The sequence below is a fragment of the Xenopus laevis genome, chromosome 8S (assembly GCF_017654675.1).
Source record: "Xenopus laevis strain J_2021 chromosome 8S, Xenopus_laevis_v10.1, whole genome shotgun sequence".
Classification (NCBI taxonomy): Eukaryota; Metazoa; Chordata; class Amphibia; order Anura; family Pipidae; genus Xenopus; species Xenopus laevis.
In genome coordinates, this window is record NC_054386.1 from 356791 (window position 1) to 417738 (window position 60948).

Sequence of the window (60948 nt, forward strand, 5' to 3'; positions counted from 1 at the left end):
ACTCATTATGCCACTCATTTTCCAAAACAGACTGGTGCAGGGGACCCAGTGGAGTCAAGTACTCAACAAATGACATAGCAGAAGAGCTCTAGAGAAAAACAGACCAATGCTGAGAATCTCAAGAGACCACAACAGAGACCAAGTCTAAGCACCTGTAGAGACCACAACACAGACCAAGTGTGAGCACCTGTAGAGACCACACCATGGACCAAGTGTGAGCACCTGTAGAGACTACAACATGGAGTCTGAGCACTTCTAGAGAACAACAACATGGACCACGTCTGTGAACCTGTAGAGACCACACCATGGACCAAGTGTGAGCACCTCTAGAGACCACAACACGGACCAAGTCTGAGCACCTGTAGAGACTACAACATGGAGTCTGAGCACTTCTAGAGACCACTACATGGACAACATCTGTGCACCTGTAGAGACCACACCATGGGCCAAGTGTGAGCACCTGTAGAGACCACACCACGGACCAAGTGTGAGCACCTGTAGAGACCACAACACGGACCAAGTGTGAGCACCTGTAGAGACCACAACACGGACCAAGTGTGAGCACCTGTAGAGACTACCACATGGAGTCTGAGCACTTCTAGAGACCACTACATGGACCAAGTCTGTGCACCTGTAGAGACCACACCATGGACAAAGTGTGAGCACCTGTAGAGACCACAACACAGACCGAGTGTGAGCACTTCTAGAGACCACAACATGGACCAAGTGTGAGCACCTGTAGAGACCACAACATGGACCAAGTGTGAGCACCTGTAGAGACCAGCGTCTCTGAGCACCTATAGGAAATAAAAGGCAGCAGAGGTTGAGAAAGTACAAATAGATGAATTCTAAGACAGGTACATTGGAGCAGGCACCTCAGTGTGTCACACAGAAAAGCTGCCAATGATACGTCAGCAAGTGCCCAGCCATGACTTAATAACAGAAGTGTCTGGGATGACGCACAGGTGTCACAGTAATGGACACGAGGAAGATGAGGAGGAAGATGATGCAGTGTCTCTGAAGGGGAGGAGCAAAGCTGAGGGGACAGTAGCCCCATGCAGTGACTCACAGACAAAGGGCTCGGCCATTAAATGAGGCAGGAGCAGCTGTGCCACAAAACAGGCCTCGCAGGAGCCACTGACTGGGGGGAGAGTTACTGACAGGACACCCGGAAGTGATCACAATCAGCTCACAGATATTACACATCGTTCTGATGCTAATGACGTCAAGTACAACGGTGTGCAGCATGGCGTCACTGGCAGTCACATGACACGCTACGTCACAGACCGCCAGACCTTTATAACAAACACACATATAATTGCCTGCCATTACCTGCATCCGCTGGAACTCCTCCTCGGACAAAGCCTGCGCCATCTTCCTCAGCCACAAACTGTTCCCCCCCTCTGCACAATGAAATGGTACAACCCGCAGCCAACCATAGAGTCCAGCCGCCGTACTAGAGAGCGCAGGAGCGTATGCCGGTACCATAGAGATCTCTGAAGTAGTTATAGAAGCGCCCACGAGCCGGAAGATTTTTTTCAATGTGTGAGCCCCCTGCTGGGCGTTGTTGGAACTGTGATATGTATCCGAGTGGCAGAATCATTGGGGCGTCCCCTGACCTCTCCTGTCACTGGTGTTTGTCTCTTGCCCTTTATTTTCTACTCACACTCCCTCCTCACTGGCAACTGTATCCCCCATCATTATATCTGATATTATATATCCCATCCCCCACTCCTTGTACCCCCTTCCCTGTCTCTTGTTAACTCTAGAGAAACCCAGTCCAACCCTTCCCCACGTCTCCTGCAATTAAGGGGTCTCCTTCCTCTATAGTTACATCACTGGACCTCTCTCTCCAATTCCCGTCTCACTAATTCCCGTCTCTCCAATTCCCGTCTCACTAATTCCTGTCCTTTCTCTCCAATTCCCATTTTACTAATTCCTGTTCTCTTTCTCTCAATTCCCAGTCTCACTCCATTCTGTCCTTTCTCTCAATTCCCGTCTCACTAATTCCTGTTCTCTCTCTCCAATTCCCGTCTCACTAATTTCCTGTTCTCTCTCTCCAATTCCCCGTCTCCAACTAATTTCCCGTCTCTCCAATTCCCCGTCTCACTAATTCCTGTCCTTTCTCCTCCAATTCCCCATTTTACTAATTCCTGTTTCTCTTTCCTCCAATTCCCCGTTCACTAAATTCCTGTTCCTTTCTACTCCAATTACCCCACTCTTTACTAATTCCTGGTTCTCTTTTCTCACAATTCCCGTCTCACTCATTCCTGGTTCTCTCTCTCCAATTCCCAGTCTCACTACAATTCTGTTCGTATCTCTCTCAATTCCCCGTCTCACTCAATTCCCGTCTCTTCCAATTCCGTCTCACTAATTCCTGTCCTTTCTATTTTCTCTACCAATTCCCATTTTTACCTATTCCTGTTACTCTTTTCCTCCAATTCCCCGTCTCACTAGAAATTCCTGTCCTTTCTCATCCAAGTTCCCGGTCTCACTAATTCTGTTCTTCTCTCCCATTCCGCGTCTTCACTTAATTCCTGGTCTTCGTCTCTGCCAATTCACCGTCTCCACTACATTCCCGTCTCGTCCAATTGCCCGTCTCAAGAGATAGAGAGACCTTTCTCTCGCAATTCCCCGCATTTGTTACTAAATTCGCTGTTCTCTTGTCTCCAATTCCGCGGTCTCACTAATTCCCTGTCCTTATCTCTCCAATTCCGGTCTCACTCTTACATTCCTGTTCCTGCTCTCTCCAATTCCCGTCTCCACTAATTCCTTGTTCTCATATCTCCAATTCCACCGTCTCACCTTAATTTCCCAAGCAACTCTCCAATTCCGGTCGTCACTAATTCCTGTCCTTAATCTTCCAATTCACCCATCTATTACTACATTCCTGTTCTCTTTCTCCAATTCCCGTCTCACAAATTCCTGTCCTTTCTCTCAATTCCCATTTTACTAATTCCTGTTCTCTTTCTGCAAATTCCCGTCTCACTAAATTCCTGTTCTCTCTCTCCGAATTCCCGTCTCACTAATTCCTGTTCTCTCCTCTCCAATTAACCGTCTCACTACTTCCCAGTCCTCTCTCCCAATTCCGCGTCTCACTAATTCCTGGTCCGTTCTCTCCACAATTTCCATGTTTGATACTAATTCCTGTATCTCCTGTTTTCTCCAATTCCCGTCTCACTAAATATCCTGTCCCTTCTCTACAATCCCATCTCACTAATTTCCCGTCCTCACTAATTCCTGTCCTTTCTCTCCAATATCCCGTACTCACTAATTCCCATCTCACTTATTCCTTTCTCTTTCTCCCAATTCCTTCTCTCTCTAATATCCCGTCTTCTCTGCTTCCAATTCCGTGCTCACTAATTCCGTCCTCCAATTCCGCGTCTCACTAATTCCCTGTCCTTTCTCACTCTCAATTCCCATTTACTAAATTCTGTTCTCTTTCTCCAATTCCCGTCTCTACACATTCCTGTTCTCCTTTCTCCAAATACCGTCTCACTAATTTCCTGTTCTCTTTCTACCAATTCCCTAAGTCTCACTAATTCACTTTGTACCCTTCTCTCTCCCAATTCCCGTCTCACTAATTCCCATCTCACTAATTCCTGTTCTCTTTCTCCAATTCCTCTACTCTCCAATTTCTCGTCTTCTCATCTCCAATTCCCGTCTTCACCAATATCCCGTCTCTCAATTCCGTCTCACTAATTCCTGTCCTTTCTCTCCAATTCCCATTTTAACACTAATTCACCTGTTTCTCTTTCTCAAATTCCCGTCATCACTAATTCCTGTCCCGTCTTCTCCAATTCAACGTCTCAACTAATTCCTGTCCCGTCTCTCCAATTCCCATCTCACTAATTCCCATCTCTCCTCTCTCCAACATCCTGTCTCACTAATTCCCATCTCACTAATTCACTGTTCTCTTTCTCCAATTCCTCTCGCTCCAATTCCCGTCTTCTCTCATCCAATTCCCGTTCACTAATTCCCGTCTCTCCAATTCCCGTCTCACTAATTCCTGTCCCGTCTCTCCAATTCCCATTTTACTAATTCCTGTTCTCTTTCTCCAATTCACGTCTCACTAATTCCTGTCCCGTCTCTCCAATTCCCGTTTTACTAATTCCTGTTCTCTTTCTCCAATTCCCGTCTCACTAATTCCTGTCCCGTCTCTCCAATTCCCATCTCACTAATTCCCATCTTCTCTCTCCAATTCCCGTCTCACTAATTCCCGTCTTCTCTCTCCAATTCCCGTCTCACCAATTCCTGTCCTGTCTCTCCAATTCCCGTTTTATTAATTCCTGTCCTCTTTCTCCAATTCCCATCTTACTAATTCCCGTCTTCTCTCTCCAATTACCGTCTCACAAATTCCTGTCCTGTCTCTCCAATTCCCGTCTGCACTAATTCCTGTTCTCTTTCTCCAATTCCCATCTCACTAATTCCCCGTCTTCTCTCTCCAATTCCCGTCTCACTAAATCCTGTCCTGTCTCTCCAATTCCCATCTCACTAATTCCCATCTTCTCTCTCCAATTCCTGTCTCACTAATTCCCATCTCACTAATTCCTGTTCTCTTTCTCCAATTCCTCTCTCTCCAATTCCCGGTCTCACTAATTCCTGTCCTGTCTCTCCAATTCCCGTCTCACTAATTTCTGTCCTGTCTCTCTAATTCCCGTTCTCACTAATTGCCCGTCCTGTCTCTCCAATTCGCATCTCACTAATTCCTGTCCTCTCTCTCCAGTTCCCATTTTAGTAATTCCTGTTCTCTTTCTCCAATTCCAGTCTCACTAATTCATGTCCTGTCTCTCCAATTCCCATCTCACTTATTCCTGTCCTGTCTCTCCAATTCCCATCTCACTAATTCCCATCTTCTCTCTCCAATTCCTGTCTCACTAATTCCCATCTCACTAATTCCCGTTCTCTTTCTCCAATTCCTCTCTCTCCAATTCCCGTCTTCTCTCTCCAATTTCCCGTCTCACTAATTCCTGTCCTGTCTCATCCAATTACCCGTCTCACTAATTTCTGTCCTGTCTCTCTAATTCCCGTCTCACTAATTGCCGTCCTGTCTCTCCAATTCCCATCTCACTAATTCCTGTCCTCTCTCTCCAGTTCCCATTTTAGTAATTCCTGTCTCTTTCTCCAATTCCCGTCTCACTTAATCCTGTCCTTTCTCTCCAATTCCACGTCTCACTTAATTCCTGTTCTCTTTCTCCCAATTCCCGTCTCACTAATTCCTGTCCTTTCTCTCCAATTCCCATCTCACTAATTCCCGTCTCACTAATTCCTGTCCTTTCTCTCCAATTCCCGTCTCACTAATTTCCCATCTCACTAATTCCTGTTCTCTTTCTCCAATTCCTCTCTCTCTAATTCCCGTATTCTCTCTCCAATTCCCGTCTCACTAATTCCCCGTCTCTCCAATTCCCGTCTCACTAATTCCTGTCCTTTCTCTCCAATTCCCATTTTACTAATTCCTGTTGTCTTTCTCCAATTCCCGTCTCACTAATTCCTGTTCTCTTTCTCCAATTCCCGTCTCACTAATTCCTGTCCTTTCTCTCCAAATTCCCGTCTCACTAATTCCTGTTCTCTTTCTCCAATTCCCGTCTCACTAATTCCTGTCCTTTCTCTCCCAATTCCCGTCTCACTAATTCCTGTTCTCTTTCCTCCAATTCCCGTCTCACTAATTCCTGTCCTTTCTCTCCAATTCCCGTCTCACTAATTCCCATCTCACTAATTCCTGTTCTCTTTCTCCAATTCCTCTCTCTCCAATTTCCGTCTTCTCTCTCCAATTCCCGTCTCACTAATTCCCGGTCTCTCCAATTCCCGTCTCACTAATTCCTGTCCTTTCTCTCCCAATTCCCATTTTACTAATTCCTGTTCTCTTTCTCCAATTCCCGTCTCACTAATTCCTGTCCCGTCTCTCCAATTCTCATTTTACTAATTCCTGTTCTCTTTCTCCAATTCACGTCTCACTAATTCCTGTCCCGGTCCTCTCCAATTCCCATCTCCACTAATTCCCATCTTCTCTCTCCAACTCCTGTCTCACTAATTTCCCATCTCACTAATTCCTGTTCTCTTTCTCCAATTCCCTCTCTCCAATTCCCGTCTTCTCGCTCCCAATTCCCGTTTTACTAATTCCCGTCTCTCCAATTCCCGTCTCACTAATTCCTGTCCCGTCTCTCCAATTCCCATTTTACTAATTCCTGTTCTCTTTCTCCAATTCACGTCTCACTAATTCCTGTCCCGTCTCTCCAATTCCCATCTCACTAATTCCCATCTTCTCTCTCCAATTCCCGTCTCACTAATTCCCGTCTTCTCTCTCCAATTCCCGTCTCACCAATTCCTGTCCTGTCTCTCCAATTCCCGTTTTATTAATTCCTGTCCTCTTTCTCCAATTCCCATTTTACTAATTCCCGTCTTCTCTCTCCAATTACCGTCTCACAAATTCCTGTCCTGTCTCTCCAATTCCCGTCTCACTAATTCCTGTTCTCTTTCTCCAATTCCCATCTCACTAATTCCCGTCTTCTCTCTCCAATTCCCGTCTCACTAAATCCTGTCCTGTCTCTCCAATTCCCATCTCACTAATTCCCATCTTCTCTCTCCAATTCCCGTCTCACTAATTCCCATCTCACTAATTCCTGTTCTCTTTCTCCAATTCCTCTCTCTCCAATTCCCGTCTCACTAATTCCTGTCCTGTCTCTCCAATTCCCGTCTCACTAATTTCTGTCCTGTCTCTCTAATTCCCGTCTCACTAATTGCCGTCCTGTCTCTCCAATTCGCATCTCACTAATTCCTGTCCTCTCTCTCCAGTTCCCATTTTATTAATTCCTGTTCTCTTTCTCCAATTCCCGTCTCACTAATTCCTGTCCTTTCTCTCCAATTCCCATCTCACTAATTCCCGTCTCACTAATTCCTGTCCTTTCTCTCCAATTCCCGTCTCACTAATTCCCATCTCACTTATTCCTGTTCTCTTTCTCCAATTCCTCTCTCTCTAATTCCCGTCTTCTCTCTCCAATTCCCGTCTCACTAATTCCCGTCTCTCCAATTCCCGTCTCACTAATTCCTGTCCTTTCTCTCCAATTCCCATTTTACTAATTCCTGTTCTCTTTCTCCAATTCCCGTCTCACTAATTCCTGTTCTCTTTCTCCAATTCCCGTCTCACTAATTCCTGTTCTCTTTCTCCAATTCCCGTCTCACTAATTCCTGTCCTTTCTCTCCAATTCCCGTCTCACTAATTCCCATCTCACTAATTCCTGTTCTCTTTCTCCAATTCCTCTCTCTCCAATTTCCGTCTTCTCTCTCCAATTCCCGTCTCACTAATTCCCGTCTCTCCAATTCCCGTCTCACTAATTCCTGTCCTTTCTCTCCAATTCCCATTTTACTAATTCCTGTTCTCTTTCTCCAATTCCCGTCTCACTAATTCCTGTCCCGTCTCTCCAATTCACGTCTCACTAATTCCTGTCCCGTCTCTCCAATTCCCATCTCACTAATTCCCATCTTCTCTCTCCAACTCCTGTCTCACTAATTCCCATCTCACTAATTCCTGTTCTCTTTCTCCAATTCCTCTCTCTCCAATTCCCGTCTTCTCTCTCCAATTCCCGTCTCACTAATTCCCGTCTCTCCAATTCCCGTCTCACTAATTCCTGTCCCGTCTCTCCAATTCCCATTTTACTAATTCCTGTTCTCTTTCTCCAATTCACGTCTCACTAATTCCTGTCCCGTCTCTCCAATTCCCGTTTTACTAATTCCTGTTCTCTTTCTCCAATTCCCGTCTCACTAATTCCTGTCCCGTCTCTCCAATTCCCATTTTACTAATTCCTGTTCTCTTTCTCCAATTCACGTCTCACTAATTCCTGTCCCGTCTCTCCAATTCCCATCTCACTAATTCCCATCTTCTCTCTCCAATTCCCGTCTCACTAATTCCCGTCTTCTCTCTCCAATTCCCGTCTCACCAATTCCTGTCCTGTCTCTCCAATTCCCGTTTTATTAATTCCTGTCCTCTTTCTCCAATTCCCATCTTACTAATTCCCGTCTTCTCTCTCCAATTACCGTCTCACAAATTCCTGTCCTGTCTCTCCAATTCCCGTCTCACTAATTCCTGTTCTCTTTCTCCAATTCCCATCTCACTAATTCCCGTCTTCTCTCTCCAATTCCCGTCTCACTAAATCCTGTCCTGTCTCTCCAATTCCCATCTCACTAATTCCCATCTTCTCTCTCCAATTCCTGTCTCACTAATTCCCATCTCACTAATTCCTGTTCTCTTTCTCCAATTCCTCTCTCTCCAATTCCCGTCTCACTAATTCCTGTCCTGTCTCTCCAATTCCCGTCTCACTAATTTCTGTCCTGTCTCTCTAATTCCCGTCTCACTAATTGCCGTCCTGTCTCTCCAATTCGCATCTCACTAATTCCTGTCCTCTCTCTCCAGTTCCCATTTTAGTAATTCCTGTTCTCTTTCTCCAATTCCAGTCTCACTAATTCATGTCCTGTCTCTCCAATTCCCATCTCACTTATTCCTGTCCTGTCTCTCCAATTCCCATCTCACTAATTCCCATCTTCTCTCTCCAATTCCTGTCTCACTAATTCCCATCTCACTAATTCCCGTTCTCTTTCTCCAATTCCTCTCTCTCCAATTCCCGTCTCACTAATTCCTGTCCTGTCTCTCCAATTCCCGTCTCACTAATTTCTGTCCTGTCTCTCTAATTCCCGTCTCACTAATTGCCGTCCTGTCTCTCCAATTCCCATCTCACTAATTCCTGTCCTCTCTCTCCAGTTCCCATTTTAGTAATTCCTGTTCTCTTTCTCCAATTCCCGTCTCACTAATTCCTGTCCTTTCTCTCCAATTCCCGTCTCACTAATTCCTGTTCTCTTTCTCCAATTCCCGTCTCACTAATTCCTGTCCTTTCTCTCCAATTCCCATCTCACTAATTCCCGTCTCACTAATTCCTGTCCTTTCTCTCCAATTCCCGTCTCACTAATTCCCATCTCACTAATTCCTGTTCTCTTTCTCCAATTCCTCTCTCTCTAATTCCCGTATTCTCTCTCCAATTCCCGTCTCACTAATTCCCGTCTCTCCAATTCCCGTCTCACTAATTCCTGTCCTTTCTCTCCAATTCCCATTTTACTAATTCCTGTTGTCTTTCTCCAATTCCCGTCTCACTAATTCCTGTTCTCTTTCTCCAATTCCCGTCTCACTAATTCCTGTCCTTTCTCTCCAATTCCCGTCTCACTAATTCCTGTTCTCTTTCTCCAATTCCCGTCTCACTAATTCCTGTCCTTTCTCTCCAATTCCCGTCTCACTAATTCCTGTTCTCTTTCTCCAATTCCCGTCTCACTAATTCCTGTCCTTTCTCTCCAATTCCCGTCTCACTAATTCCCATCTCACTAATTCCTGTTCTCTTTCTCCAATTCCTCTCTCTCCAATTTCCGTCTTCTCTCTCCAATTCCCGTCTCACTAATTCCCGTCTCTCCAATTCCCGTCTCACTAATTCCTGTCCTTTCTCTCCAATTCCCATTTTACTAATTCCTGTTCTCTTTCTCCAATTCCCGTCTCACTAATTCCTGTCCCGTCTCTCCAATTCTCATTTTACTAATTCCTGTTCTCTTTCTCCAATTCACGTCTCACTAATTCCTGTCCCGTCTCTCCAATTCCCATCTCACTAATTCCCATCTTCTCTCTCCAACTCCTGTCTCACTAATTCCCATCTCACTAATTCCTGTTCTCTTTCTCCAATTCCTCTCTCTCCAATTCCCGTCTTCTCTCTCCAATTCCCGTTTTACTAATTCCCGTCTCTCCAATTCCCGTCTCACTAATTCCTGTCCCGTCTCTCCAATTCCCATTTTACTAATTCCTGTTCTCTTTCTCCAATTCACGTCTCACTAATTCCTGTCCCGTCTCTCTCCAATTCCCATCTCACTAATTCCCATCTTCTCTCTCCAATTCCCGTCTCACTAATTCCCGTCTTCTCTCTCCAATTCCCGTCTCACCAATTCCTGTCCTGTCTCTCCAATTCCCGTTTTATTAATTCCTGTCCTCTTTCTCCAATTCCCATTTTACTAATTCCCGTCTTCTCTCTCCAATTACCGTCTCACAAATTCCTGTCCTGTCTCTCCAATTCCCGTCTCACTAATTCCTGTTCTCTTTCTCCAATTCCCATCTCACTAATTCCCGTCTTCTCTCTCCAATTCCCGTCTCACTAAATCCTGTCCTGTCTCTCCAATTCCCATCTCACTAATTCCCATCTTCTCTCTCCAATTCCCGTCTCACTAATTCCCATCTCACTAATTCCTGTTCTCTTTCTCCAATTCCTCTCTCTCCAATTCCCGTCTCACTAATTCCTGTCCTGTCTCTCCAATTCCCGTCTCACTAATTTCTGTCCTGTCTCTCTAATTCCCGTCTCACTAATTGCCGTCCTGTCTCTCCAATTCGCATCTCACTAATTCCTGTCCTCTCTCTCCAGTTCCCATTTTATTAATTCCTGTTCTCTTTCTCCAATTCCAGTCTCACTAATTCATGTCCTGTCTCTCCAATTCCCATCTCACTTATTCCTGTCCTGTCTCTCCAATTCCCATCTCACTAATTCCCATCTTCTCTCTCCAATTCCTGTCTCACTAATTCCCATCTCACTAATTCCCGTTCTCTTTCTCCAATTCCTCTCTCTCCAATTCCCGTCTTCTCTCTCCAATTCCCGTCTCACTAATTCCTGTCCTGTCTCTCCAATTCCCGTCTCACTAATTTCTGTCCTGTCTCTCTAATTCCCGTCTCACTAATTGCCGTCCTGTCTCTCCAATTCCCATCTCACTAATTCCTGTCCTCTCTCTCCAGTTCCCATTTTAGTAATTCCTGTTCTCTTTCTCCAATTCCAGTCTCACTAATTCTCACTAATTCCCATCTCACTTATTCCCGTCCTGTCTCTCCAATTCCCGTCTCACTAATTCCCCTCCTGTCTCTCCAATTCTCGTCTCACTAATTCCCGTCCTGTCTCTCCAATTCCCATCTTGTCTCCAAAATTCCCATCTTTTCTCTACAGTTTGTGCTCTGTCCTCTCTCTCTCTCGAATGCCTTTCCTGTCTCGCTAATTCCCATCCTCTCTCCAATTCCTGTCTCCCTAATTCCAATTCCCATGTCAAAAATTCCCATCCTGTCTTTTCAATTCTCATCCTGTGTCCCTTCTAGTGTTTGTCCTCAGTCATGAAATGTATTGTGTTCCTCTGTATCACTAACCCAAAATCTGTACCATGCACCCATAATCTGTATCACTAACCCATAATCTGTTGGACCCGTTGCAATCTGCCCCCCACCTTGTCCCCATTGTAATCTGGTTTCTGGTATGCAAGCCCTCGCGTGCTGGTTGCCAGTCCATTCCAGCTGCATGCCATATTGTCTCCTTGCCTCGGCAATTGTGTGTCCCATATGCACATATTTAGTGAAAATTAATGTGACCCCAATCTGCTCAGGGGCACCGGGTAGGAATGTCCCACCTGCCCCCCGGGGCACATGTAGCTTCACATTCTTTGGTTTAGCGTGTGCCACTTGCCAAGCATTTCCATTCTCCTTGACTTGGTGGGGAGGGAGATTCACACAACTAAAGAAAATGGGTGATTGTAAAATATGTTTAATAGAAGAATATACAGTTACATGGAGTGGATACATGGTATCAAATACACAAAGTATCTTCATTATGTCAAAAGGGAAACTGGGGTGAGACCTGCACTCCCCAATATTCTCCCAGTTGGTTTCTCCTCCTTCATACAAGCGCTTCCATACTGACGCTCAGTGCAGTCTGCACCAAAAGCGCTAAATAATCAGCCATGTAATCAGTTCAAATGACAGATGAACCTCATGTTCTGCTTGATTATTTGCCAATACCCCTAGATTTAGCTTTGCACCACTGGTCCAGAGCTCACTGAGCATGTGCAGTGCCACTGACCTAACATAAACCAACAGGGGGTGCTGATGCTTCTGGGGACAGCTTTGAAGGTCTGGACCACTTCAGTTATAGGGCTGCTGCATTAAGTTCATTCATTAAAAGTTCATTCATTCATTAAGTTCATTATATAAAATACGGTATTTCTAGCCCTATTTGCTTTAAGGGTTTAGTTCTTCATTAAAGGGCAACATTTCCCCACATAAAACTCTGCATCTGTACCTCAGTATTTGTTGTCACTGGACTATCCAACTCTCCTTTCACAATTGTGTCAGCCTCAAAGTAAGGGCAGAATCAAAGCTTAAACTCCAATGTAAATGTATGGAGCACTGGGCTTTGCTGTAATTTGGGAGCCTTCTATATTGAGAGGCAGTGGTTTGGGAGCAGATGTCCTATCAATACTGCAGGAACTAATATTCAGGATTATGGAGATACAAGTCCTCCCCCAGGAATGAACTGGTGCTGTGTTTATGAAACCTAGTTCCCCTGCTCACTCCAGGAGCCACATTTTGGGTGCCACTTAGACATAGGCCCAGGTCAGGAGTCATCCTCCATGCTGAAGCTGCTGTGGCGGCTGCTGGTTTTTGATGCTTGAGGGAAGACAGAGGAGAGGAGTGGGTCAGCGCCCCCCAGTGGGGACAAGGCATCGTCCATGAGAATGTCAGCAATGGCCGAGTCCCCGGTCAGACTGAGGTGGAAGCTCAGGTCCTGGTCAACCAGGTCACTCAGGGGGTCTGTGAAGTGAAGAGTTCCCAGGTCTAGAGCAGAGGGGTTTGGGGGCTGAGGGCTGGCTGACTGGAAGGTGGGCATTGCCATGGCGGTAGGCTCACTCTTCAGAGTGTCCATGGGGTTACAGGCTGGAGGGTTGCCATTCATTCCATGGAGCTGTGCCTGCATCTCCAGTTCCTGCAGGGGAGACACATGGGAGGAATTGTTTAGAGGGGGTGGAGCTTAAAGGCAAATACTAACAGCTCATGGGGGCAACAGAGATGAACTGGTCTAAGCCCTGGTGTCTGCACTGGCACAAGCTGGCTCTTTCTAGCTGTCCCCAAAATTCTCATGGTATCAGGTAGCTGGCTTAGCAAGGGCAAATATCTTGGCACAAGAACAGTTGCCACACAGACTTGTGCCCACCCTCAGCAGTGGGGCAGTGTGCCAGTGTGACATGCAGGGGCAGTGACCAGGAAAAAGACCCTGGCAGGGGGCGTGCGTTACCTGTATGCGCAGCATTAGGCTTTGGTTCACGTGCTCCAGTTTGCGTTGCCGTCCCTCCAGCTCCCGCACCCGCTGCTGCTCCTTCTGCAGCTTCCTAATATATTCTACTGATGCTTTCAGGATGGTCCCCTTGTTCCAGCGCACTTCCCTGGGGGGACAGATTTATTGCAGGAGAGAAGATGGGGCAGTAAAGTGAGATGGGAATGATGAGAGACAGTAGGATGGGGCAGTGAGAGGATGGGACACAGGAAGAGGAATGGGCACAGGAAGAGGAATGGGCACAGGAAGAGGATGGGACACAAGAAGAAGATAGGGCACAGGAAGAGGATGGGACAGTGAGAGGATGGGACACAGGAAGAGGATGGGACAGTGAGAGGATGGGATACAGGAAGAGGATGGGACACAGGAAGAGGATGGGACACAGGAAGAGGATGGGACAGTGAGAGGATGGGATACAGGAAGATGGGGCAATAAGGAGGGGATGGGGGAGAATGTGGCAGGGAATGGGATAGGGAGGATGGGGGACACAAGAGAATGAGGAGGGAAGGGGGGAGTGGGACAATGGGGTGTGACAGTATGTACTTACGGATCACTAGACTTGGGGATCAGGGTGCCCAGCTCCTTGATTCTATCATTAATATTAAATCTCCGGCGCCGTTCAACTGCAGGACACAATTAATTTGGCTGGTTAGTAAGAGGCATGCACTATTACAAACCTTGGAAATTCTGCCCTGCCCCCATCCCCACCAGGACTCATCTCTGTTAATTCTCTCAAGTGAGAAGAATGTGGCTGGTCCTGCTAGTCTGGCTGCAATTGTTTTGGGCATTAGGCTGCACAGAGCAGTAGAGGAGACTCACTCAGATTGTGGCTGTCCTTTTTCTGGCGCTCCTTTATTATTGCCTTGGTCTCCTGATCTGCAGAGAGAAGACATATTATTACAGGGCTCAGGGACCCAGACAGTCTATGTGCCACCCTTGTAAGTCACCTAAATTTGCCCCCAGCACTAACCTGTATATTCCTTCTTTATGTTTGGTAGCTCCGCAGGGCAGGAGTTGCTCACAGTTATTGCTGGAGCTGCCATACTTGTGCCACAATAAACATCCAGGAGATTTCCAGAAACAGGCAGCTGTAACAAAAAAAATGACTGTGTGTGACTGTTCTCTGTCTGTGTCCCCGTGGGTCTCTGCGTGACTGCAGGTTCAGTACTTACTGTGCTGGGCAAGTGGGCCCGTTCCACATATCCCATGATTTCATCATTGAAGCTGGATTCCAAGCTTATTATTTCATCAATGACATCATCAATCTGAAGCAAAGAAAATGTCATTATTGCAGAGCAAAGACACAATAAAGGCCCTCTCCCAGCACCCACCTACAGCTCCTCCTGAGTGAACACCCACCTCGTTCTCCAAACTGGAGTCAATTTTCAGCATGGCCAGTGGACTGTTGGGGGCGCTGCTGGCCGAGGGTTGGATGGCTGCTTCGGGCTTTGGGGAGGTTCCTGGGGCTGCTGTGCTTGGAGCAGAAGCGTTCATGGGCACCTTGGCACCCAGGGTGGTGGAAAGATACTGTTTGACTTGCTGCCGCTGGGACTGCTGGATGTGGTACCTGGTCGGATTTTCGAGATGCGTTTGCACCTGCCGGAGGAAGAGATTCATTACCCTGCTGGTAAGTGCTGCACTTAAATACAGTTGCTCCACCTGTGTTAGTGAATGAGCCAGCTGTACCGCTTCCCCTAGTTCTTACGAGCAGTTTGTCGCTTGCATTTACCTTTAAGATCTCAAGCGGAACCTGCGCCGGGGTGGGCCGACTCATAGGGTTGACGTTGATGGCCTGTGTGGCTGGAGCGGAATTGCATCGCTCGGCGAGGGTCTGAGCTGCTTGTTGCTCTTGTTCCCTGCGCTCCTGTTCCTGGGCCTGAGCCCTCATCAGCTGCTGCCGGAGCAAAACGCGGGAGCTCATGGTGCCGGGGGTCTGAAGGGGCACGTGGGGAGTTTCACTGGAAGGTTGACTGTGGGGACAAAAAACAGATGAAGTCATATGGCATTACTGAATGCAATGGGCATGTGCCAATGTAGCACCCACGCACTGCACAGTCTACCCATATGCTATCATATTCCCATTTACCTCTATATCTAGAATCCCACTGAGAATCTGCCCTGGCTGGTGTAAAGAAACTGCCCTTCTACCCCCCACCCTCACCTTGCAGTTCTGTACCACACTGTGCACTCAGCCACTCTACAAACCATTTCCCTTAATGCCACCTGCATGATCTGATGAATTGTAAGCTCTATCGCCAAGGACCTCCTTCCTCCCTCTTAACATGTGGCATTTCTATGTGCAATGATCCTACCTGCTGGGAATGGGCTGGCTCTTTAACTGGTAGAACTGGTTCTCACTGGGCTCAATGGCGCTTTCCACATCAATGTCGGGAACAATCCCAGATTCCGGCAGAATTGGGCTCAAACTGAGGAACAGAGATGATATTTGTAAATTCCCACATATATCCTTTAACCTGGTGTTACCCCCTCGCCACCTGCCCCTTTTACCCACACAAAAGGCACATACCCCACAATTCCGACACCCCCCCACAGAGCCACATCTCCCCTCCCCCTCATACACAGACAAATACCACTGCTCCTCTTACACGGGCAATGGGTGTCACCAGGGCACCTGCCTCTTACTTTACCCCCTTGGCTGTGAGAGGCCACAAGTAACACATTACAGCTCAGCTGCAGAGCCAGGGTAAAACAGCAGTATGGCAGCCCCCACAGATCAGGGCCAGTAAAGGGGATTGTTCATTAGTGAGAGTAAACACAGGGGGCACAGGTCAAGCTCAGTCTGGGGGGGGATTAATAGGTCACTGCTGTTGTTCTGGCAGAGTATTTGTGAATGACTAAGCACAAGCAGGGGATTGCATCATAGCTCCGCCCCCAATTCACTTCCACCCCCCCCCCAACTTGTGCAACACACACACACACGTCCATTTGGGTCATTTATATGGATCCTAAATAGCACCGACCCCCAGACCAACGCTCTGCCTGGACAAGGAAGTTACACAGAGGTTCCACGTCATCCCCACGACCCCACCCTCCCACGTTCTCTGCCATTTCCCGACTCACCAACTGCCACTTTATAGGTGCAAATAGCAGAACCAACAGTGACCCCAGCCCTCACCCACTGACCCTCTAACAGAACCCACTTGCACAGTCACCCCAACCCAAACAGCACCAACTTGCAGTGGCCCCCCCAAAGCAGCAGAGAAAGGGGAGCAGCAGCTGCACAGAAAGGGGAGCAGCAGATGCACAGAAAGGGGAGCAGCAGATGCACAGAAAGGGGAGCAGCAGATGCACAGAAAGGGGAGCAGCAGATGCACAGAAAGGGGAGCAGTAGATGCACAGAAAGGGGAGCAGTAGATGCACAGAAAGGGGAGCAGTAGATGCACAGAAAGGGGAGCAGTAGATGTACAGAAAGGGGAGCAGTAGATGTACAGAAAGGGGAGCAGTAGATGCACAGAAAGGGGAGCAGTAGATGCACAGAAAGGGGAGCAGTAGATGTACATAAAGGGGAGCAGTAGATGCACAGAAAGGGGAGCAGTAGATGTACATAAAGGGGAGCAGTAGATGCACAGAAAGGGGAGCAGTAGATGCACAGAAAGGGGGAGCAGTAGATGCACAGAAAGGGGAGCAGTACATGTACAGAAAGGGGAGCAGTAGATGTACATAAAGGGGAGCAGTACATGTACAGAAAGGGGAGCAGTAGATGTACATAAAGGGGAGCAGTAGATGCACAGAAAGGGGAGCAGTAGATGTACATAAAGGGGAGCAGTAGATGCACAGAAAGGGGAGCAGTAGATGCACAGAAAGGGGGAGCAGTAGATGCACAGAAAGGGGAGCAGTACATGTACAGAAAGGGGAGCAGTACATGTACAGAAAGGGGAGCAGTAGATGTACATAAAGGGGAGCAGTACATGTACATAAAGGGGAGCAGTAGATGTACAGAAAGGGGAGCAGTAGATGTACATAAAGGGGAGCAGTAGATGTACAGAAAGGGGAGCAGTAGATGTACAGAAAGGGGATGTATAGGTGTAGATGAAGAAGGTTAGAGAGAGGGTAGATGAGCCCCAGGGCATGGAGTTTACCTGAGCAGCTGGACACTGTCAGCACTGGAGCCCACCAGGACATACACCGTGTGCAGTGAGGGGGTCTCACAGGCTGTGTCATGAGACATCGCTAGGGGCTCTCACTTCACGTCTCACGGGGCCCCGGCCACTAACAGGTCTGCTTGAGCCCCCAATTCAGTCCTGAGACTATTATATCCCTGGCCTTACATCTGCTCCTAAGTGCCCCTGTCTGAGAATTACCCCTGGTCTGTCCTACCCCTGCCTGGGATAAAGTGCTTTTGCCTGTGCCTCAGCTATTCGGTCTTTCTGCCCCAGTGAGAGCTTATTGTCCCTGTGTCTGAGTGAGAAGCTTGAGGTTCAGTCCCTTCTCCACTTCCCATAAGAAAGAGCAGCAAAACAATCAGCCTCCTGCCCCCTCCCTGCTCTCCCTGCCCCATCCCTCTTCCTCTCTGGCAACATTAACCGCTTCTCTGCTGGATCCATGACCTGGCTCCATTGCTGCGCCCTCTGGCTGCTCGATGCGGCACTGCAGGGGTTACTGGATGATTCACTGGGCTCGGGGAATTCCGGGACAAGCGGCATGGGCCGATAAAGGCGCAGGGACACAGCCAATCATGTGGCTGCCAGCAGTGATGTCACAGGCTAACCCCTTCCTGTCTGATATTGTTCTGCAGTGACAGCAAAATCTCAGACTCCTGCAGCTGCTGCTCTGTATGTACTGTGTGTTTTTATTTGTATAGCGCTCCTTGAGGGCAAAGCACTGTACAGCAAAACAATAAATTAGTAGTGACAAACAAGGGGTCAGTAATAAGTAACAATAAGTGCATTATTAGAAATACAATTCACATAAATATAAAATATAATTACAATACAGATTAAGTGCACAAGTGTCAAAGAGACAAAAGGCTAGAGGATCCTACCCCGTAGGGCTTACAGTCTAAATGGGAGGGTAACTTACAGACACTATTTGGAGGAGTATTAAGGTGCTGTAGGTTACAATGTGTGATCCAGGTGTTATCCAGGTGCTCCCAGAGGGAGTCTTTGAGTTTTGTTTTAAAAACACTGAAGGAGGATTCTCTCCTGAGAGATTCAGGAATGACATTCCAAATATAAGGAGTCGCAAGAGAGAAGGGTTTGATACGGGAAACAGCAGTAGTAGTGGGGGGTACAACCAAGCGGTTGCTCTGAGAGGAGCGGAGGTTTCGGGCAGGAACATATAGAGAGACAAGAGATGAGATGTAGTGAGGTGCAGAGGAATGAAGGGAAGGTTGAGGAGGAGGAGTTTATAAGTTATTCTTTGTTTTATAGGAAGCCATGATAAGGACTTCAGCAGCGGAGGGGCCTGTACCTTTTGGATGAGAGGAGGAGAATTCTTGCAGCAGTGTTTAATACAGACTGTAGAGGGGAGAGATGGCAGTTAGGGAGGCCAGTTAGTAGAAGGTTACAGTAATCTAGTCGGGATAGGATGAGAGCATGCATGAGTGTCTTGGATGTATCAGGTGAAAGGAAGGGACAGATTTTGGCAATATTGTGTAAGAAGAAGTGACAGGTTTTGACAGTGGTGTTAATATGATCAGAGAAGGAGAGAGAGGAGTCAAAGATTCCCCCCAGACAGTGAGCTGAGTTGACAGGATTAATGAGCCATCAATAGAGATAGTAAATAGGGGAGTAGGACCAGGCTTAGGTGGGAAGATGATAAGTTCAGTGTTAGGTTGAGTTTGAGGTGGCGCTGGTTCATCCAATTTGAGATAACCAGGAGGCACTTACAGATCTGAGCCTCTGTTTCAGCTGTTAATGAAGGGGTGGATAAATATATTTGGGTATCATCAGAATACAGATGATAATTAAAGCCAAATGAATGGATGAGATCTCCCAAAGACAGAGAGTACAAGGAGAACAACAGCGGACCAAGTACAGAGCCTTGCGGCACCCCCACATTAAGTGGAACTGGAGATGAGGTTTTGTTATCATAGAGAGAGGTAAGAAAAGAGCCAAGTGAATAGAGAATCTGCATCAGGAGAGAGTGGTCAACTGTATCAAATGCAGATGATAAGGATGGAGAAGTGACTTTAGCTTTGACACCTGAAGATCATTTGTAACTCTGCACAAAGCAGTCTCAGTAGAGTGACCAGGCCGGAAACCAGATTGTAAAGGGTCCAACAGATCATGGGTGTGTAGAAAGTTAGTAGTAATAGGGGAGAACACAATACACTCTAGGAGTTTAGTCACAAGTGGTAGAAGGGAGACAGGAGGGTAATTTGATAGACAGGATGGTGTGACAAGAGCTCTGATAATGCTGGAAGCTGCAGGCCTCAAGGGGTGGGCCTGGGAGGTCACATGGACAGGAAGCTGTTTGCTCAGAGAGGTCAGGAGGAAGTGGGAGTGCATGCTGGGGAGGAAGTGGGAGTGCATGCTGGGGAGGAAGTGGGAGTGCATGCTGGGAAAGAGGTAACAGGAAAGACTTGCTGCAGTGTGGGCTGGTGGCTGCACAACAGAGTGGGATAAGCTGCTGTGTCCCCTCCATTTGGACTGTGATTCGTCAGAGCTGCACCCCGTGTTATGTTACTGGACTGTTAATCTATAAGGCTGTTATACACAAGTGCAGCTGGAATACTCACACTCACTTTCCCTCTTGCTGGACTGCCTGAGACTGGAGGTGAATCTTACTGTATATGAGAATCTGAGACTGAAGGGACTAGGCCACAAATATACACTGACTTGTGCTCCTGTTCAGCAGTTGTTCCCTACCAGATACATAAAGGGATTGTTTGTTATTAAACTTTCCTAGTACTGTTACCTGCCTGTGTGTTTCTTATGTGCCCACAAACCAGTCCCGTGCTCTAGGACGGCACAGATGGGTTAAGCGTGGCCTTTTTTAGAATAGGCTTTACACAGGCCTGTTTAATAGGAGAAGGGAAGGTTCCAGAAGATAGAGAAGAATTGAAGATCTGAGTAATTGCTGGAGTGTAAGCTCTGCAACACAGTGTTTGAGCAGAGAAGAGGGCATAGGGTCAAGAGGGCAAGTTGTGAGTGGGGAGGACAAGAGACGCTTAGAGACTTCACACATAATTACCATAGGGAAGGAATTAAGGTATGCAGAAGGGGGCTTAGGAAGGAAGAGCTGGTTTGCATTATTATTATTATTAACTTGTATATATATAGCGCCAACATATTGCGTAGCACTGTAAAGTAAATGTGATTATACAACTAAATCACCTGAATTCTATACATAGAACATATGCAGTTACATACATCACAATCAATACCGGTACAAAAGGTGAGGAAGGCCCTATGCAAAAGAGCTTACACTCTAAAGGGAAGGGAGTAATACACAAGGTGTGGGAGTGGGCAAGATTGAATTTAAGTGGGTGAGAAATGTGGTACTGTTCGTGGTGTTGCGTTTGGTAGTTAAGCAGAGTGAGGGTAGGCTTCTCGAAAGAAGTGCGTTTTAAGAGATTTCTTGAAAGAAGAAAGGTTGGGAGAAAGCCGGACAGAACGTGGGAGAGAGTTCCAGAGGAGGGAACAGCCCTTGCAAAGTCTTGAATGTGAGCATGTGAGGAGGTAATGAGAGAAGAGTTGAGGAGCAGGTCAGTAGAGGAGAGTAGTAAGCGGTTGGGTGAGTATATAGAGATGAGTTCAGAGATGTAGGGTCGGGCAGAGTTATGAAGTGCTTTGAATGTCAGGGTCATTAATTTGAATTTGATTCTGAAAGGTAACGGAAGCCAGTGCAGGAATTGACAGAATGGTGAGGCAGAGGAGGAGCGGTTGTTGAGGTGTATGAGCCTCGCAGCAGTGTTCATTATGGACTGGAGAGCTGACAGTCTCTGGAGGGGGAGGCCAATTAAAAGAGAGTTACAGTAGTCTAGACGTGATATGATGAGAGAGTGAATAAGAATTTTGGCAGCATTTTGGGTGATAAATGATCATATTTTGTACACTGTATGTTCCTTAGGTGGAAGTGACATGATTTAATAAGTGACTGGATATGAGGAGTGAATGACAGGGCAGAATGTAGGATAACCCCAAGGCACCGGGCCTGGGGAGAGGGGGTGATAGTGGAATTGTTAACTATGATGGATACTTCCGGGATGTTACTGGTGTTACTGGTGAGGAAAGAGAACCATTTCAGTTTTAGAGAGGTTTAATTTAAGGTAGTGTTGTGACATCCAGGTAGAGATAGCAGACAGGCAGGAGGAGACGTGAGTTAGGAGTTCTGGGTTGAGATCAGGAGATGAGAGATAGATCTGAGTATTGTCAGCATAGAGGTGGTAGTGGACACCATACGAGTTGATTAATTTGCCGAGGGAGGAAGTGTAGAGGGAGAATAGTAATGGTCCCAGGACAGAGCCTTGAGGAACTCCAACAGAAAGAGGTAGGGGAGAAGATGCTACTCCGTTGTAGGAGACACTGAAGGAACGATTGGAGATATAAGAAGAGAACCAGTTCAGGGCTGTGTCACGAAGGCCAAGCGAATGGAGGGACTGGAGGAGGAGAGGGTGATCTACAGAATCAAATGCGGCTGAGAGATCAAGCAGTATTAGTAGTGAGAAATGATTGTTGGCTTTAGCGGTTAAAAGGTCATTAGTTAGTCGAGTCAGGGCGGTTTCTGTGGAGTGTTGTGGCTTAAAACCAGATTGTAGGGGGTCCAGCAGGTTATTGTCAGAGAGGAATGAGGTTAGTCGGTTGTAGACTAGGCGCTCAAGTAAAGGAAATTACAGCTGCACAGTCCTAACACAAAATTTTCCAAGAAATATGTTCGTCGGATGAGTAATAAAAGATATCTCACCCAGTAACAAAAATGACCTGGGTGTAAAAACCCCAGGTCAATCACATAAACGTAGAGTACAGCATAAAGCCATTAATTGATTTAGGAAAAGGCACTCATCCGACGTCTCAAGTGGTCCGGGTGCATCGCCCCGAACCCGTAGCCAAGGGTGTGTGCATCCTGACGCGTTTCGTATCTAAACGATACATAGTCATATGCCTACGACTACATAACGTTTAGATACGAAACGCGTCAGGATGCCATGGTTTTAATGTATTTGAAATAAAGCTGAATTTTACTCATCATAAGAGGTTTCCGGAGTGCTCGCCGTCTTTCTTCATACTTCTAGGCGCTCAAGTAGTTTAGAGATGAAAGGTAGCAGAGAGATAGGTCAGAGATTGTCAAGATTGGAGGGATCAAGAGAGGGTTTTTTCAGAATGGGGGTGACAAGAGCATGTTTTAGTTGAGAAGGAAACAGTCCAGTTGAGAGCGAAAGATTAAATAGGTGAGTTAAGGCTTTAATTAGACAAGGATTGGTATTGCCGAGAAGTTTTGAGGGAATTTGATCAAGCGGGCAGGTGGTAAGGTAAGAAGAGGCCAAAAGCTTTGAGATTCCTAATCAGTGACAGGGGTGAAGGAGCACAGGAGAGACTGGGGAGTGTGAAGGGAAGGTGGTGGAAGAAGGGGAAAGGAGAGTGTTAAAGGTGGAGAATAGTTGTGCTGGTTTTTGAGTAGAGGTAGGGATCTGATTGCTGATGGCCTACTTTGTCTTTAAAGAAATCAGCAAAGTCCTGAGGAGAGTGTGTCAGGTTGACCGATAGTGTTGATGAGGGATGGAGAAGAGTATTGAATTGAGAAAACAGGCGTCGTGGGTTGGATTTGTGATTGTTTATAAGGGTACTGTAGTACTCTTGCTTGGCTTTCGACAAGGCAGAATTGAGGCAGGACAGTAGAAATTTATAGTGAATAAAGTCTGCTTGTGGACATATATTTTCCACATATGTTCAGCAGATCTTATACAGGCGCGTAAGAATCTGGTTTGTGAATTCAGCCAGGGTCGTGGGTTTTGAGCACGTGTATACTAGGCCTGTAAAGGGGCAAATGAGCCAATGGTTGAGGATAGAATGTGATTATACTCACCAGCGGATCAGGATCAGACATCTCCTTAAAGGAAGTGAGACTGGAACTGAAAGACAGAGCTAAGGCTGGAAGGTCAATGTCATGTGTATCCCGAACTGTATCACAAACTGACAGTGGGGGAAGAAGCAAGTGGGCACGGAGAGTGAGAGATGGAAAATGTAACCAAATGGTGATCGGAAAGGGGAAAGGGGTCAATGTTAAAACCAAAGAGAAAGAGAGAATTTTTTAAGACTAGATCCAGAAAGTGGCCATCCTTATGAGTAGGGTTGATTGTCCACTGCTGGAGCTCAAAGGAGGAGGTTAGGAGAAGAAAACGAGAGGGCCAGGGTTGTGAAGCATCATCGATGTGGAAGTTAAAATCCCCAAGAATGATTGCAGGGCAGAGGAAGAAAGAGAGACAAGTGTCAATCAGAAAGGAAGGCAGCAGAGGATGCTGATGGCATCCAATGGTTCGGGGGGTGAGAGAAAGAGAGACCACCATGAGAGAGTGCAGCTTCAACAGTGGTATCATTCTGTGAGAGCCAGGTTTCTGTTAGTGAAAGAAGACTAAGTGAATTAGAGCAAAAAAGATCATGGATAAATGTGGATTTGTTAGTTAAAGAGCGGGTGTTAAGAAGGGCACAAGAAAAGGGAAGTCAGGAAGAAGGAAGAGTTGGAATCTGAATAAGATTAGAGAAAGTAGAGGAGCGCGAAGGTTAGAGAAAGTAGAGGAGCGGGAAGGTTAGAGAAAGTAGAGGAGCGGGAAGGTTAGAGAAAGTAGAGGAGCGGGAAGGTTAGAGAAAGTAGAGGAGCGAGAAGGTTAGAGAAAGTAGAGGAGCTAAGAAGGTTAGAGAAAGTAGAGGAGCTAAGAAGGTTAGAGAAAGTAGAGGAGCAAGAAGGCTAGAGAAAGTAGAGGAGCGAGAAGGTTAGAGAAAGTAGAGGAGCGAGAAGGTTAGAGAAAGTAGAGGAGCTAGGAAGGCTAGAGAAAGTAGAGGAGCGAGAAGGTTAGAGAAAGTAGAGGAGCGAGAAGGTTAGAGAAAGTAGAGGAGCGAGAAGGTTAGAGAAAGTAGAGGAGCGAGAAGGTTAAAGAAAGTAGAGGAGCGAGAAGGTTAGAGAAAGAAGAGGAGTGAGAAGGTTAGAGAAAGTAGAGGGGCTACAAAGGTTAGAGAAAGTAGAGGAGTGAGAAGGTTAGAGAAAGTAGAGGAGTGGGAAGGTTAGAGAAAGTAGAGGAGCGGGAAGGTTAGAGAAAGTAGAGGGGCAAGAAAGGTTAGAGAAAGTAGAGGAGTGAGAAGGTTAGAGAAAGTAGAGGGGCTAGAAAGGTTAGAGAAAGTAGAGGAGTGGGAAGGTTAGAGAAAGTAGAGGAGCGGGAAGGTTAGAGAAAGTAGAGGGGCTAGAAAGGTTAGAGAAAGTAGAGGAGTGAGAAGGTTAGAGAAAGTAGAGGAGTGAGAAGCTTTGCCCCAGGAGCCTTTATATATAGTGAATAAAGTAGCCCCTCTTGTAAAATATAAGGATATTATAAGTGTAACGTTCGGTATCCCACAACCCAGAGTAAACCCCAATGTCCCGGGCTCGGCTCACGCTTCGGCCTATAACCGCCACCTTTCACGTCGGGTGGAGCCCTCCGCTACTCGGATGCCGCCAGGACTTAATAGTGAGGAGACTGAGGGAAGAACTCTGGGCGAGCAAGGGAACTAAACGTAAAGTTTAACAAAGTCCAGGAACGGGCCGAGTCAAAACCAATCGGAAATGCGGTACAAAATCGGTAAACAGCAGAGTGGTCGAGGTCACAGGCCGGGTCAGCAACTAACAGGGTCGAAGTACAAAAACGGAATCCAAAGAGTAGTCAGGAACAAGCCAAAGGATCAGGGCAGGCGGAAGTCAAACAGTAATCAGGAATAGCCAAAGGTCACAACAAGAATCACAGAAATAATCACACCCAGGAACGATAAACAGAACCTACGTTGGGCAAGGCACAAAAGGACTGCTGGCCATTTAAGGATTTGAATTTGGCGCCATTGGACGCTGGCGAATCAGCGCCAGCGCCTGCGCAATCGCGTCAGCATAACTGTCCCTTTAATTGCTGCGCATGCGCGCGGCGCGCTCCATAGGAGCCGGCGCCTGAGGCCTAGCCGCATCGGCGGCGGAGGAGAGAGACGGGCGTCTCCGTCGAGGGGGCGACAGGCGTCCCTGTCGTCCCCTCGGTAAGTATCTAACAATAAGTTACCGAGAAGTTTCATGACCATATAAAAACACGAGGCCGAAGGCCGAGTGTTTTTATACAGGTCATGGAACTCTGAGGTAACTTCTAATATCCTCATATTTTACAACTGGGGGTACTTTATTAATCATAATACACAAATTTTAGTGAGTCATGTGACAGAAATTACATCACTACTCACCGTTTATAACTGATGAAATCACTACCCACCGTTTATAAGGATATCATTTACAAGATATTCATGGCTTTTGTGTATTATATATTATTAATACACACACACAATGGCTGGGGTCTCTCTGCACGAATACCCCCCCCAGTGTTGGACATGGGGTGGGGCTGCTTATGGGGTACGTGCCTGGTGCCCCCAAGCTTTGTGCCCTGTGCCTCATGTGTCACCCCTAGTTCTGGCCCTGCTTCATATATTAGACTGCAATGTGGCCATCAGAGTATCTGCCCCAGTGAGCTTACAGTCTAGGGTCCCTATCACAATCCCATGTAAGCTTACAATCTAAGGTCCCTATCACATTCCCATCAGTCCCTGCCCCAGTGAGCTTACAATCTAAGGTCCCTATCACATTCCCATCAGTCCATGCCCCAGTGAGCTTACAATCTAAGGTCCCTATCACATTCCCATCAGTCCCTGCCCCAGTGAGCTTACAATCTAAGGTCCCTATCACATTCCCATCAGTCCATGCCCCAGTGAGCTTAAAATCTAAGGTCCCTATCACATTCCCATCAGTAAATGCGACAATGAGTTTACAATCTAAGGTCCCTAACACATTCCCATCAGTCCTGCACCTGTGAGCTTACAATCTAAGGTCCCTATCACATTCCCATCAGTCCCTGCCCCAGTGATCTTAAAATCTAAGGTCCCTATCACATTCCCATCAGTAAATGCCACAATGAGTTTACAATCTAAAGTCCCTAACACATTCCCATCAGTCCTGCCCCTGTGAGCTTACAATCTAAGGTCCCTATCACATTCCCATCAGTCCTGCCCCAGTGAGCTTACAATCCAAGGTCCCTATCACATTCCCATCAGTCTTTCCCCTAATGAGCTTACAGTCTAAGGTCCCTATCACATTCCCAACAGTCCCTGTCCCAGTGAGCTTACAATCTAAGGTTCCTATCACATTCCCATCAGTCCCTGCTCAAGTGAGCTTACAATCTAAGGTCCCTATCACATTCCCATCAGCCTCAGCACCAGTAACCTTGCAATCTAAGGTCCTCATCACTTTCCAATCAGAGTCTCTGTCAAGTCAGCCATTGGGTTAAGAAACATTATCCTAATCTGAAGATTATCTCTATAAATACCACCCTCACAACTGAATTTAATAAATTTATATCTGCTCAGATGGTTAATAATATTAGATTAACTCAAAACAAACTATGGTCAAATCCTATTCTTAACTCACATCCAATAAAAGATACAGCGCAATCATCTTATTTAAACACAGACATATCTCCTGAGATCTTAGTATCTTCTATTAACGATTTTGACAAATTAATATCATGTGAAACTTGGAGAGACCAACATTTTGGACTAATTCCTCTTGCCTATAAAGGTTTCAACTATAATTCTAAGAACAGCCATTTACTTACAAATTGTCCTAAATGTTCTTTTCACAAACCCAGCTTTATTCACAACTTATGGGATTGCTCCTCGATAAACTCTTTCTAGAAATTAATTGAGGGTTATTTCAATTCTTCAACTAAACTACAAATTAATTTGAACTTACAACTTGCTATTTTACCTTCAGCTTCAATTAAGGAAAATTCTACAAACTTTCCAACTCAGCTAACTGATTCGCATCATTTAAAATTCTTAAAGTTACTACTGGCTGCTGGTAGAAGATTAAGGAACTGGATCCAAGCTTACCCTCCTACATCATCATCATCATCATTTATTTATATAGCGCTGTCAAGATACGCAGTGCTTACCTACACTAAAAGAAACCATAGCTGAACTACAAGACCTATGTGTTATGGAAGCAATTTCATACAAATTGAGTAACTCAAAAAAACGTTCCAAATTCATGTGAAAATGGAAAATATTCTTATATACCCTAGATGGCAGTGAAAGATGTAAAATACAAGCCATTCTTAAAAGTGCAACTGCGACACATGACTCTAATTAATAAGGCCATGATCCTTCTAGAAGCAAGTGACATTTATTTCTGTATTTAATGTACTTGTGTGGTTTTGTTTTTTTAATTTATTTATTTTTTTCCTCTCTTTTCATTTTCATTTTGATTACTATTTACATTTTGTGATTACTCATTGTCATTGTTCCTGTATCATTCTTTAAAATAAAAAAAACCCCAAAAAAAAAACAAAACAAAAAATCAGAGTCTCTGCCCCAATGAGCTTACAGTCTAAGGACCCTATCACATTTCCATCAGTCCTTGCCCCAGTGAGCTTACAATCTAAGGTCCCTATCACATTCCCATCAGTCCCTGCCCCAGTGAGTTTACAATCTAAGGTCCCTATCACATTTCCATCAGTCCTTGCCCCAGTGAGCTTACAATCTAAGGTCCCTATCACATTTCCATCAGTCCTGCCCTAGTGATCTTACAATCTAAGGTTCCTATCACATCAGTCCCTGCCCCAGTGAGCTTACAATCTAAGGTCCCTATCACATTTCCATCAGTCCTTGCCCCAGTGAGTTTACAATCTAAGGTCCGTATCACATTTCCATCAGTCCTGCCCCAGTGAGCTTACAATCTAAGGTTCCTATCACATCAGTCCCTGCCCCAGTGAGTTGCTGCACATGAATGAAGTTGATGGAAGGATCTGTACATCGCTGGGCACTTTTGTTTACCAAGTAACAAACAATAAACATTTGCCCCAACGTGTGCCCCCCATCAGTCTGTGCGCCAGTGGAGGGGCTATAGATGGGGATGTGGGTGTCCCACAGGAAGCAGTTATTAACCCTTTTGTTTATGTAACGTAACGTAAAATAAATGTATTTGGACACTAGAGGGAGTCCCAGCAGCATCAAACTGATTTATACTCCAGTCGTTGGTACAGACAGAGACAGACGAGTGTATTGAGTAGTTCTTACCCCTCTGGTAACTGGGCGCAAATGTCTTTCAGTCTGACGGGCGTTTCATTCTATCATCATCATCATCATCATCATCATTATTATTATCTCACGCTGGAGACAAGTGGAATAGAAAAAGCAATAAAGTAATAAATACTTCCATTAGTAACAGCACTTGCCCTTTGTCTCAGGAGGAGGAGGTACCTGGGAGTATTGGCTGAGTACTGTTACCCCATGTGGCAGGGGCATCAATTCTGCTGTTTATTCCCTTGGGGGCTGCTGGTGCATCTGTGGGGGTCCCAGTGAATGTCAGGCTCGGGTGGGGGGGGGGCAGGTACCATGAGAGGGGCAGTACTAGTAATAGAGGGGCAGTACTAGTGTATGAGAGGGGTGAGTAATGGGAAAGTTGATAAAGAGACTGGAATGAGGTGCAGGTGGGGGCAGAGTTGGGTGTGAGTGTAATTATTAGCCTGGAATCTTCCCATTCTCTGTTACACTGACCCCCAACCAGTAGCTCATGAGTAACATGTTTCTCTCCGACCCCTTGGATGTTGCTCCCAGTGGCCTCAAAGCAGGAGCTTATTTTTGAATTCCAGGTTTGGAGGCAAGTTTTAGTTGTATAAAACCAGATGTTCTGCCAAACAGAGTCTCCTATAGTCTGGCAGTCCATATAGTAACTACCAACAGCCAATCACAGCCCTTACTTGGCACCCCAGGAACATGTTCCGCGCTTGTGTTGCTCCCCGACTCTTTTTACCTCTGAATGTGGCTCATGGGTGAAAAAGATTGGGGACCCCTGTACTATGGGATACGCAGAGCTCAATTCAGTCTCCCCCCGGGGGGCCCTGTGTGTGCAGGAGAAAGGCTGAATGAATATATATCTGTTCGATAAAAAAAAGGGAAAAAAGGGACCGCAAACAACTCGCCGTTCTCCCCTCACAAAACAGGTGCTCTGTCAGACAGTGTCCCCACTGTATATACACCAAAAATCCAAAAAGCAGACGGCACTTCTGAAAGGTGGGTTTTATTGGAGATCCTGCTGGAAATACCTTACGCGTTTCGGGAGTTATCCCTTAGTCATAGGTTGCCTATGACTAAGGGATAACTCCCGAAACGCGTAAGGTATTTCCAGCAGGATCTCCAATAAACCCACCTTTCAGAAGTGCCGTCTGCTTTTTGGATTTTTGGTGAATGAATATATATATATATATACAATACACCCATTGTTATTCATCTGCTCAGCCCTAACCCCTTACATCCCAGTTCCTGCCTATGGGAGCTCTGGGGCCCAGGGGTCGTCATTTCTTTGTCTTCTCTCACTGTCTATTGTTATGGGCCTGGCATGGAAAGGGTTCATCTTGATGTGTAACACCATTACGGGGGTTAGGAGGCCATGTTGGGAGTGAGGAGGGGGAAGTGTTAGAGGGGAAGTTTTGCGGTAGGAGGGGGATAAGTGTTGGGGGATACGTGTTAGAGGGTAAGTTTGGGGGTGGGAGGGGTAAGTTTGGGGGATAAGTTTGGGGGTGGGAGGGGGTAAGTGTTAGAGGGTAAGTTTGGGGGTGGGAGGGGTAAGTGTTAGAGGGTAAGCTTGGGGGTGGGAGGGGATAAGGGTTGAAGGGTAAGTTTGGGGGTGGGAGGGGGTAAGTGTTAGAGGATAAGTTTGGGGGTGGGAGGGGTAAGTGTTGGGGGATAAGTTTGGGGGATAAGTTTGGGGTGGGAGGGGGGAAGTGTTAGAGGGTAAGTTTGGGGGTGGGAGGGGTAAGTGTTAGAGGGTAAGTTTGGGGTGGGAGGGGTACGTTTGGGGGACAAGTTTGGGGATGGGAGGGGGTAAGTGTTAGAGGGTAAGTTTTGGGGGTGGGAGGGGTAAGTGTTGGGGGATATGTTTGGGGGTTGGGAGGGGGGAAGTGTTAGAGGGTAAATTTGGGGGTGGGAGGGGTAAGTGTTAGAGGGTAAGTTTGGGGGTGGGAGGGGTAAGTGTTGGAGGGTAAGTTTGGGGGTGGGAGGGGTAAGTGTTAGAGGGTAAGTTTGGGGGTGGGGGGGGTAAGTGTTAGAGGGTAAGCTTGAGGGTGGGAGGGGGTAAGGGTTGAAGGGTAAGTTTGGGGGTGGGAGGGGGGAAGTGTTAGAGGGTAAGTTTGGGGTGGGAGGGGTAAGTGTTAGAGGGTTAGTTTGGGGTGGGAGGGGTAAGTGTTGGAGGGTAAGTTTGGTGGGGGGAAGTGTTGGAGGGTAAGTTATGATTGGAGACTGGAAAATAAGTCTTTATGGGAGGTCAAAATGGCTACAGTAGGTGAGGGGTTAAGGGGTGTTGCTGGGGGAGGGGCAGTAGAAAGCAAAGAGACTTCCGGCAGGGGAAGCAGCTGAGTAGGTGAAGCAGTGACTCGGCGCAGGAAGAGTTAAGCGGCTCCTGGCTGGAATCCCTGGAATGCTGGAGCTTGTTATCAGGACGTACCAAAGGTCAGACAGGAGGGGTGGCGGTGAGCAATCGTTACGTAGCCAGTGATTGGTTTCTTCCGCTGGTCTCTGTTTCCCCTGCAGCGAAGAGCAGTTGGTACATTCCGGTGGAAGCTCCTGCCTGAGCGGAGTGAGAACCTGAGTCCGCAGTGAGACGGGAGGAGAGCGGCCGTGTTTGTGGCCCTGGGGCCCGTGGCCTGACTGTCTGTGGCCTGTGAGAGAGAAGGTACCGGGTGTCTATAAAGGGAATCTGTGTGTGACCGACAAGCGGCCTCCTGTCTGTTTACATTCATTTATATATATGTGTGTGTATTTAGTTATATATTTATATCCCAATGTGATGATGTTATTAGTCAGTCAGGCCTCATTATACTGCACATCTATTGTCTTATTTATAATACAAGTGTTCCAATAGATCTCCCACCTGAAATGATGATTATTATTATTATTATTATTATTATTAAGCGTGGAGTCAATAGAGAATGAATGTGTCCAAAGTCACTGAGTGAATCAACTCAATGTTCTACATCACATTCAATTCATTATTATCCCCTGTAGTGTCGCCCACCTACACTGAATAGGAACAATGCTAAAACTATAATATAAATACAAATCTAACAGCAGGATATTAACCAGTTCTCTACTATAGTTTAATTACAAATCTAACAGCAAGATATTAACCAGTTCTCTACTATAGTTTAATTACAAATCTAACAGCAAGATATTAACCAGTTCTCTACTATAGTTTAATTACAAATCTAACAGCAAGATATTAACCAGTTCTCTACTATAGTTTAATTACAAATCTAACAGCAAGATATTAACCAGTTCTCTACTATAGTTTAATTACAAATCTAACAGCAAGATATTAACCAGTTCTCTACTATAATATAAATACAAATCTAACGGCAAGATATTAACCAGTTCTCTACTATAGTTTAATTACAAATCTAACAGCAAGATATTAACCAGTTCTCTACTATAGTTTAATTACAAATCTAACAGCAAGATATTAACCAGTTCTCTACTATAGTTTAATTACAAATCTAACAACAAGATATTAACCAGTTCTCTACTATAGTTTAATTACAAATCTAACAGCAAGATATTAACCAGTTCTCTACTATAGTTTAATTACAAATCTAACAGCAGGATATTAACCAGTTCTCTACTATAGTTTAATTACAAATCTAACAGCAAGATATTAACCAGTTCTCTACTATAGTTTAATTACAAATCTAACAGCAAGATATTAACCAGTTCTCTACTATAATATAAATACAAATCTAACAGCAAGATATTAACCAGTTCTAATCTGTGAGTGCAGTTTAATGAGGGGAGTCTTAACTCATCATCACTTTGGGATATTTCCATAACTTCACAATCCACACAACAAAGCGTTAATATTGGCTGATGTGAAGGGGATATTGAATAGGGGTTAATTAGTCGTGTGATACACAGATGTCATGATTATCTGATTTATTTTGTGTTTATATGTTACACGGCTTATGTCCTTCTATGTGTCTGATGCACAATATGAGAGAAAATACATATGACCGGGTTTTATTATTTATTATTATTCATATCTCTTCTTACAATAATTGTTAATAGAGACACTCTGTATTTTGTTTGAAAAGTGTTAATAACGAAGTATAAATGGAGTTCTAGTTTTAACGTTTTCCTTGAATAAATCGTAACTATTTATACAAAACCCAGTAGAGGATTTATATGGCTGGAGGCCCTATGGGCAGTCGCACTCAGATCCAGATTTTTGGAATTCTTGTGGGTGCTAGATCACATTTTACTTATAAATTTCCATTTAGAGCCAAACTTCAATTTTCAGTGTGTCAAATCACATTTATTGCATAAATCTGTGTCCAGCGTTTCAGTCCACCTTTGGGCCTTTTTCAAGGATCCATTTTCTACAAAATGGACAAAAAAATAAAAAAATAAAGATTTTCTTGTGGCAGTGGTTACAGGAAAAATTGTATCAAATGAACCATTAGTGTCCAGTCTTGTATCGGACTAGACGTGTTAAGAAAGTCGAATAATTAACAAAAGAGAAAAGGGTTGCACAATATATCGATCAAAACCAGGAAGCGCAGCAAATGAAACAGTTGCAATATGAATAACACAACTAGTCTTATATAAGAGCAGACACTGTAACAGTTCACTATATATTTCATGTAACCACTGCCACAAAAAACTCGTATTTTTTATTTATCTTTAATTTTTGCCCATTTTGAATAGAAAAACAGTCGAGCCTCCCATGGAGAGGAGTCCCACACAAGGTCTGAATGGTGTCACATTTCATCCCCCCCCCATAGCAAACGAACGGCTCTAGTAATGAGATTAGATGTCCTGCATGTGGACAAGGATCCAAGCACTAGCGGTCCTGCTACTGGCACCCAGGAGTTGGCATGTTGGGGGTCAGCTAAGAGTGCGGCAATGTCTGAGTGATAGAGACAACAGCTACAAGCTCCACACCGCCGCCGCTCCGCTGCCCACTCCGTAATATGGGTCGCTCCCCTGACGCTCCGTTATATGGGTCGCCTAACAACAAGCACTGCGATCTCTCCCTGAGGCTCCTGGGTGGCTTCCGGTCCACCTATACAGGACTTCGGTCGGGTTCATCTATTAATTAACGATAAGCCAGTTTTGATAAACGGGGAAGTAGGACGCACCTGAGTACTGTGTAGATACTCTCTTCACATTTGGGCAATTTAACAATACTATTGTCAGGTTGTTACTAGTGTTCTTAATTATGCACAGTCAACTATGACTGACAGGCGCCTGGTAATGGTTCGTTTGGCGCCATTTTTTGTTTTAAAAACTCTGTTCACTAGTGCACTGTGTTGTTTTTCCCTGACGAAAGCTCCTGTGCGGAGCTGAAACGTTGGACTTCAAATAAACCTCCACTTCAACAACTCATTTTGTTTGCTTGTTGCAAATATTGCCTTGGTGTGCTGTCGTTTCCTGCATTATATATATATATATATATATATATATATATATATATATATATATATATATATATATATATATATATATATATATATATATATATATATATATATATATATATATATATATATATATATATATATATATATATAAAATATTATATAGTGTGTGTATATGGGGGGGTGTAGGGAGTGCTAAGGGTGGTAGTTTTGCCCCTTGGGCGCTGCCAATGAATATGGGGCAGTATTAAAGGAGAACGAATAGCATTTTACACTTGGGGGTGCCAAAAGTTTACTTACCTGACACCCTGGGGCGGGGCTCCTATCGGCAGAAAACTGCACCGGCCCGGGGTTCTTCTAGCGACCAACATGGACAGATCCTCTTCCTGCTTCTTCGGGTTTTCTGGCAGTTGCGCATGCGCAGTAGAGCTGAAAGCCAGACTAAGGAAAAAGCCGCATATTTGGCTATACTGCGCATGCGTCTGCCCCCGGGAATTATCATTCTGTCCATGGAATTCCGCTCAGTATGTGCCTCATTGCGCAGGTTTCGTCTTTGTGAACATGCATTTCTCTATTCTCTTGTACAGTGAATGCACCGGTGCATAAATATGTGTGCGCAAATGCCCAACTGCATGCTTGTTGGTACCACTGGGCACCATTTAAATATAAAGACCCTTGTCCAAAGCCAGACCTTGCCCCCCGCAGGCAGAGGGGTTTGAAGCAGGACACTGTGTCCATAGACAGACAGATTGACTAAGGGAGTGTTTTGGTCCCAGTTAGTGGCAGGAGCTGTGGCACTTGTGATCCAACAAGATACATGGAGTATGGCCACTGCTTTACTCTCCAGCCTTGCTGCTGCCACTGCCTAAACAGAGTTGCTATAGAGGGTGTAGGATGAAGGAGCAGGGATTGGATCCATGGGATCTGGGGGCCCAGGGTAGGAATAGAGGAGGTAGGATATTAGTCAGTGTGTTTGCTCATTAGGTAAGAGATTGTCAGGGGAGGAGTGTCAGTTTATCAGTGAGTAATTCTGGGCTGACATCATGTAGAAGGACTGGCAGTCACACAGGTTCCCTGCCCCATGAATCAGTGTTTGTGCCTCCCTGGCAGGGACATTCAGTCCATGTTGTGTAATAGAGCGGCCCAGTCACATGTCTTGACATGCAGCCTATGGGCATTGGGTAACAACATGGAAGAATGGGGCAGCAGAGAGTAAGTGGAAGTTTTTTTAGGTTGGACTGTGAGGTGGCACAGTTACTGGTTAGCTTGGGGGGGGCACTGACCGATTAGTGGGTTAAAGTACTGACCTTTGTGTGCATAGTAACAAGGCACAAGTCCATGAAGCTCCAGGGGCTGCATATTCATGATTGACCCAAGTGGGGCAGCTGCTTTGTACCTTCCATGTCTGACTCTGGTGCCTCCTCCTGCAGGTTCTCTCCAGTGCTGAGTGCAAGCCTTACCCTTGTGCAGCGAATGGATTTCAGACTGAATGAGCACGGTAAGTTGCCATTTGCTTCCAATAAAGTCTCCCTAAATAAGTCTTCTTCTAACCCCCCCCAAATATATCAGATCAAGAAAAGCTCAACTCTCCCCCCCCCATCCCCTTGGCTTACAATGGCTGCTGGGAACTGCATTTAATGCTGCACTTGATAGTGAGGGGTTTTGCCACTTGCGCCCTATGGGTAGAACCTTTTACCAACTTCTTCCATTTCTCTTGGTGCCCAGATATTCCTGTGCGGCCCTGCTGAATTCAGTCAAAACCCATGGAGGGCAAAGGTGGCATCTCCACTGCAGGTAATGACTTACCATATGCCCCAAGCAATACTCCCCTCTGCGCCGTTGCACCACTACATGCTAATCATGGGCCCAGATTTCACTGCTTTTGTCAGCAGTTTGGCACTGTAGTTTAACGTGGGCAAGAAACCCCCCTCTCACTCACTCCTTCTCTTCTTGTGCTGAGTCTCACTCACTGCTTCCACCTATCACTCACTGTGCTGAGTCTCACTCACTGCCTCCTTCTCTCCCTGTGCTGAGTCTCACTCGCTGCCTCACCCCCCCCCCCGTGCAGAGTCTCACTCCCTGTGCTGAGTCTCACTCGCTGCCTCCACCTCTCCCTGTGCCGAGTCTCAATCGCTGCGCTGAGTCTCGCTCGCTGCCTCCACCTCTCCCTGTGCCGAGTCTCACTCGCTGCGCTGAGTCTCACTCGCTGCCTCCACCTCTCCCTGTGCTGAGTCTCTCACTCGTTGTGCCGCCTCCTCTCCCCATACAGTAGGGAGTCTCACTAATGTCCTTCCTGTTATACAGGGATGTCCCTGAGTGGCTCCTCAATGGATGTGAACCTAAAGCAGAGGGCCCAGGTAATATCGGAGCTGAGTGAAAAGCAGAAGGAGCTGCAGGAGTCACTGAGACGGAAGCTGGTGGAGCTGAGAAAGCTGTGTTTGCAGGAAGCTGTGAGTATTACCCTCTGAAAGGGATTTGATTCTCTACAATTCATGGAATGGGCTCCACCCTGTAGTATGTACAATGACTAATGTAATGTGTGCTGTTGGGCCAGAACATGTATGTGCTCCCGCATGATACATTATAAGTGGGCTCTGTTAGTGTGGGCAGTTCATGTGGCACCAGTGCACACAGAGGTTGTAATTCCCTCAACTCATGACTGGTGTTTCATTTGTCTCAGGAGCTGACAGGGCACGTGCCTGATGATTTCCCCCTAGAATATGGAGAGAGGCCCCCAGTTGTGTCCAGGAGACCAAAGGCAACCTTTAGGGTGAACGCAGCCACAGTGACAAGGGCAGAGGTGAGTGGATACAATTAGTTGTGAGCGAGTCAGCAGTGCACCTCCAGTTACAGCTTGTTGCTTTGTTCCCTGCACAAGGAGTTGCAGCTGGAGCGCTTGGAGAGGGACTTTGTTGTGCAGCTGCAGATGGCAGAGGCCGCCCGGAAGCTGAGCCTGGCAGCAGAACAGAACGTGGAGATGAATAGTGAGCAGCGACGCAAGAGAAGGCTGGTGTATCTGGATGCGTTACAGAGGCTCCAGGAGTTGGAGGAGCAGAGTAACAACCTGAGGAGGAAACTGGGTCTGAGGCCTGTGCATAGGGATCCCAGCAACCTAATCGGTGAGGGGCTGTCGGGGTATGAGGGCTGTTGTTCCATTGCAATAGCAATATGTATTGATATGAGAAATGGGCATAATGTCTCCTTGTTTCAGATGAAGCCCACCCATCAGAGAACAGTTCCTTGTCAGAGAGCAGCAGCTACGGTGAGATGATAGATAGTAGGTGCCCTCTGACCCCCCCAGAAGTTCTAGTACTTAACCCACTCTACTCTATCCCTGCAGAGGATATTCTGGGCCAGGGGGCAAGGCCGTCCCCTCCTCGTATCTCAGAACATTCCCACAATGTGTCCAACAGTCCAGAGCGAAGGATGGGGTGGAAGTCTTCACCTGTGGTGCTCCATAGTGATGTTCACAACCGGCGCAACTCCATGGCCAGCGCAGCAAGGTACCGGGGGGGGGGGTCAGTATTGGATAACAGCCAGTGGCTTAAGGGGCAGCAGAATATAAATGAAGGGGAGGAAGGAGGACAGAGAAGTTGTTTTCTCAGTTTATAAAAAATAACTCTTTCCTGACGGCAGAGAGTAATTAGACACTGCTCTGGGGGTGGGTGGAGGTGCAATAATGTTACATTGTGAATCTTCTTCTACATTTTGCCCACAGCCCCACTCGTTCCTTCCCTCGGAGTCTGTCCAGCCTGGAGGGCCGCAGTGTCCCAGCTACACCAATCCTGAGTCGTAATTCCTGCAGCAGCTCCGCCCTCAGGTGGGCAAGGGGATGGGTCAGTTAGGTGGATCTTGTGTACACCAGGGGGGCAGTATTCAGATCTCTTTGGACAGATATAAATATAATGATTGTATTACTGGCTCATTTCCTGGTTTTTATCCAGTAGAGCTTAAGAGATTCTAAATATTCTTTCCCCAATTTCTTTCTCCCCAACAGGTCGGAGGGACCTGGCCTGTCTCAGCGTCAGTGGTCCGGAAGCCAGGATTCCCAGGTGGGCTTCCCTAGTGATAGGCCCTCGGGCCACGCTGCACGGAGCCGGCGCAGTAACAGTTCCGAAGCTCTCATTGAGCGCCCACCTCCTTCTGAAGGTCCAGCCAAGCCCTCATTCAACAGCTCTGAAACTCTGAGTGAGAACCCTCAGTCTGGAACAGTTCCACCCCAGCAGCGAGGGGCCCGATCCCTAGATACTCGAACTCCCAGCAACTCTCGGCTCTCTTACGAGGAGATTCTGCTGGATTATTACATGGAAAGGCAGCAGCCTCGTGGCTGGACTGAGCCTGAGGGCCAATGGTTTGCAGAGCCTGACGGTAGCGGCCATTACTCTCGGCGGGATGGATTCCCAGGTAGCCCAGCGATCCGGAGCAGGTTTGAAATGCAACAGCAGCGCAGGAACGCTGCTCGTACCAAGTCCTGTGGCCCCCAACTGGCAGATGTGGGCAGCTTTCCGCAATCCTGGCACCACGAGAGCTTTCCCCAACGGCCTCCCCCCCAGGCGTCTTATCCAGGCCCCAGATCCCGCAGTCAGCCTCGTGCCCCCCCACCCGAGACTCTGGAGAGGAGTGTGCACAAAGCTCTGGCCCTGGAGGGTCTTAGGGACTGGTATCTGCGCAACTCAGCGGCCACAAGCGCACTCCACCGCTGCCCGGTCTCATCTCAGATGCCAAACCAACGCTACTACCGACCTCCTTACACTGATGGGCATTACCAAGCTGCCTCCCCCCTGTCCCATTCCATCAGTTTCACTGGGGCTCCAATGCACGGCAGGTATGAGATACTCTATTAACCCTTTTCTCTACTAGTACTAATCCTCTCTGCCCTCTTGCTGTGCTTACCCCCCCCCCCCTTGCTAATCAGTGACCAACCTCTACCCCCACTGTCTGTCCCATATGTGTTAGTGTATGCGCTGTAACTTAATCATGAAAAGCTCTTATGCCTCTCTTTGCCTTTCTCCCCTCAACTTGCCCTTGTCTTTCTCCTTGGCACTAAATCAATACCCCCCCCCCCGGCTTCTCTGCTTTCCTTTCTACCCCCCAGGCACTTGTCAGAGTATCTCGGGCAGGAGTGGTGTAGCCAGGCCAACATTCAAGGTGATGGAGCATCAGAGGGCACCCCGCCGGGCACATTAGTCTGACACTGTAATAGATGCCACTGTCCAGCATTGCAACAAGATGGCTCCTGCCTCCAGCAATTGCACTGCCCGTGTCCTACGTCTCCTCGATCTACGGGCCTGGATGTGGGGAAGGTTCCTCGCCAGCAGCAGAATTCTGAGAGCTGATAATAAAGCAGGAAATGCAATATGGTGCGGTTCCTTTGCTGAGCAGTAACTACACTACAAAGTGCCTGTGCCAGGGGGCTAGTGTTGCCCATATGCTTGAGCAGCTGCCTGTGGCACCTCCCGGCACCCAGTTGGCACAGGCCAGGGCACAGATTGCTGGCTGCTAAAGACTTGGAGACTGTGGTACAAGGGGGGGAGGGGGGCATCTGTATGAAACTCTGGGTGTTTGTGAATGTGATGACACTGTCTTTGTGCAATCAGTTGGCAGAAGGCTGGGCACAGCCTGGGGTTCTGTGGGCCTGAGCTGGACTTGGTCTCGCAGAAATATGAACCTGCTGACTCCAGAATGTTCTTTTTGTTACTAACACTGATCCCTGACTGGAAACACTGTGCAATATGTACAAGTCGGGCCCCGGGCTCCCACCTTCTGTGTATGGGCCGGGGCATGAACATACAGTTTCCTTGGCTGCCACCATTTTGTGTATATTCTGGGGCATGTACATGTGGCCCCCCGGGCTGCCACCTTTTGTGTAGAGGCTGGGGCATTTACCAATAAATTTGTGAAAAAGATTTATCTGTATTAGACTCTCCCTCATCCCGTTACATAGAGCTGATTGCAGTTGGCGTGAGCCCCCACTCGATAAAGGTTTAATGTCGCTTTCATTAAAATCCCATAAAAAGAAGAGAGAAGGTCGGCTGATCAGGGTAATGTCCCATGAGAAAGGGATGAGGGCACATTACAGCAGGTGCCCTTTGTAGCCCTTCCCATGTTACTGAACTGCAACTCACTGCATCCCACTGATGGCTACAGGGAGGCTTGTGGGGTACAATTTTGTATCATTTCCTTTCCGGCTCATTGTGGCACAGCATTAGGCCAAAGCCTTGGTATTGTGGCACGGGCAGGAGCCCCCCCCCAGTTTATTTATATGAATTCACGTAGAGTTTCTGAAGCAAACACAGCAGTTGTATCAGTGCAGGGCAACACTACATTATATCGTCATTACTTTTAAACACTTTAATGTGTTGGTGTTACTGTTCCTATAATGATACGAGGCAGGGATGTTGCCACCCAATGTACCCACAGTGCCCTTCCTGCTCCCCTGTAACCAGCCTGTGCTTGAGACCCTGAATGGCACTAAATGTGTTTTGTCACATTCTCAATGGGCACCATAGTACCCCCTAAAATTGTCAGTGGTAGTTGCACCCTAATACAGGGGTTGTTAGTCAGTCATAGAAAGCCCCATTCTTAGCAACTTTATCATTTATAAGTTCTCATAGATTTACCTTCTTCTGACCTGTGCCAGCTTTCAGCATGGGGGGGGGGTCGCTGACCCCATTATTGCTACTCTGGCCTCTGCTATTCATATCTCAGTCCCTCTCTAGTGAGCTGCCGAAATGGCAAACTGCAGGGCTGCTCAACAAAAAGCTTCGTAAAGAAAAACGCAGAAAGTAAAGACCAATTGCAAATTGTCTCAGAATATGAGGCTCTACAGCAGGGATCCCGAACCTTAAGAACCCGTGAGCAACATTCAGAAGTAAAAGGAGTTGGGGAGCAACACTAGCATGACAACTGTTCTTGGGGAAACAAATAAGGGCTGTGATTGGCCATTTGTCAACCTACATTAAGATTCTGTTTGGCAAAACACCTGGTTTTTATACAACCAAAACTTGCCTCCAAGTCTGGAATTCAAAAATAATCTCCTGCTTTGAGGCCACTGGGAGCAACATCCAAGGGGTTGGGGGGTCACATGTTGCACCACTGGTTGGGAATCACTGGCTCTACGTGATTGTACAAGTTGAACTCGCCCTTTAAGGCAGGTAGAGGGGAGGAGCATCCCAATGGTGGGAGGAGTTTCAGTAGGTGCTGGTTGCTTTGTAGCCAATGGATGTGGGAGTCTGTGGCCGATGTTATGGAGCATTGAGGCTGCCGCTTATATGCAGATCGCTTGGAGGTTCAGCACACGAGACACTAAGCTGCGCCGCTAAAGCTACAAGCGCAGTCTGAGCCAATAACTCCGCCCACTCTTTCTGTATCGCCACGTGCAGCTGCGCGGACACCATCTTTAAATCGGGCGAAGGAACGAATGAGCCAGTAAGTCCGGGCGGAAGCGTGCCCTAATTTAGCAGCAGGCAAGGGGGTCTCGGGGAACCCGTATACTTCGTTTATCGGAACTCTCGCCAGTCTGCGAGTCGCTGTTGGCTGCACGCTCTGCCAGGGACATACAGTGTCGGACCGCGCCTACAACGCCGGGAAGGAGGTGACGTCAGTAGTCTCCTATTGGATGTCAAATAAATATGCGCAACTCTCGTTGGTTAAACAGCTTCCAGGCGGGGCGGGAAGATAAAATGATTGGCTATCTTGAGAGGTGAAGGCCGAGCCTCTAGCTGATTGGTCACTCCCCCGGTGTGTGGGCGGAGCTTGTAGATGCGCGCGCATTGTACTGTCCCGGTGCCGTGAGCCGGTGAGAGTTTGTCTTTCCGAGTCCTGTTAGTCGCTGAGTATCGCGCGTCCCGAACCGAGGGAGCGGCACTTACGGACGGGGGTAAGAACCAAAAGCCTCGCGGGCAAATCAAAGTGACTGCGTGTAGCCCGCCCGTGTGACTGAAGGAAAGGAGGGCCCGGCGCTTGTTCCAGTCCTCCCCGCGTGTGTCTCCCCGTGTGTCTGTGTCTCCTTTGTTCTCTTGTGTAGGGGGAGCGGGGCTTATTGTATGTTACTCTCCTCTCATTGGCTACTGCCTCTTTATGTGGGACTCACACGACTCCTAATGAAACCTCTTCACACCGCACAATCGGGACCCAATCACATGGCACGAGGGACTCGATCCCTGCACTGCCATTGGCTGACACACGGCGTCTGGGGTTGGTTAGTTTAAGATTTTGGCCTCTGGGATTAGTCAGTTTCAGGCTTTTGGCCTCTGGGATTGGTCAGTTTCAGGCTTTTGGCCTCTGGGATTGGTCAGTTTCAGGCTTTTGGCCTCTGGGGTTGGTCAGTTCAAACTTTTGGCCTCTGGGATTGGACAGTTTCAGGCTTTTGGCTTCTGGGATTGATCCGTTTCAGGCTTTTGGCCTCTGGGGTTGATCAGTTTCAGACTTCTGGCCTCTGGGATTGGTCAGTCAGGCTTTTGGCCTCTGGGATTGGTCAGTCAGGCTTTTGGCCTCTGGGATTGGTCAATCAGGCTTTTGGCCTCTGGGATTGGTCAATCAGGCTTTTGGCCTCTGGGATTGGTCAGTCAGGCTTTTGGCCTCTGGGATTGGTCAGTCAGGCTTTTGGCCTCTGGGATTGGTCAGTCAGGCTTTTGGCCTCTGGGATTGGTCAGTCAGGCTTTTGGCCTCTGGGATTGGTCAGTCAGGCTTTTGGCCTCTGGGATTGGTCAGTCAGGCTTTTGGCCTCTGGGATTGGTCAGTCGGGCTTTTGGCCTCTGGGATTGGACAGTTTCAGGCTTTTGGCCTCTGGGATTGATCCGTTCAGGCTTTTGGCCTCTGGGATTGATCCGTTCAGGCTTTTGGCCTCTGGGATTGTTCAGTTTCAGGCTTTTGGCCTCTGGGGTTGATCAGTTTCAGGCTTTTGGCCTCTGGGATTGGTCAGTTTCAGGCTTTTGGCCTCTGGGATTGGACAGTTTCAGGCTTTTGGCCTCTGGGATTGGACAGTTTCAGGCTTTTGGCCTCTGGGATTGTTCAGTTTCAGGCTTTTGGCCTCTGGGGTTGGTCAGTTTCAGGCTTTGGCCTCTGGGGTTGATCAGTTTCAGGCTTTTGGCCTCTGGGTTGGTCAGTTTCAAGCTTTTAGCATCTGGGGTTGGTCACTTAAAACTTTTGGCCTCTAGGGGTTGGTCAGTTCAGGCTTTTGGCCTCGGGGGTTGGTCAGTTTCAAGCTTTTAGCATCTGGGGTTGGTCAGTTTCAAGCTTTTAGCATCTGGGGTTGGTCAGTTTCAGGCTTTTTGGCCTCTGGGGTTGATCCGTTTCAGGCTTTTGGCCTCTGGGATTGTTCAGTTTCAGGCTTTTGGCCTCTGGGGTTGATCAGTTTCAGACTTCTGGCCTCTGGGATTGGTCAGTCAGGCTTTTGGCCCTCTGGGATTGATCCGTTCAGGCTTTTGGCCTCTGGATTGATCCGTTCAGGCTTTTGGCCGCTGGGATTGATCCGTTCAGGCTTTTGGCCTCTGGGATTGATCCCTTCAGGCTTTTGGCCTCTGGGATTGGCGTCACGGCTTCTTGGGCTCTGGTTGGTCAGTCGGCTTTGGCCTTGGGATTGGTCAGTTCAGGCTTTTGGCCTCTGGGATTGGACAGTTTCAGGCTTTTGGCCTCTGGGATTGATCCGTTTCAGGCTTTTGGCCTCTGGGATTGATCCGTTTCAGGCTTTTGGCCTCTGGGATTGTTCAGTTTCAGGCTTTTGGTCTCTGGGATTGGTCAGTTTCAGGCTTTTGGCCTCTGGGGTTGGTCAGTTTCAGGCTTTTGGCTTCTGGGATTGATCCGTTCAGGCTTTTGGCCTCTGGGATTGTTCAGTTTCAGGCTTTTGGCCAATGGGGTTGATCAGTTTCAGACTTCTGGCCTCTGGGATTGGTCAGTCAGGCTTTTGGCCTCTGGGATTGGTCAGTTTCAGGCTTTTGGCCTCTGGGATTGGTCAGTTTCAGGCTTTTGGCCTCTGGGGTTGGTCAGTTTCAGGCTTTTGGCTTCTGGGATTGATCCGTTTCAGGCTTTTGGCCTCTGGGATTGTTCAGTTTCAGGTTTTTGGCCTCTGGGGTTGATCAGTTTCAGACTTCTGGCCTCTGGGATTGGTCAGTCAGGCTTTTGGCCTCTGGGATTGGTCAGTCAGGCTTTTGGCCTCTGGGATTGGTCAATCAGGCTTTTGGCCTCTGGGATTGGTCAGTCAGGCTTTTGGCCTCTGGGATTGGTCAGTCAGGCTTTTGGCCTCTGGGATTGGTCAGTCAGGCTTTTGGCCTCTGGGATTGGTCAGTCAGGCTTTTGGCCTCTGGGATTGGTCAGTCGGGCTTTTGGCCTCTGGGATTGGACAGTTTCAGGCTTTTGGCCTCTGGGATTGATCCGTTCAGGCTTTTGGCCTCTGGGATTGATCCGTTCAGGCTTTTGGCCTCTGGGATTGTTCAGTTTCAGGCTTTTGGCCTCTGGGGTTGATCAGTTTCAGACTTCTGGCCTCTGGGATTGGTCAGTTTCAGGCTTTTGGCCTCTGGGATTGGACAGTTTCAGGCTTTTGGCCTCTGGGATTGGACAGTTTCAGGCTTTTGGCCTCTGGGATTGTTCAGTTTCAGGCTTTTGGCCTCTGGGGTTGGTCAGTTTCAGGCTTTTGGCCTCTGGGGTTGATCAGTTTCAGGCTTTTGGCCTCTGGGGTTGGTCAGTTTCAAGCTTTTAGCATCTGGGGTTGGTCACTTAAAACTTTTGGCCTCTAGGGGTTGGTCAGTTCAGGCTTTTGGCCTCGGGGGTTGGTCAGTTTCAAGCTTTTAGCATCTGGGGTTGGTCAGTTTCAAGCTTTTAGCATCTGGGGTTGGTCAGTTTCAGGCTTTTGGCCTCTGGGGTTGATCCGTTTCAGGCTTTTGGCCTCTGGGATTGTTCAGTTTCAGGCTTTTGGCCTCTGGGGTTGATCAGTTTCAGACTTCTGGCCTCTGGGATTGGTCAGTCAGGCTTTTGGCCTCTGGGATTGATCCGTTCAGGCTTTTGGCCTCTGGGATTGATCCGTTCAGGCTTTTGGCCGCTGGGATTGATCCGTTCAGGCTTTTGGCCTCTGGGATTGATCCCTTCAGGCTTTTGGCCTCTGGGATTGGTCAGTCAGGCTTTTGGCCTCTGGGATTGGTCAGTCAGGCTTTTGGCCTCTGGGATTGGTCAGTTTCAGGCTTTTGGCCTCTGGGATTGGACAGTTTCAGGCTTTTGGCCTCTGGGATTGATCCGTTTCAGGCTTTTGGCCTCTGGGATTGATCCGTTCAGGCTTTTGGCCTCTGGGATTGTTCAGTTTCAGGCTTTTGGTCTCTGGGATTGGTCAGTTTCAGGCTTTTGGCCTCTGGGGTTGGTCAGTTTCAGGCTTTTGGCTTCTGGGATTGATCCGTTCAGGCTTTTGGCCTCTGGGATTGTTCAGTTTCAGGCTTTTGGCCAATGGGGTTGATCAGTTTCAGACTTCTGGCCTCTGGGATTGGTCAGTCAGGCTTTTGGCCTCTGGGATTGGTCAGTTTCAGGCTTTTGGCCTCTGGGATTGGTCAGTTTCAGGCTTTTGGCCTCTGGGATTGGACAGTTTCAGGCTTTTGGCCTCTGGGATTGGACAGTTTCAGGCTTTTGGCCTCTGGGATTGGACAGTTTCAGGCTTTTGGCCTCTGGGATTGTTCAGTTTCAGGCTTTTGGCCTCTGGGGTTGGTCAGTTTCAGGCTTTTGGCCTCTGGGATTGGACAGTTTCAAGCTTTTAGCATCTGGGGTTGGTCACTTAAAACTTTTGGCCTCTAGGGGTTGGTCAGTTCAGGCTTTTGGCCTCGGGGGTTGGTCAGTTTCAAGCTTTTAGCATCTGGGGTTGGTCAGTTTCAGGCTTTTGGCCTCTGGGGTTGATCCGTTTCAGGCTTTTGGCCTCTGGGATTGTTCAGTTTCAGGCTTTTGGCCTCTGGGATTGGTCAGTTCAGGCTTTTGGCCTCTGGGATTGGTCAGTTCAGGCTTTTGGCCTCTGGGGTTGGTCAGTTCAGGCTTTTGGCCTCTGGGGTTGGTCAGTTCAGGCTTTTGGCCTCTGGGGTTGGTCAGTTCAGGCTTTTGGCCTCTGGGGTTGATCCGTTCAGGCTTTTGGCCTCTGGGATTGGTCAGTTCAGGCTTTTGGCCTCTGGGATTGGTCAGTTCAGGCTTTTGGCCTCTGGGGTTGGTCAGTTCAGGCTTTTGGCCTCTGGGGTTGGTCAGTTCAGGCTTTTGGCCTCTGGGATTGATCCCTTCAGGCTTTTGGCCTCTGGGATTGATCCCTTCAGGCTTTTGGCCTCTGGGATTGGTCAGTTCAGGCTTTTGGCCTCTGGGATTGGTCAGTTTCAGGCTTTTGGCCTCTGGGATTGGTCAGTTTCAGGCTTTTGGCCTCTGGGATTGGTCCCTTCAGGCTTTTGGCCTCTGGGATTGGTCAGTTCAGGCTTTTGGCCTCAGGGGTTGGTCAGTTCAGGCTTTTGGCCTCTGGGATTGGTCAGTTCAGGCTTTTGGCCTCAGGGGTTGGTCCCTTCAGGCTTTTGGCCTCTGGGATTGGTCAGTTCAGGCTTTTGGCCTTAGGGTCAAGTTATGGGAGTGGGGAGTTTATGTTGCATGTGGGTTGGGGACATGTCAGGGGGTAGGCCTGGGGGGTTGCTAATACATTTGTAGTAATGGAGGGTAGTTTTAGGCTGGCTAACCAGTTGTCTGGAAGTGAAGCATAAAAGTCTTACACTTCCAGCTTTGGGCTAATTGTAGAATTGGGATAATGAGGCAGTGACAATATTTGGCTGGGGGCAGTTATTTCAGAGCTTGAGGGATACAGTTTAGGACGTGGGGGAGGGGCAGTTATTGGATGGGGGAGGTACCGGGACAGGAGGGGCGGGGCCCCATACACAGGATTGATTGTAGGAAGGCTGAAGCCACCGTCCCATGGTGCATCTGCGCTTCCTTCTCTGGGATTGGCTGTGCGTAGACAGATGCTGACAGATTGTGCCACGCCCCGGCCTGTCATTTGTTACAATGCGGGAGATAAAACGCTTGTTCACCGGCAACTGAGGGGCGGAGCGTACTTTTTAGGCGCTTCTGATTGCTGGAGGGAGGCCCCTCCCCTATGAACGTCATTGGGGCCGGCGCGCTGCGCTCTTTCTGCCTGTTCCGGGCCTCCGCCATCTTGTTTTTGTGTCAGCACAGTCCGGCAGCGCGGGGGACCCAGAGTGAGAGGAGCGCAGCGTGGACCCGGGGGCATTGGTGAGTGGGAGGCAATGGGACTGGAACTTCCATGTGTGTCTTGTCATTCGTCTCGGTGATGTTCCTATGGAGCCCCGGGGCGTGTCATGTTTGGAGGGGAATGCTGGGACTTGTAGTTCTGTGCAGCTGTGCGTGTCGCTACAATTCCCCTCAGCACCGAACTCTGTACCTTCTGACACAGACAATGGGGCACATGGAAACAACTACAGTTCCCAGCAGCCTCCATGGCCCAGTCTGAGAGTGTAGAACCACTTGGCCTGAGTGTGATGTGTGTGAGGCACGGGCCCAGCGCTTCTTCCCCAAACTCAACCTCCTGTGTCGCCTGTCACCCCTGCTGTGCCCTTACTTCCTGTTACCCCTGAGCTGCTGTGCCCTTACTTCCTGTTACCCCTGAGCTGCTGTGCCCTTACTTCCTGTTACCCCTGAGCTGCTGTGCCCTTACTTCCTGTTACCCCTGAGCTGCTGTGCCCTTACTTCCTGTTACCCCTGAGCTGCTGTGCCCTTACTTCCTGTTACCCCTGAGCTGCTGTGCCCTTACTTCCTGTTACCCCTGAGCTGCTGTGCCCTTACTTCCTGTTACCCCTGAGCTGCTGTGCCCTTACTTCCTGTTACCCCTGAGCTGCTGTGCCCTTACTTCCTGTTACCCCTGAGCTGCTGTGCCCTTACTTCCTGTTACCCCTGAGCTGCTGTGCCCTTACTTCCTGTTACCCCTGAGCTGCTGTGCCCTTACTTCCTGTTACCCCTGAGCTGCTGTGCCCTTACATCCTCCTACCTGTGATCCTTACATCCTGGTACCTGTGATCTGCTGTGCCCTTACATCCTCCTACCCGTGATCCTTACTTCCTGGTACCCGTGATGTGCTGTGCCCTTACTTCCTGTCACCACATAGCTGCTGTGCCCTTACTTCCTGTTACCACTGATCTGTTGTGCACTTACTTGTACCCGTGATCTGCTGTGCCCTTACGTCCTGTTACCCTGATCTGCTTTGCCATTACTTGTGCCAGTAATCTGCTGTGCCCTTACTTCCTGTCACCCGTGATCTGCTGTGCCCTTACTTCCTGTCACCCGTGATCTGCTGTGCCCTTACTTCCTGTCACCCGTGATCTGCTGTGCCCTTACTTCCTGTCACCCTGATCTGCTGTGCCCTTACTTCCTAGTACACATGATCTGCTTTGCCCTTATTTGTACCCGTAATCTGCTGTGTCCTTACTGCCTGGTACCTGTGATCTGCTGTGCCCTTACATCCTCCTACCCGTGATCCCGTGATCTGCTGTGCCCTTACTTCCTGGTACACCTGATCTGCTGTGCCCTTACTTCCTGTCACCCCATAGCTGCTGTGCCCTTACTTCATGTTACCCCTCATCTGCTGTGCCCTTACTTGTACCGGTAATCTGCTGTGCCCTTATTGCCTGGTACCGGTGATCTGCTGTGCCCTTACTTCCTCCTACCCGTGATCTGCTGTGCCCTTAATTCCTCCTACCCGTGTTCTGCTGTGCCCTTACTTGTACCCGTGATCTGCTGTGCCCTTACTTCCTCCTACCCTTGATCTGCTGTGCCCTTACTTGTACCCGTGAACTGCTGTACCATCTGTCTGCCTCTAATGCTGCAGCGCCCCCTTTTCGGTCAGTCTCTCCCACTCGCACCCGTCCCTACTGGTACCGACCCTCATACTCCCCCGTGTCACTGGTACCTTATGTCTCAATGCTGCACTCATCTCCATTGCCCTCCTCTTGTACTTTTACTTTCTCATTCACCCCCAGCTGGGGCAATATTTGCAAAATGGCCGCTTACTAATGCCCATTCCTTCTGTAGTATTTATCATATAGTGTAATTCACTAATTGTTCTCTGTTTACTGGACCCTTGTGCCCCGTGGCACCTTTTCTGTTGTTCGCGTCCGGCTAATGAACTGTTCATGACTTACAGGGGGAAGTCTGCCCTGTCTTCCATCATAACCAGCAGTTGGGGGATTCAGTGCCCCCTGGCGGGAGATTTAAGTTGTTGAGTGTGGGAACAGGTGTCGGGCATGGGGCAGTGAGCTGGCAGTGTGTATGGGCTGTGCTGCCTATTGCTCCTTCCCTACTGTAGCAAGGCAGTAACATTGAGACACACACACAACTGATCTTTTCCTATGTCTGAGACACAGACAGACACACAGACAACTGCTATTTCCTATGTCTGAGACACAGACAGACAACTGATATTTCCTGTGTCTGAGACACCCAGACAGACACACAGACAGACAGACAACTGATATTTCCTGTGTCCTGGTTAGATGTCCAGCTCTCCGCTGTCCAAGAAGCGTCGCGTGTCCGGATCTGAGACAAAGACGGGTTCAAACTGCTCTTCCTCCAAGTCTGTGAGCACAGATCAGCCTGCTCCAGCCAACGTAAGTGTGTGTGTAATATGCTCCCACTAGTGCCACCCTTATACCCTCACCCCATGCTTTTATTCATGCCTAAGCCACTTATGTCTTGTGTGTGTGCCATAGGGTAGGCTTGCTATACTGTATCTGGGGGGGGGGGCATCCTATTGTAACCAGTTAGTTGTTGTATTAGACGCACAGCTAGAGCCAACCTGCAGACCGATGCATAATGAGGGGCATCTGTGTGTAGCCTCATACATTCAGGACCATGCGCTAGGAATAAAATGTGGCTGTGTGAGGGGGCAGATTGAGTAGCTGAATGGGGAGTTCAGTGGTGAATAATTGAAAAAAAGGCTTCTGTTACTAATTATATGTCTATTCAGGGGCCCCAGGATAGGGTTACCTACTGACTGCATATTCCTGACTATTAACCCCATGTGTTTATTATAGGGGATGGCTCGTAACGGAAATTCCACAGAAATCGATGAAGGTCTCTACTCACGGCAGCTGTAAGTATTGGACCCCTCTCTGGCTCTACATACAAACACACAAACCAGTGGCAGGATGGGGCCCTCCGTTGCTATTGGCTGCCTCTTCTGCTCTCTGGGACCAGCTTTCTCAGCTATAACTGGGGGGCTTCTCTGCTGTCTGGGACCAGAGCCTGGCTACTCAGATTTTACTGGGGCCTCCTTGGCTGTTAATTTAAACTGATGTCTAGTAGCTTTGGCCCTGTAAAGTCAATCCATCTGGAGTGAGTGAAGTTTTGCCCTCCCCAGACCCCAGTATTGTTCAGCAGTGTCATGAGGGACTGGCGTGCAGCCTCCATATAATTGCTTGCTTATGTTTCTGATGTGACCTAACCCTTTATGGCCTTCTTTGCCTTTATGTATGTTACTCTTTAGTGTTGCCATATTGTGTGTATGTTCTGCCTTTCCTCCCTCACTCTACAAACATACAGGCAGGGCGTGTGTCCCCTAATAAGCCTGGCAGCAGGGTACGAAGGGCCAACAGGGTTAACAAGTAGAGTATCTTTGGAAATGGAAGGGTTAATCCTTTTTGGACTGTGAGCCCTTCATTTCTGGCTAGTGTATACAGTGATTAGTGCAGCGGGTTTACACTGTTCCTCCTCTGTACCACAGCTATGTATTGGGGCACGATGCCATGAAGCGCATGCAGAACTCCAATGTTCTCATCTCGGGGATGAGTGGACTTGGTGTGGAGATTGCTAAGAATATAATCCTTGCTGGAGTCAAGTCTGTCACTATCCATGATCAGCACAACACGGACTGGGCCGATCTGTCTTCCCAGGTAAGCGCCTTCCCTTTGGGTTTATCTCTTTCCTTAAGGCTCTTGGGGGTTTGAGCAGAGCATGTGTAAGTTGCACCTGTACTTCACCCATATAGTGTGTGTGTCCTTATTAATGGCTGAACGTTGTGTATTCTAAGAAATAATGTACCCCTGTTGTAAATTGTAAGGCTATTAGTGAGTTCCATGTCCTGTATAAGATCACTCGCTGTTTAGCCTTGTGCAAGTTTTCAGTGACTTCTAATATGCTTCCATTATGCAGTAGGAGTACATTATTGGCTATGTATTTGACTGTACTTACTGCTTTGTGCCTCAGTTTTACCTGCGGGAGAGCGACATTGGAAAGAACAGAGCGGAGGTGTCGCACCCACGACTGGCTGAGTTAAACACCTATGTGCCCGTGTCTTCATCCACAGACCCCCTGACTGACGAGTTCATGTCTGCCTTCCAGGTAGGAGCCAAGGTTGCCCTTGTACAGCGTTGTCTCCAGTAGATTCCTCCATTGCCTTATACAACTAATTCATATCCTTCTCTTCTCTTCAGCTGGTTATTCTTACTGGCTCTTCTCTGGAGGAGCAGCTTCAAGTTGGAGACTTTTGTCACAGCCAGGACATCAAGTTTATTGTTGCTGACACCAAGGGTCTGTTTGGGTGAGTTTCCATGGCAATCTCTACAAGGCACTGTGGGGAAGGCGAGCACCAAACCAGAGAATGGCTGGTGCCTCTCACATTGGTTGAGCGCATAGAACGGGACAGGAAGCTTCCCATATTTAGGGATTATATAACTTTGACTTTGTGCCCAGATGTGTAATAAAGGCATTGGTAAACTTCAACTGCAACTGCAACTCCCATCATCCAGGTAACCCTGGCTGCAATCTTCCCTTGTTGTGTTACAGGCAGCTTTTCTGTGACTTTGGAAAAGAGATGGTTGTGATGGACCCAAATGGGGAGCAACCACTGAGTGCAATGATTTCTATGATTACAAAGGTAAGGCGAGTGGAAAGGCTGGGGCTGTGTCCTGGGACTCATTGGCCTGTGCAGTGTCTGGCTACTGATGTTCAGTGCAGTGTCTGGCTACTGATCTTATGTGGCACCTAACATTGCTTCTTGCTTTGCAGGATAACCCTGGGGTGGTGACCTGTTTGGATGAGGCTCGGCACGGCTTTGAGACTGGGGACTTTGTTACATTTACTGAGGTCCGAGGCATGACAGAGCTGAACGGATGTGAGCCAGTGGAAATCAAAGTTCTGGGTATGAATTCACTCCAGCAAATCTAATGTGTGGCGTAGGCACATTGACCTCTAAGCACCTCATCCCTTATAATGTGTCCTCCTTCATAGGCCCCTACACTTTCAGTATCTGTGACACCAGCAGCTTCTCCGATTATATCCGTGGGGGAATTGTCAGTCAGGTGAAGATGCCCAAGAAGATCAGCTTTGTGAGTAACTACCAGTTCTGCTGTTGGTTAATATGATGCCAATCTGTGTCTGTCCCTTTAACTGGCCATTCCTTGCTTCCCAGAAACCCCTGCGGGAAGCACTGCAGGAGCCTGACATTCTCATCACCGATTTTGCAAAGTTTGATCATCCTGCGCTCTTGCATCTGGGCTTCCAGGGACTTCATGAGTTCCAGAAGAAACATGGGCACCTCCCTAAAGCCCACAATGAGGTGAGGTGGGCTTATAACCCATGAACATCCAAAAAGCTGTGTGCCCAGTGTTTACCAGTCTGTGCTCTCTTCTCAACTCCTCTCTCCCCTGCTGCAGGCAGATGCACTGGAGGTGCTGGCACTCACACAAGCCATCAATGAGAATGCCTCTGGCTCTAGTAAGCAGGAGGAGATCAAGGAAAGCCTCATCAAGCAGCTGGCATACCAGGCTACGGGGAACCTTGCCCCTGTCAATGCCTTTATTGGGGGCCTGGCTGCACAGGAGGCAATGAAGGTAAATGTTCCATTTTATAAATGTGAGAAATAGGAACCAAAAGTCTTGCCTGCGGCCCCTCTAACTCTCCTTCCTTGCTCAGGCCTGCTCTGGCAAATTCATGCCTATCATGCAGTGGTTGTACTTTGATGCCCTGGAGTGCTTGCCTGAGGAGAATGCAGATAACACCCTAACGGAGGAGACTTGCAGCCCAGTAAGTCAGACTTCTTAAAGTTCTGCCTCTCCCTCTCTTGTTGTAACTGTCCCTTACCCCTAGTCTTTGTGCTTTTCCCTCTGCAGAAGAACAGCCGATATGATGGCCAGATTGCTGTGTTTGGCTCCGGTTTCCAGGAACAACTTGGCAAGCAGAAATATTTCTTGGTATGTTCAGTAGCATGTGCTGCCCTGGTCTGAGCTGAGCTGGGCTCTTCTGCTCTTCCACAGATACTTTTGGGTTCTTGTTGTATCTTCTTGCATGGGGTGGGGGTGCAGGTTTCCCTGTACAGCATTGATGTGCTATTACAAATACTAATCTGCATATGATTATTCTGTGTTCTCTGCAGGTTGGTGCTGGTGCCATTGGCTGTGAGCTGCTAAAGAACTTTGCTATGATTGGCTTGGCAGCAGGAGATGGTGGGGAAATCACTGTGACAGACATGGACACCATAGAAAAATCCAACCTGAATCGACAGTTTCTGTTTAGGCCTTGGGATGTCACTGTGAGTGGGAGCTCTGTTCTGTGCCGGTGGAACTGACACTTAGCGCTGCCTAAATCCATCTCTTTTTTCATTCTAGAAAATGAAATCTGACACAGCAGCAGCGGCTGTCAAGCAGATGAATCCGAGCCTGCATATTACTGCTCATGAGAACCGCGTGGGAATAGAGACTGAGAAGGTGTATGATGACGACTTCTTTGAAGCTCTGGATGGCGTGGCAAATGCACTAGATAATATTGATGCCAGTGAGTAGTGGGGCTTAATAGTAGCACTCATAGCAAGAGGGAAACCCCTTTAGTGGGATGTGTGTGTGGGATTAACGTGTTTGGAGTACCTGGGTTTATTGGAAGTTCATGTGAAGAAATGTAAATTCCTCGCTATTCTATTTAGAACTCATTGGTAGGGGGCACTGTTTGTACAACCTTTCATCCTGGGAAATCTGCCGCTCTACAATCTAGGAATGTATATGGATCGACGCTGTGTGTATTACCGCAAGCCTCTCCTGGAGTCGGGAACACTGGGGACAAAGGGAAATGTTCAGGTCGTCATCCCCTTCCTGACAGAGTCCTACAGCTCCAGCCAGGACCCACCTGAAAAATCCATCCCCATCTGTACCTTGAAAAACTTCCCCAATGCAATTGAGCACACGCTGCAGGTGAGGGGACACACTGGCTTAGACCTGAGAAAGGGGCCTCTTGTTTTGGACTGTGGGATAGGGTGCCGGGCACCGGCTTTTCAACTTGGGGTTACTGTGCTGCCTTTTGGCCTGGCTAAGTTGTTGACACCTGGCTGCGGAGTATGGCCATTGGGTGCTGACTGTGGCCTGAGGAAGATGGGGCTTTGGGTTGGAAGCCATAACTAACTCACTTCTCTCTTCTGCTTTCAGTGGGCCCGGGATGAATTTGAGGGGCTCTTCAAACAACCATCAGAAAATGTTAACCAATATTTAACGTGAGTGTGAGATTAGATGGGTGGGGAGAATGTAGAAAAACTATTTGGCTCGGTGTGTGGATTGGTGGATGCCCCATCCTTTCTCTGCAAATACCTACTGTGAGGCAGCCGGAGACCCCAACCTGCTGTGGGACCAGCCATGCTCAGTACCCACACTATCACCACTTCTACTCATTTGTATTTACCAGTCACACCATTACTGACTCTTGTTTCTCCACACCTACCTGTCAGTGCAGGGCAATTGGGACATCCCAAAATAGGGTGGCACAAGAACCATAACCACTGAGCTAAATTATGGGAAAAGCAGACTTCATTGCCAACCCAATGAAGTGATTTGGTCTCTAGTTCACCCCGCTTGTCTTCCTGTTTGCTACAGAGACCCGAAATTCATGGAGCGGACCTTAAAGTTGCCCGGATCTCAGCCTTTGGAAGTAGTTGAAGCGGTATATAAGAGCTTGGTAATGGATCGACCCAAGAGCTGGGCAGATTGTGTCTCCTGGGCCTCTAACCACTGGCACATTCAGTACTCCAACAATATCCGGCAGTTACTGCACAACTTTCCTCCAGATCAGGTGAGTGCCACCTAGAATGTGCCCTACCCATAAAAGGCAGGGGGGCTGCGTGCCCCTCATGTTGCCTTCTCATCTTTCTGCATGAAATTCTGTCTTTTCACAGCTCACTTCTGCTGGGGTTCCATTCTGGTCTGGTCCAAAGAGATGTCCCCATCCACTGACATTTAATGCGAGCACTGTGAGTATACTGCAGCGGAGCTCCTCCCCCTCATACGTAGCTGCACCCTTCCTGCCCAAACTCCTCCCACTGACAGATGTGTTTGTCACCAGGGGCTGCATGTGGATTACATCATGGCCGCTGCTAACTTGTTGGCGTCGTCCTATGGAATCGCTGGCTCCAAAGACAGAGCTGCTGTGGTGGAAATTCTCCGAAATCTAAAGGTGCCTGAATTTACTCCAAGATCTGGAGTCAAGATCCATGTATCGGACCAGGAGATTCAGAACGCTCACGCCTCTCTAGGTACAGTAGGCTTCTCCCTAGGGCACACTTTCTGGGGGATGTGGCTAAATATGTTCCTTCTGTTGGATGGGACTGAGTGGGCTGCACAGTCAGGGTGGTCTCAATTATCTCTTCTCTTGTTGCCCCTGAAGATGACAACCGCCTGGAGGAGCTGAAACATACACTTCCCACCCCAGAGAGTCTCGGCAGCTTTAGAATGTTCCCAATTGACTTTGAAAAGGTACAAAATTGCAGTTGGTTCTCCTGTGTCCAGTGGCAGAACTTCACCCCCACCCTCACTTTGTCTGTCTCCCCTTCTGCAGGACGATGACACAAATTTCCACATGGACTTTATTGTCGCCGCTTCCAACCTAAGGGCAGAGAACTACGACATCCCCCCGGCTGATAGACACAAGGTATTGACTGCTAGCCCCTTTCCTTTTATGGACGTGAGTGGGGAAGGGATTCCCAGTTCTTTGGTATTAAAGGATAAGTGTCTGTCCCTTTCTCTTCTCTGCACTGCTGCCTCTGACTCCTGATACAACTTCCCAATATCCATTCATTCCTCATTCTCACTGGGTTTATAGTTCTGTGTAACTGTCATTGTGTCTGTCCCTTTCTCTTCTCTGCACTGCTGCCTCTGACTCCTGATACAACTTCCCAATATCCATTCATTCCTCATTCTCACTGGGTTTATAGTTCTGTGTAACTGTCATTGTGTCTGTCCCTTTCTCTGCACTGCTGCTTCTGACTCCTGATACAACTTCCCAATATCCATTCATTCCTCATTCTCACTGGGTTTATAGTTCTGTGTAACTGTCATTGTGTCTGTCCCTTTCTCTTCTCTGCACTGTTGCTTCTGACTCCTGATACAACTTCCCAATATCCATTCATTCCTCATTCTCACTGGGTTTATAGTTCTGTGTAACTGTCATTGTGTCTGTCCCTTTCTCTTCTCTGCACTGCTGCCTCTGACTCCTGATACAACTTCCCAATATCCATTCATTCCTCATTCTCACTGGGTTTATAGTTCTGTGTAACTGTCATTGTGTCTGTCCCTTTCTCTGCACTGCTGCTTCTGACTCCTGATACAACTTCCCAATATCCATTCATTCCTCATTCTCACTGGGTTTATAGTTCTGTGTAACTGTCATTGTGTCTGTCCCTTTCTCTTCTCTGCACTGCTGCTTCTGACTCCTGATACAACTTCACAATATCCATTCATTCCTCATTCTCACTGGGTTTATAGTTCTGTGTAACTGTCATTGTGTCTGTCCCTTTCTCTGCACTGCTGCTTCTGACTCCTGATACAACTTCCCAATATCCATTCATTCCTCATTCTCACTGGGTTTATAGTTCTGTGTAACTGTCATTGTGTCTGTCCCTTTCTCTTCTCTGCACTGCTGCCTCTGACTCCTGATACAACTTCCCAATATCCATTCATTCCTCATTCTCACTGGGTTTATAGTTCTGTGTAACTGTCATTGTGTCTGTCCCTTTCTCTGCACTGCTGCTTCTGACTCCTGATACAATTTCCCAATATCCATTCATTCCTCATTCTCACTGGGTTTATAGTTCTGTGTAACTGTCATTGTGTCTGTCCCTTTCTCTGCACTGCTGCTTCTGACTCCTGATACAACTTCCCAATATCCATTCATTCCTCATTCTCACTGGGTTTATAGTTCTGTGTAACTGTCATTGTGTCTGTCCCTTTCTCTTCTCTGCACTGCTGCTTCTGACTCCTGATACAACTTCACAATATCCATTCATTCCTCATTCTCACTGGGTTTATAGTTCTGTGTAACTGTCATTGTGTCTGTCCCTTTCTCTGCACTGCTGCTTCTGACTCCTGATACAACTTCCCAATATCCATTCATTCCTCATTCTCACTGGGTTTATAGTTCTGTGTAACTGTCATTGTGTCTGTCCCTTTCTCTTCTCTGCACTGCTGCCTCTGACTCCTGATACAACTTCCCAATATCCATTCATTCCTCATTCTCACTGGGTTTATAGTTCTGTGTAACTGTCATTGTGTCTGTCCCTTTCTCTTCTCTGCACTGCTGCTTCTGACTCCTGATACAACTTCCCAATATCCATTCATTCCTCATTCTCACTGGGTTTATAGTTCTGTGTAACTGTCATTGTGTCTGTCCCTTTCTCTGCACTGTTGCTTCTGACTCCTGATACAACTTCCCAATATCCATGCATTCCTCATTCTCTTCTGTGCACTGCTGCCTCTGACTCCTGATACAAAGACACTGATAGTTACACATAATGAATGGATATTGGGGAGTTGGTTACAATTCTCTTTTGGGGTTGAAGTAGAGTGAAATATAGTGAATGAATAGAAGTTTTATCTCATGGAAATATAATTCATGACAATTTCTTCCTGCTCTCGGACTCATTCTCTCTTCCCACCCCCAGAGCAAACTGATTGCAGGTAAAATCATTCCCGCCATTGCTACAACTACAGCCGCTGTGGTGGGTCTGGTGTGTCTGGAGTTGTACAAAATCATTCAGGGCCACAGGAAGTTGGAGTCGTATAAAAATGGCTTCCTGAACCTGGCGCTCCCGTTCTTTGGTTTCTCTGAGCCCATTGCTGCCCCAAAGCACAAGGTGAGAGCTGAACTAATGTTTTGTGGTGGGAATTATGGGAAGTTCCGCTGTGCCCTAATCTGCCCTCACTCCCCCCCCCCCCCGCAGTACTACGACAATGAGTGGACTCTGTGGGACCGATTTGAAGTAAAGGGGGTGCAGAGCAACGGCGAAGAGATGACGCTCAAACAATTCCTGGACTACTTTAAGGTGAGGGGGGAATATGGTAGTGACGGGGCAGTAAGTGTTGCTATAGAGATGCACACCGGGTCACAAGCCGACTGTGTCGCTGACGTTGTGCGTTTCATGCAGGATGAACACAAGCTGGAGATCACCATGTTGTCCCAGGGGGTGTCCATGCTTTATTCCTTCTTCATGCCTGCGGCCAAGCTAAAGGAGAGGCTGGAGCAACCGTATGTATCTGTTCTTCTTATCAAGTCCAGTCTGCCCCCCCCCCTGTAACGTGCCCCCCGTAATGTACCCCCCGTAACGTACCCCATTGTGCGCCCCCTGCAGGATGACGGAGATTGTGACTAAAGTGTCCAAGAAGAAGATCGGGAAGCACGTGAAGGCGCTGGTGTTTGAGCTTTGCTGTAATGATGAGACAGACGAGGATGTGGAGGTGCCGTATGTACGTTACACTATCCGCTGAGGGGCCCCCGGGAGCCAATGCTGGAGCAGCCACAGGCACTGGAGCACATGGGGGCACAAGGAATTGCAATGACTGATCTACTGTTCACTAGTAGCCCCCACTCCCTGAGGTTAACATTGTGTGTGGGGGGAAATGGGGGTGCAGGAGCCTCACTTGATTCTCTTCTTGTCAGCTGTCTGCTCTCCTGTGTCCCCTTGTAGCACTTTGTGTGATCATTAACCCCCTCCTGCCATGACTTGTCCAGCCTTGTCCCCTATCTACGCAGTTCAGTACAGACCCCCAACTTCTCCCACTTACCCCCTATCCCAGTTGCTTCATGTTAATGTCTTGTTGGCTTCTTGTGCTTGCGCCCCTCTGCCCCCACAGGCCGGCTCTGCCCCCTGCTGGTGAGAGGATCATGGCTTTGTTGCCACATGCATGGGGAGTAGTTGGGGTGCCACACGGGGCCCCTGAGCTGGGGCAGCTTTAGTGTAAGCGGGAGTACGAGGATACTGCTGATCTTTAGAAATGTTTCTTTATACTGTGTTTGAATTCTGAGGAGAAATAAAAGTGACCGAAATCCATTCTGTGCTGCAGCCGATTCTTTTCTGTGCCGGTCAGCCTGAGACTCTGCACAATTGTGCATCTGATTAGAGTCTGTCTGTGTGTGTGTGTCTGTCTGTGTGTAGCCCCTCCTATGGGATCTGTCCAACCGGCCCAATTAGTGGTGAATTAATGACATGTGGGGCAGTTCCAGGCACAAGTTCACTCTCTCTCTTCTGCACCTACCAGTGATGGGGTCTGGCCGCACACATGCACCTTGCCTTGTATCTTCCCCTGCTACTTGCACCTGATTGGACCCAGCACCGCAGAGAAAAAGAAACAAAAGGAGGTTTCCTTACCTGGTCAATTTCTTTTGTATAGGCCCATACGGTCAGTGCAGGATGTATGGGGTTAAGTTCTCCTCTCTGGAGGCAGGACAAACTTTAAGCGCTTTCTTAGGCTCCTCCTTTACAATTGATTGTAAAGTCTGTGAAGGAGACACTAGAATGGATAGAACCAACTCCCTATCGAACTACGGAAAATATAAAGTTTGGTGATGCCTTTTATTGGCTAACTGAATAAATACCAATTGTAAGCTTTCAGAGCACACAGGCCCCTTCTTCAGGCATAATACAAATGAAAGGCACATCCTATATATACAAGATATAGATTGGGAGTTTTACTTTGAAAGCAGCTAGTAAGTTGCAGGTAAAACGTGTTCGTCCCTTTTATAAAATGTATAATGAAACCATAGAATTCTTAATGAATCAAATGAAAATTGAGCATAGGACTGGCCAGATATGGGATGACTTTGACGTAGTTGTTCAGCTTAAATATATTGCAATATATGGACAAACAATCCCTGTTTTGTTTAAAGGGTAAGGCATTTTTTAGTAGCAGTAGCACAAAATGTCTCCTGTCTTAAATATATTGATAATGGGTTGAGTGCAGAGGACTCTTGTATTTGTCTATATGTATTTTGTGGTCACAGCCTCATTGCACCCCCGCCTAATGGTTTTAAAAAATAGTGGTGAGCACAACTGTCCCATATATATACATATATATATATATATATATATATATATATATATATATATATATATATATATATATATATATATATATATATATATATATATATATATATTTTCTTCAGTGTATACAATAGAGAAGTGTGAGTTCCCAGGCTCACTTTATAACTGCACTAATGGCTCAGCTCAATCTAGTCAGTGGCTGACTCAGGATATGATTCATAAAGCTTTAATATAAATTAATGTAAACAAGGCTCCAGGGCCTGATGGCATACACCCCCGGGTTCTAAGAGAGCTTAGTTCAGTTTTAGACCAGCCCCTATTTCTAATTTTCTCAGATTAACTTTCATCTGGTATGGTGCCTATGGATTGAAGAAAAGATGATGTTATTCCAGTATTTAAAAAGGGATTACGATCTCAGCCTGGCAATTATAGGCCAGTAAATCTGGCAAAATGTTGTCCTAGTGAATGTCATTATGAGCAGCAATCAGCATGGCTTTATGAAGGATAGGTCATGTCAGACTAATTTGATTGCTTTTTATGATGAGGTAAGTAAGATTCTGGACAGTGGGGGGGGGGGGGCAGTAGATCTATTTGGATTTTGCCAAAGCGTTTGATACTGTGCCCCACAAACGACTGCTTTCTAAACTAAGGTCTGTTGAGCTTAATGAAGTCGTTGCACGTGGATAGGAAACTGGCTACAGGATCGGGTACAGAGGGGGGTTGTTAATGGGACATTCTCTACTTGGAGTAAGGTTCTTAGTGGGGTCCCTCAGGGCTCAGTATTGGGACCACTTTTATTTAACTTGTTCATTAATGACTTAGGGGAGGGGATTGTAAGTAATGTATCAGTGTTT

The 60948-nt window shown here is 47.6% G+C and overlaps 4 protein-coding genes across 10 annotated transcripts in view; 2 read left to right on the forward strand and 2 right to left on the reverse strand.

The window, feature by feature from the left end:
* The window catches only part of gripap1.S (GRIP1 associated protein 1 S homeolog), a 26648-nt gene extending 25149 nt beyond the window's left edge, over positions 1-1499 (reverse strand). Inside the window, exon 1 of one of the 2 annotated variants that reach the window (XM_041575126.1) lies at positions 1333-1499. In XM_041575126.1, coding sequence (XP_041431060.1) covers positions 1333-1488 — 156 coding nt within the window. In that variant the 5' untranslated portion in view covers positions 1489-1499. The remainder of the gene's footprint in view (positions 1-1332) is intronic. The other variant, XM_041575125.1, reaches the window with a different exon arrangement.
* A 10079-nt stretch (positions 1500-11578) lies between these two features.
* On the reverse strand, positions 11579-17567 carry tfe3.S (transcription factor binding to IGHM enhancer 3 S homeolog). Of its 2 annotated transcripts, none has more exons than NM_001094746.1 (10): positions 17261-17567; positions 15473-15586; positions 14890-15130; positions 14520-14756; positions 14333-14425; positions 14131-14248; positions 13980-14036; positions 13708-13783; positions 13122-13269; positions 11579-12812 (listed from the first exon to the last, which is right to left on the reverse strand). In NM_001094746.1, the coding sequence occupies exons 3-10, from the start codon at positions 15079-15081 to the stop codon at positions 12444-12446; spliced, it is 1290 nt and encodes a 429-aa protein (NP_001088215.1). In that variant the 5' UTR covers positions 15082-15130; positions 15473-15586; positions 17261-17567; the 3' UTR covers positions 11579-12443. The 2 variants fall into 2 exon arrangements, with proteins under 2 accessions (NP_001088215.1, XP_018087550.1); XM_018232061.2 differs by lacking the exon at positions 17261-17567 and adding an exon at positions 15767-15790.
* Positions 17568-30733: 13166 nt separating this feature from the next.
* Positions 30734-39704, forward strand: LOC108699702 (coiled-coil domain-containing protein 120). 2 transcript variants are annotated; one of them, XM_018232178.2, is made up of 11 exons: positions 30735-31061; positions 35229-35296; positions 35524-35592; positions 36103-36248; positions 36479-36598; positions 36677-36917; positions 37010-37060; positions 37139-37301; positions 37517-37618; positions 37796-38623; positions 38894-39704. In XM_018232178.2, exons 3-11 carry the CDS (start codon positions 35562-35564, stop codon positions 38988-38990), a joined length of 1779 nt encoding a protein of 592 aa, XP_018087667.1. In that variant the 5' UTR covers positions 30735-31061; positions 35229-35296; positions 35524-35561; the 3' UTR covers positions 38991-39704. The 2 variants fall into 2 exon arrangements, with proteins under 2 accessions (XP_018087668.1, XP_018087667.1); XM_018232179.2 differs by lacking the exon at positions 35524-35592 and having other exon boundaries at positions 30734-31061.
* Positions 39705-41007: 1303 nt separating this feature from the next.
* Positions 41008-59101, forward strand: uba1.S (ubiquitin-like modifier activating enzyme 1 S homeolog). 4 transcript variants are annotated; one of them, XM_041574093.1, is made up of 26 exons: positions 41008-41226; positions 49299-49412; positions 49839-49897; positions 50528-50696; positions 51010-51144; positions 51237-51343; positions 51589-51679; positions 51811-51943; positions 52033-52130; positions 52214-52360; positions 52458-52634; positions 52717-52827; positions 52914-52994; positions 53177-53332; positions 53409-53574; positions 53788-53984; positions 54216-54280; positions 54657-54852; positions 54956-55030; positions 55123-55312; positions 55444-55532; positions 55615-55707; positions 57716-57907; positions 57995-58096; positions 58199-58299; positions 58403-59101. In XM_041574093.1, exons 2-26 carry the CDS (start codon positions 49299-49301, stop codon positions 58536-58538), a joined length of 3180 nt encoding a protein of 1059 aa, XP_041430027.1. In that variant the 5' UTR covers positions 41008-41226; the 3' UTR covers positions 58539-59101.
* Positions 59102-60948: the final 1847 nt, after the last annotated feature.

What these genes read in the sequence shown, in the direction of transcription:
- tfe3.S (NM_001094746.1), bottom strand. Translation starts at nt 15,081, where the DNA reads ATGAGCTCCCGCGTTTTGCTCCGGCAGCAGCTGATGAGGGCTCAGGCC. An exon ending in TTCCGCTTGAGATCTTAAAG is followed by an intron (nt 14,757 to 14,889) that starts GTAAATGCAAGC and finishes TTCCTCCGGCAG; the next exon opens with GTGCAAACGCATCTCGAAAA. An exon ending in ACTCCAGTTTGGAGAACGAG is followed by an intron (nt 14,426 to 14,519) that starts GTGGGTGTTCAC and finishes TCTTTGCTTCAG; the next exon opens with ATTGATGATGTCATTGATGA.
- LOC108699702 (XM_018232178.2), top strand. Translation starts at nt 35,562, where the DNA reads ATGGAGGGCAAAGGTGGCATCTCCACTGCAG. An exon ending in AGCTGTGTTTGCAGGAAGCT is followed by an intron (nt 36,249 to 36,478) that starts GTGAGTATTACC and finishes CATTTGTCTCAG; the next exon opens with GAGCTGACAGGGCACGTGCC. An exon ending in GTCAGAGAGCAGCAGCTACG is followed by an intron (nt 37,061 to 37,138) that starts GTGAGATGATAG and finishes CTATCCCTGCAG; the next exon opens with AGGATATTCTGGGCCAGGGG.
- uba1.S (XM_041574093.1), top strand. Translation starts at nt 49,299, where the DNA reads ATGTCCAGCTCTCCGCTGTCCAAGAAGCGTCGCGTGTCCGGATCTGAG. An exon ending in GACACCAAGGGTCTGTTTGG is followed by an intron (nt 51,344 to 51,588) that starts GTGAGTTTCCAT and finishes GTTGTGTTACAG; the next exon opens with GCAGCTTTTCTGTGACTTTG. An exon ending in ACTAGATAATATTGATGCCA is followed by an intron (nt 53,575 to 53,787) that starts GTGAGTAGTGGG and finishes TCTACAATCTAG; the next exon opens with GAATGTATATGGATCGACGC.